Source organism: Miscanthus floridulus, chromosome 2 (assembly GCF_019320115.1).
Source record: "Miscanthus floridulus cultivar M001 chromosome 2, ASM1932011v1, whole genome shotgun sequence".
Taxonomy (NCBI): Eukaryota; Viridiplantae; Streptophyta; class Magnoliopsida; order Poales; family Poaceae; genus Miscanthus; species Miscanthus floridulus.
In genome coordinates this window covers 167,600,949-167,670,141 of record NC_089581.1, presented here as the reverse complement: position 1 = coordinate 167,670,141, position 69,193 = coordinate 167,600,949, and the positions used below count along the sequence as shown (strand labels likewise).

At 46.1% G+C, this 69,193-nt stretch overlaps 8 protein-coding genes and 1 non-coding gene across 11 annotated transcripts; 4 read left to right on the top strand and 5 right to left on the bottom strand.

The window, feature by feature from the left end:
• Positions 1-14,472: 14,472 nt before the first annotated feature.
• LOC136535629 (uncharacterized) lies at positions 14,473-15,359 on the bottom strand. The gene has a single exon (XM_066527968.1). The coding sequence runs from the start codon at positions 15,074-15,076 to the stop codon at positions 14,741-14,743; it is 336 nt and encodes a 111-aa protein (XP_066384065.1). The 5' UTR covers positions 15,077-15,359; the 3' UTR covers positions 14,473-14,740.
• A 4,838-nt stretch (positions 15,360-20,197) lies between these two features.
• On the top strand, positions 20,198-23,839 carry LOC136535626 (GCN5-related N-acetyltransferase 6, chloroplastic-like). Its single transcript, XM_066527965.1, has 9 exons — positions 20,198-20,570; positions 21,275-21,542; positions 21,772-21,824; positions 21,941-21,977; positions 22,202-22,267; positions 22,526-22,624; positions 22,703-22,856; positions 22,939-23,015; positions 23,106-23,839. Exons 1-9 carry the CDS (start codon positions 20,473-20,475, stop codon positions 23,166-23,168), a joined length of 915 nt encoding a protein of 304 aa, XP_066384062.1. The 5' UTR covers positions 20,198-20,472; the 3' UTR covers positions 23,169-23,839.
• Positions 23,840-26,985: 3,146 nt separating this feature from the next.
• On the top strand, positions 26,986-27,990 carry LOC136535628 (uncharacterized). The gene has a single exon (XM_066527967.1). The coding sequence runs from the start codon at positions 27,090-27,092 to the stop codon at positions 27,732-27,734; it is 645 nt and encodes a 214-aa protein (XP_066384064.1). The 5' UTR covers positions 26,986-27,089; the 3' UTR covers positions 27,735-27,990.
• Positions 27,991-34,605: 6,615 nt separating this feature from the next.
• On the bottom strand, positions 34,606-40,570 carry LOC136535620 (copper-transporting ATPase PAA2, chloroplastic-like). Its single transcript, XM_066527958.1, has 17 exons — positions 39,768-40,570; positions 39,577-39,654; positions 39,208-39,305; positions 39,081-39,134; positions 38,740-38,826; positions 38,345-38,509; positions 38,076-38,186; positions 37,656-37,724; positions 37,467-37,576; positions 37,276-37,381; positions 36,976-37,042; positions 36,688-36,767; positions 36,134-36,588; positions 35,727-35,901; positions 35,344-35,475; positions 35,113-35,263; positions 34,606-35,003 (listed from the first exon to the last, which is right to left on the bottom strand). The coding sequence occupies exons 1-17, from the start codon at positions 40,420-40,422 to the stop codon at positions 34,885-34,887; spliced, it is 2,712 nt and encodes a 903-aa protein (XP_066384055.1). The 5' UTR covers positions 40,423-40,570; the 3' UTR covers positions 34,606-34,884.
• A 2,107-nt stretch (positions 40,571-42,677) lies between these two features.
• On the top strand, positions 42,678-44,375 carry LOC136535627 (ylmG homolog protein 2, chloroplastic-like). Its single transcript, XM_066527966.1, has 3 exons — positions 42,678-43,108; positions 43,203-43,408; positions 43,784-44,375. The coding sequence occupies exons 1-3, from the start codon at positions 42,875-42,877 to the stop codon at positions 44,061-44,063; spliced, it is 720 nt and encodes a 239-aa protein (XP_066384063.1). The 5' UTR covers positions 42,678-42,874; the 3' UTR covers positions 44,064-44,375.
• Positions 44,376-44,703: 328 nt separating this feature from the next.
• On the bottom strand, positions 44,704-49,292 carry LOC136535622 (guanine nucleotide-binding protein alpha-1 subunit). 2 transcript variants are annotated; one of them, XM_066527959.1, is made up of 14 exons: positions 49,065-49,290; positions 48,759-48,879; positions 48,583-48,655; positions 48,321-48,358; positions 48,142-48,231; positions 47,911-47,988; positions 47,227-47,334; positions 47,045-47,146; positions 46,111-46,166; positions 45,897-46,031; positions 45,493-45,586; positions 45,348-45,407; positions 45,182-45,261; positions 44,704-45,031 (listed from the first exon to the last, which is right to left on the bottom strand). In XM_066527959.1, the coding sequence occupies exons 2-14, from the start codon at positions 48,849-48,851 to the stop codon at positions 44,866-44,868; spliced, it is 1,173 nt and encodes a 390-aa protein (XP_066384056.1). In that variant the 5' UTR covers positions 48,852-48,879; positions 49,065-49,290; the 3' UTR covers positions 44,704-44,865. The 2 variants fall into 2 exon arrangements, with proteins under 2 accessions (XP_066384056.1, XP_066384057.1); XM_066527960.1 differs by having other exon boundaries at positions 44,910-45,047; positions 49,065-49,292.
• A 4,222-nt stretch (positions 49,293-53,514) lies between these two features.
• Positions 53,515-56,086, bottom strand: LOC136535624 (uncharacterized). 2 transcript variants are annotated; one of them, XM_066527961.1, is made up of 4 exons: positions 55,339-56,086; positions 55,121-55,213; positions 54,798-54,865; positions 53,515-53,917 (listed from the first exon to the last, which is right to left on the bottom strand). In XM_066527961.1, exons 1-4 carry the CDS (start codon positions 56,020-56,022, stop codon positions 53,773-53,775), a joined length of 990 nt encoding a protein of 329 aa, XP_066384058.1. In that variant the 5' UTR covers positions 56,023-56,086; the 3' UTR covers positions 53,515-53,772. The 2 variants fall into 2 exon arrangements, with proteins under 2 accessions (XP_066384058.1, XP_066384060.1); XM_066527963.1 differs by lacking the exon at positions 53,515-53,917 and having other exon boundaries at positions 54,798-54,910.
• An 860-nt stretch (positions 56,087-56,946) lies between these two features.
• LOC136541060 (small nucleolar RNA Z247) lies at positions 56,947-57,083 on the top strand. The gene has a single exon (XR_010780165.1). It is a non-coding gene; the product is annotated as a small nucleolar RNA Z247 (small nucleolar RNA).
• A 3,503-nt stretch (positions 57,084-60,586) lies between these two features.
• LOC136535625 (uncharacterized) lies at positions 60,587-63,434 on the bottom strand. The gene is given in 5 exon segments (XM_066527964.1): positions 60,587-60,893; positions 61,040-61,107; positions 61,221-61,313; positions 62,656-62,847; positions 62,849-63,434. Coding segments are annotated over 5 exon segments (987 nt in total). The 5' UTR covers positions 63,332-63,434; the 3' UTR covers positions 60,587-60,742.
• Between the last annotated feature and the right edge of the window lie 5,759 nt (positions 63,435-69,193).

Here is a 69,193-nt window from a genome sequence, read left to right as displayed (position 1 = left end):
GCCTCTACTGGAACCGATGAGTATTGGACGATGTACTTCGATGGCTCTCTCAACATTGATGGTGCGGGAGCAGGAGTCCTTTTCATGTCACCATCCAAGGAGCAGCTCTGTTACGTCCTCAGGATTTATTTCCCAGCATCTAATAATGCCGCCGAGTATGAAGCATGCCTACATAGTTTGCGCATTGCGTTTGAGCTTGGCGTTAAATGTCTCTACGTCTACGGAGACTCTGCTCTAGTCATCAACCAACTCAACAAGGACTGGGACATAACTAGCGAGAAGATGAATGCATACTGCAAATTGATCAAAAAGCTAGAAGGCAGGTTCTATGGCATCGAGTATATACACGTGGTCCGGGACAAGAATCAAGCAGCGGATGCACTGTCAAAGTTAGGATCATCCCAAGCAAAAATCCCACATGGCGTATTCGTCCAAGACCTACTCACGCCTTCCATCGAAGAGAAAGATTCCATGTCAGACAAGCTTCTAGACCAGCAATTGGTGGCTACGGTTCCGACGTCAAGCACCGTCAAGCCCCCTCTGACCACTCGTGAGCCCAACTAGAGAATACCTTTCATCAAGTATCTAACAGATGGCAGCGGTTACACTGATCGGACAGAGAATGAGCGCCTGATGCGTCGCAGTAAGTAGTACCTGCTCGTCGATGGCAAGCTATGGCGCAAGAACGCAAAGGAGGAAATCTTGATGAAGTGTATAACCCAGGAGGATGGTGAACATCTCTTGGACTAAATCCACTCTAGCTCCTGCGGCAACCATGCAGCCTCAAGAACGCTGGTCGGCAAGGCTTTCCAAGCAGGGTTCTATTGGCCGTCAGCAGTAGCCAACACAGAGAAGCTAGTCCACCACTGTAAGGTTTGTCAGTTCTTCGCTAAGAGGATTCACATACCAGCACATGAGATCCAGACAATACCAGCCTCTTGGCCTTTTGCATGCTGGGGACTAGATATGATCGGGCCCTTCAAACCGGCTCCAGGGAAATTTACATGCGTCTTCGTGATGATCAATAAATTTTCTAAGTGGATAGAATACATGCCTCTAGTACAGGCATCCTCAGAAAAGGCTATCACGTTCCTCGACCAGGTCATCCACCATTTCAACATACCCAACAGCATCATCACTGATCTAGGTACTCAGTTCACTGGGAATGCTTTTTGGGACTTCTGCGATGAAAGGAGCATAGTAGTAAAATACGTCTCGGTAGCGCACCCTAGAGCTAATGGACAAGTCGAGTGGGCCAATGGCATGATCTTAGATGCATTGAAGAAGAGGATGTACAGAGAAAATGACAAAGCTCCTGGAAGATGGCTCAAAGAGTTACCAGCCGTGGTCTGGGGCCTCAGAACTCAGCCCAGTCATAACACTGGCGTCTCACCGTACTTTATGGTTTATGGCGCTGAGGCAATCCTTCCAGCAGATATAGCTTTCAGATCAGCACGGGTAGAGAACTTCGACGAAGGAAGGGTCAATGAAGTACGGGAAATAGAAGTGAATAGCGCAGAAGAGAAGCGGCTCGATTCTTGTGTACGTACGGCCAAATACCTTGCTGTTTTGTGCAGGTATTACAACAAGAATGTTAAAGAGCGGTTCTTCATGGTTGGGGACCTAGTCCTGAAGTGGAAGATGAACTAGGCTGGTGTCCATAAACTCGCAACCCCATGGGAGGGTCCTTTCATGATCAAGGAGGTCACACGACCAACGTCTTATAGGTTAGCTCACCTGGATGGTACTGACGTACCAAACTCGTGGCACATCGACAAGCTTAGACATTTCTATGCTTAACTACTAAGATATGTACCTCTCTTATACTTGATGCCATGGACCAGCTGGACGAAGCACGTGATGTTGCCCTCCTCCATTCGGCCAATTACCAACAAGCGTTGTGACGGTACCACAACCGACAGGTGTGGGGGTGAGCCTTCAATGTCGGGGACCTAGTCCTCCACCTCATATAGAGCAACAAGGATCGCCACAAGCTCTCCCCACCATGGGAGGGACCATACATCATCGCAGAGGTATTCCGGCCAGGTGCCTACAAGTTGAAAACCATTGATGGCGAGGTCATCACCAATGCCTAGAACATCGAGCAGCTACGTCACTTTTACACCTAAATAAACATATACTTTCTCTTATCTGTTTCATTATTGAAATCCCCTATCCTTTATGACTTCCGACCCCTGCAATAGCGAGGGGTCGGGTCTCACCCGAGGGCTGATATGAGTGTATATACCTTGCAAACATTCTCTGTGCCAGCCTCCCTTTCTCACGTTAATGCCTAGGAGCTAGGTTTTCAGGAACAAGCTCTGAGTATAACTGGTCGAACTATGAGAAACCTATGCCCTAGCAGCTATGGCGCCTTTGCTCACTAGCGTGATCAGAGCTGGCTCACCCACACTTTGAGCTTTTATGGCCTTAACAATGGAAAGGGTTAGAACACGCTAAACCCTTCTGTAGGAAAAAAAGGGGAGAAGAACTTAAAAGCTGTTTGCTGTAACGAAATTTGAGAACTTGTCCATTTTTGCACAAATTCGTCACTTGGCTTATCTGCCCAGCTAAATTCTTATGCGGGATACTCTTGTCCTCTACTTCCGTAGGAAAATCCTATCTCAACAGGAAACATGAGTCGACCGGACGACTTGGCTACTGTCAAAAAATAGGTCAATCGAACGGCTCAAAACCATCGCCGAGAGATAAACGCCCTTACTTACTTACATTACATATTAAATTTGCTACCGAGCCTCTGACCCCAGCAACGGCAGGGGGTCAGACATCGCTTGGGGGCTGGCAAGACGGTCTACCCACTAGACATTTCTCTTTGCCTGACCCCTCCTTACGTTTAAATATTGGAGGCACGGTGTGTAGGCATATACGTTGAGTAAAACTGGTCGAATCGCTAGAACCCTATGTCCCAGCGGCTACAACATTTTTGTTCACTAGCGTGATCAAAGTCTTTGTCCCCGCACTCCAAGCTTTTGCATCCACCTTCTCAAGATGGGTTTGGAGGGGCCTACTTGCGGAATTTCCATAAAAAAGAAGCTGTCAAAGTTGCCCAAGCTGATAGAATGGCTCGGTTCACTGCTGAGAGGTAGAAATGGAAAATTGGGATGCTCATGCAGGTTACACCGGCCCTGTCATGAACGTCGGACCTGAACCCCGCATGGACATATCTAGTAAGAGCCCCCAGACCCCGTCACTAGTGCCACCAAGGTAATAGTATTATCGACCCCCGCCTCCTTTTTCATTATATTATCATTCATCTAAGCGTTGCACATGTGATTACCACATCATAATGCTTTACGTCGCGTCACAAAGTGGTAGTCGTCTCATTCGATATGAACGGCAACATACCGAGGTTCAAAGGCCAGCCCACGAAGGGCTCGAGGCCGCCTCGCATCAAACAAAGCTAGGGGAGAAAAACCGAGATGAGCCCCAATGGCCTTACCCGACCCCACTTAGAAGCAGACAGGGGCATCTCGACCTTTCTCATTTGATTCTAACCTCAAGCCAAACCCATAGAATCTCCATCGAGGAGAGGTCAACGGGACACCCCGAGCCTATCGAATGGCTCGAGCATCTACTGGGGGGTGGGTTAAGAAGTAGTGGAATGCCACATGAGGGCTCTACCGACCCCATCAGTGGATGACAGACCCAGACTCCACTCGAACATGCCCGTTAGTGAGCTCACCGAGCGTGACACTCGTGCCATCGAGGCAAGTGTCATTAGCTTAGCCCCTTTGGTTGCGGAAACCATAGTAGCCCGAAGGCTGGAGGCTAAGAGCGTCTCCACCTGAAGGATCCCCCATGCCTCAGTAAGCTCTGTGACCAGCCTAGCAGAGACGCTCTCGGCCTCTAGCCTTCGGGCTACCATAGTTCTAAGATCAACCTGGAGGGAGCTGACCCCTTGCTGCGCCTCATCGCGCTCTCGAACAGCCTGGTCGTGCTCCTCATCGGCCACACCATGCTCCGAGCGGAGTTGCTCTGTGGTCTGGCATAGCTCATCATGCTCCTTGCGTAGACGGGCTGTCGCCTCAGTGTCTAGGCTCGCCCTCTACTGTAGGGCCACGGACCTCTCCTCGGCTCTTAGCTTTAGCACCCGCTCCCTTTCCACCTTGGCTAGGAGGTTGAGAACCTACTGGCGGGCCTCAGCATCCCTCTAGAGCAGCTTGTCCCACTCCTTTTAGACTCTATCGGCCTCCTCCTCATCCTACCGCGCCCTCACCAATAGATCCTGGAATGCCTTCTCGGCATCCTCCATGTCCCGATGAGCCTCGGCCTCCTGCTATCGGAGCCCGACCGCCTCCTCGACAAGGGGAGTTAGCTCGGCCACCCGCTGTTGGGCGATAGCAAGCTAGGCGCTCACATCCCCACATAGCCGGGCATCTTCAGTGAGGCAGTCCCATTCCACCTTCTGCTCATGGAGGAATTGGGATTTCTCCCAGCTATGAGCGATAAGGGACTGAAAAGAAGATCAATGTCAAAACACAAAAATACATGAAGAAAGAAGAAAGCGAGAGGAGAAATTAAGTGGATACCCAGCCAGTAGGAACAATGACATCGTGCAGGATGCCCCTGGCCTAATTTAGGACTTCCACCATGGCCGAGATCCCTTCGTCGAGACTCTCCCACTCTATGCTCTTGGTAGCATCATCGAGCGAGAAGAGTATCGATGTCGGGTCTTGAGGATACATCCACTAGAGCAGCAACTCACCCCGCGCGGGCGAGCGCCTGCCCCCCGACCTTAGGGCCAAGGGTGACCCCCCGCTGGTCCTCTCCACCACCACCATGATGCCTAGGGACCCTTTGGTCGTGTCTCCCTCCATTCGGCCCATGTCGAGCGCCATCACCTGGGCTGTTGGAGGCACAGATCACGTCGCTTCCTCAGGCACTACCGTAACTACGTCCGGCTATGCTTGGCTCATCATAGTCGCTACCGCCTCCATCTATGTCGGAGGGGCCTCGACCAGTGGCATCACACCCACAGCGATCGGCGCCACGAGTGCGAGTGGTAGCTCTGTCTGCCCCGTCCGCTCTGATGTTGGCAGCAGAATTACTTCTGTCATCGTTTGCTCGGTGACCTCTAAGGGCATCCCCTCAGCCCTAGCACCCGCTTGTCCCACTAAGGGCATGGGTGCCACCATGAGCGGTGCCTCACCGGCCAACGAGGCAGTGACCTCGGCTCCACTCCCGCTCGAAACAAGATCGACGTCGGGCGATGGCCGTCGCCTCGCCTGAAGGGCGACACTCTTCTTGGGTGCCAACACTAAAGAGCCGCACCATCTTAGGATGCTGCAAGACACAAAAGGTGCGTGTCATGCAAAAATAAAGAAAAATAGAGAAAAATGGAGGAGTCAAGGACTTACATCAGTGCTATTGGGCGAAGGATGCGTTTGGGGGACGAACCCCTAGGCCCTTGCTCCACCTCATTGGGGCGGGGCCATTTTGAGCCCGCCCCTACTCCTAGGCCGAGGGGCTCACCTCCATTGCACTCGAGGGCATGGCGGTGGAGCCATCTCTCTCCCTTGGCACCTCGGGCACAGTGGTTGATCTGCCCATCCCTGCTAGCTCTTAGGGCGCAGCGGCGGATCCACCCACCCCCACTAGTTCTTGAGGCATGGTGGCAGGGCCGCTCCCCTCTGCTAGTACCTAGGGTGTGGTGGTAGATCCGCCCACCCCTACTTGTTCTAAGGATGGGCCAACGGTTTGGCCCACCTCCGCCATTCTCACGGACTCACTTCCTCCCACATGAAACGAGAAGGGTCCTTACATGGACGAGGGGATACCTGTCAGTGTATCCTTGCTCTTCAGGCCACCTCACTTAGGGTCGGCAACTACCTCTTCTTCTTCTTCTTCCTCATTGTCATCTTCATCACTGTCGGTTTCCTCCCCACACTCCCACGCGTAGCTTCTATGGCTTCTTCCTCCTTTTGTCCTCCTTCGCCTTCTGCTGCTGCTCGGCCATAGCGTGATTGGCCACTGTCATGACCAAATCCTTCGGTAGCGGAGCCGGAAGATCCATAAGAACAAGCTTCTTTGGTTGGTCCCCCTATCTCAATATCAGCATCAAGAGGTCGGGAGTTCAATTAAAAAAGAGGCACGAGGAAAGAAAACTTATGAAAATGATGTATCTCGGTTCTGGCCGCATTGGGGGATGCCTCGGCACTAGATATACAAAATCAAAAATAGCACCGACATCGTCCCATGGAGGCTCCATCGCCTCCTTGATACGCTGCGCCACTTCAAGGGGGGGAGTGCTCCCTCGATGAGCGTCGTCCCATCGAGTGACGCCCCAGGCACCATCATGTGTAGGGGAAGCGCGTGCCTCATCAGTGGCCCTGCCCTCCATGCATGATAGGCGTCGATGATCTTTGACCCATTCATGCCCCTCTCCTTTAGAATTCTGATGGTGGTGAGATGGTCTTGGATTTTCTTATTGTCTTTCTCTGGGACTCCCCTCCTCCTCCATGATTCTAGGACCTCTTCGATGAGGCATCTGGTGAACTCTAGCAAGGGGGCAGCTGTGTCATTCTTGATGTAGAACCAGTGCGAATGCCACCTCTTGTCGGAGGTCAACAGACGCATCAGCGGATACTCGTTGACGTGGTTGTTGTGAAGCTAGATGCCGGCACATCCTATCGGCACGTTCATCTCCTACCTCTTCTCCCATTTCTTCAGGAGGGTGATAGCCAAGAAGTATCGCCATAGGTCAAAGTGGGGACTAATCCCTAGGAACCCCTCACAAAGGGCGATGAACGCCACAATGTGCTGGATTCCATTAGGATTAAGGTGCTGGATTCCATTAGGATTAAGGTGCTGTAGCTCCACCTTGTAGTAATGTTGCAACCCTCAAAGGAACTTGTGGGCAGGGGTGGTGAATCCCCGCTCATGGAAGTAAGCGAAGGACACAATGTAGCCTTCGGGCGACGATGACACGTCCTTCTCACTGGGCAGCCACCACTCCTCGGCGGTAGTCCACACGTAAAGAAGGCCATGGTGAATGAGGCCCTCCAAGCGCTGGAGGGTGATATCAGATCTGCACCATGGGTCCATTGAATGTTTGGGTTGGGTGGATGCGAACTTGATGGTGGCTGAGATACGGATGCAGGGAGATTGGGCGATTGGCGATGGAGGGTGTAGATGCGAAGGCAAGGAGGCAAAGTACGGAACCCTGGGGGTGAATCCCTTGGTTTTATAGGGGCGACGGATGCGAGGAAGGCAACCGTCCGCCTAGATCTCTATGCCTACCACGATCCATCACCACATCATGATCGCGGGATATACGCCTACAATCCCTATCTTTTCCCTCCGAAGACACGCTAGGCGTTTTGCCTCCCCGGGCAGACTAGGACTCTTTACCAGCAAAGAGGTATTGGTTAAAAAGTGTTCCTCCAGCTCGGCTAGGCCCAGGAGTTCAAGGGCTAGCCCATCATTGTTCGACGACCGTCACAACGCACCCTTACGACAAAAGGTGAGTCTGCAATCGGCCAAAACTCAGGCGCACAGACTTCACGGGAGTTTCAGCCCACGATTGAGTCTCAACTAGGCTGACCCTAGATGGGTCCCCGTAAATGGGATACTAGGGTCCCATTTAAGCTATCTGGTCAACAAACCATCAAACCTCATGGCCATACCCACGAAGGGTCCGAATCACCCCTAGGTGATTCTATTCGAATCATCCGGGGGCTCGAGGGCTACACCCGATGGGTGTGCTCACGCACACCCTCTGGCAAGACGAATCACCCCTTGGGTGATTCTATCTGAATCACCTAGGGGCTCGAGGGCTATACCCATCGGGTGCGCTCGCGCGCACCCTCTGGCAAGACAAAACACCCCCCGAGCGATTCTGTCTGAATCACCTGGGGGCTCAGGGGCTACACCCGTCGGGTGCGCTTGTGTGCACCCTTCGGCAAGATGAATCACCCCCTAGACGATTATGTCTGAATCACCCAAAGGCTCAGGGGTTGCACCCATCGGGTGCGCTTGCGCGCACCCTCTGGCAAGTCAAATCACCCCCGGGTGACTCTATCCGAATCACCTGGGGGCTTGGGGGCTACTGTCGGGGACCGAATACTGGGGTACCCAAAGAGGAGGAGCTAATAACCATTAAATGTTGATGCTTCCAAACAGGAAAAAACGTGACTACACCTCTTGTCCAATGACCAAGGGTTAACTCCATCTCATACGACCCCCAAAGGTTGGCTCCATCTCACCCGACGTCTGGGGGCTGGCTCCGCCTCACCCAACGTCCGAGGGCTGGCTCTGCCTCGCTCGATGTCTAGGGGCTGGCTCTGCCTCGCTTGACCCCCAAGGGCTGGCTCTGCCTCGCTCGACGTCTAGGGACAGACTCCGCCTCGCTCAATGTTTGGGGGCTGGCTCCACCTCGCCCGACCCCCAAGGGCTGGCTCCACCTCACCCGATGTCTGGGGGCAGACCCCGCTTCGCCCGATGTCTGGGGGTAAACTCTGCTTCACCCAACGTCCAAGGGTTGGCTACGCCTCGCCCGATATCCGGGGGCAGACTTCGCCTCGCCCGACATCCGAGGGCTAGCTCCGCCTCACTCGATGTCCGAGGGCTAGCTCTGCCTCACCTCCAAGGGCTGGCTCCGCCTCGCCCGACGTCAGGGGGTAGACTCCACCTCGCCCAATGTCCCGGGGCTAGCTCCACCTCGCCCGATGTTTGGGGGCTGGCTCCACCTCGCCCGACCCCCAAGGGCTGGCTCTGCCTCGCTCAATGTCTGGGGGCAGACCCTGCTTCGCTCGACGTCTAGGGGTAGACTCCACTTCACCCAACGTCCGGGGGCTGGCTATGTTTCGCTCGATGTCTAGAGGCAGACTCCACCTCGCCCGACATTCGAGGGCTGGCTCCGCCTCGCCCGACGTCCAAGGGTTGGCTCCGCCTCGCTCGACATCCGGGGGCTGGCTCCGCCTCGCCCGACGTCCAAAGGCTGGCTTTGCCTCGCTCGACGACTGCGCACTGCCCCTTCATAACTACACACGCGGATAAGATGGGGCACTCAAGTCAACCACAATACCGATGACCATACCCTGCACGCCTGCTGAAAAGTACTGTCAGGATATGACAGGACAGACGCTTTAAGCCCTTCTGGGCATTTCAGGAGCCCAAACAGTGTTGTGGGCGCCGACATTTGTCTTACAGTGTTATGTGCGCTGGCCTTTGCCCTCGGCCACAGATCCTGACGGAAGCATGCGACAACCACTACGATCCAGGACAAAACTCACATCATCTACAATACGGACGTCTGCTCCCCGTAGGGTCGTGGTTCAGCGCCCTGGTCCGCCGCGTCGCCCGCTGGGGAGGGATGGGATGTGACCAATTTCTGACAAAGCCAGAGCATGGCCCTATTAGGATCAGTGAACATGCACCCAGCTTGGAGCTGTCCCTAGCACCGTCTACCATGTCAGGAGGGCTCGCTCAGAGGAAAAAGAAGACCCGACACCTTTGAAGGACCTTCGCCTTTGGTTTTTCTTCTTTCTCCCATCTGTAATCCCTGCTTCCCCTTGGTCTATAAAAGGAAAGGCAGGGCACCCCTCTAAAGGAATCGATTCAACACACCGCGCATCTGATCACACATAGCTGAGTAGCAACCAAGCTCTCAGCGCCCTTTCAACCTTTTCATCAGAGACTTGGGACATGTCCCTCTACACTGACAGGTAGATTTTTTCATTTTATTTTTTATTTTATGTTAATAAAAATATTATTTAATATTTTTCTAAATATACCAAGTGGACCTTGTTTTAAAGGATTTATCATAAGAAGCATAATTGTGCAATCGGAATTTAATTTTAAAATTCAATTTACTTTTTAAACTCTAAAACGCTTTTTGTATGTGATGATGTCATCAAAAGTATTTTAATATTTCTACCACCTCACTATTATAGTGGTCGTGCTCTATGCTGACCGTTGATGCGCACGCGATGTTAAGCGGGTTGACGCCACCTGGCCCATGTGGAGCCCAGCGAGAGGAAAAAAATATTTTTCTAGGAGGTGAGGGGGGTCGGTGGGATTGAAAGGTCCTAATATGGCTAGAGGGGGGTGAATAGTCTATTTAAAAATCTACAAGATCACTAAAGCAATTGATTAGTATGACAAATGACGTAATGTAATTTTGCTATAGCTTTATAAGGGTTGCAAGCCACCTATCCCAATAATTCTAGTTACTATGATTACTAGATACACACAAGAGCTAAGTCACTACTCAGTAAGAGCTCTCAACAAGGCTACACTAAAGAACTCTACTAGATAAAACTAAACTACAAAGCAAGCTCTTAAAACTAGCTACACTAAAGAGCTTGCTATAACTAGTTTGCACGAAAGTAATGTAGTGAGTAGGGTGATTATACCGCCACATCGAGAAATGAACCAATCACAATATGTAAACAATCTAATCACCGGGAGAAATCAAATCACACAAGAGACACAAGATTTTTCTCCCGAGGTTCACGTGCTTGTCGGCACGCTAATCCCTATTGTATCGACCAATACTTGGTGGTTCGACGGCTAAGAGGTGTTGCACGAACCTCGTTCAATAAATGGACACCGCAAGAACCTACCCACAAGTAAGGTAACTCAACGACACGAACAATTTACTAGAGCTACCTTGCGGCTCTTCATCGGGGAAGGTGCAAGACCCCTCACAATCACCGGAGCCAGCCACGAACAATCACCAACACATGTTCAAACTCCTCCGCTGCTTCAAGCCATCTAGGTGGCAGCAATCACCAAGAGAAACAAGAAATCCGCAGCAACAACGATCCCCAAGTGCCACTAGATACAATCACTCAAGCAAATGCACTTGGAATCACTCTCAATCTCACTATGATGATGAATCAATGATGAAGATGAGTGGAAGCTGTTTGTTTAGGCTCACAAGGATGTCAAGTAAGTCAAAGTGCCAATAGAGTGATTCCCAAGCCGATACCTTCCTATTTATAGAGCCCCAAAGCTCAAAGAGCAGTTGAGCACTCTCGGGCTGACCGGACTCTGCTGACCAAACGTAGCCCAGCGTCTGGTCGCCTATGTCCCGGTCGATAAATGGCTGCCACATAGCCAAGCTTCAAATGTCGTGTGTCGATATCCAATGGTCAACTAATCAAGCGCTCCAGGGTTAAGTCATGACCGAACTCACAGCTAAAACGACCAGACTCTAGAGCATAGAGAGCATCCAAAGCCGGTTTTTAACGATCGGACACATCGGGTCATGGGTGACCGGACGCGCCACTGAGTCCGATCCATACTGAGCTCGCAAACCCTGCCTACGTCACCATACGTCATCATCGACCTGACGCGGCCCCTGCGCGTTAGATCCGGCCATCTCGCCTCTGTTCGATCGCTCACCAAGAACCGTGCCTTCACTATTGTGCATGACCGGACGTGACCCCATGTTAGGTCTAGCGTCCGATCGCGTCTCCCGCGCCCTCAGCCAAAGCAGCACCTCCTCGCTATAAATGACCGGACGCGCCTGGGTGAGTCCGGTCACCCCGGCGCCAACGTCCGGTTGCGGACTTTCTCCTCCTTTTCTTTTTCTAAGTCCACAACCACTTCGTCCTTGCTTCCAAGTTGCTAACCATAAAGTATAGAACTTGTGTGCACATGTGTTAGCATTTTTCAAAGCATTTTACAAGGGTCAAAGTTAGCACACTAGGTTCCTAAATGCATATGCAAGAATATAACCGCTTAGCCAAAGATTTTCCCTCTTTATAGTATGGCTATTAATCCTAAATATACTTACACCCTCTATGGTGTCTTAAGTGCCAAAACAAAAACCTATCTTATACATTTGCCTGGATCTCTTTGGTTTTTGTTTTTCTCTTTCTTCTTTTTCAAATGTGAAGCACTTGATCATCTTTTGGTCATCACCAATTCACCATGCATCATGATCTTCCTCTTGCTTCACCACTTGGCATGGAACCATCCTTTCATGTATACATACTTAGTATAATGATTAATTCCTATGTTTCATCAATTATCAAAACCAACTAGGACTTTCAGTGATGCTCCCACCTTAGTGGTCGGCAGCTAGGCGCTCCCCGAAAAATAGGTAATTTCAACCGATCCGAAACTGGGGACTTCCACATCTTGGGACATCGGAGCCGCATGAGCAGGACTCTCCATCGCGCATCCGACAGTAAGCTTGGCCCAGCCAAGCACGGGTGAGGACAAAAATGGCGCGAAGAGAGAAAAAGAAAAACACGAGCGAACTGCACAAACGCGCACACGACTGTGACAAAAAGGCGCAATGTGAATTACATAGACGGCGTGTGGCTCGTCTCAAAAATAAAGAAACAACGAAAACGGCGTGTAACCGAGGAGGCACAAAAGGTAATCGTCGGATTATTTCGTTGTCGAAGGGGATGATTCGCTGGATTACTCAAGTGATGGAGGGACGAGCTTCTTAATTTTGTGTGTAAGTATTCTTTAAAAATTGACTTTGTCCTACCGTATTTTGCATGAATGGCACCTGCAATTAATAAAACTTTCATCACTTCTCTTATATTTCAGGTGCCTGAATTCTAAGATGATTTTAGGTAATATTCTTGTACCACCAACTAGTACAAGTAAATTATTACTTTTCTGATTTGTTATTTGTATTTGTGTTATAACATATTAAACTTTTGTCCTTGTTTACCTATAGAAAATAATTGTTAGTTATCTTTGTGCCAACACAAATAAGATTTTGTCGGGTTTGTGGTTTTGTCTAACGGGTTTTTTATTCTCACTACCGAAAGTTGCGATTGCGCCTACAAAATTTGCAAGGAATGAAATATGCAATTTTAGTATAAAATATATGCAATAACCAAGACCTGAAAGAAAACTAAAACTTAGACACCTGAATTTTAGCAAATCTCAACTTTCATCATGAGATTGGTTTGCACATAGATCAGGCTTACCTTCCAGAAAAAATTATCATTTTGAACTTTACATTTACATCGTTTAACCTGTTAGATGAACCTTTTGAATTCTTCTGTAGGTATCGGCACAGCAACATGAACAACGTCAAAATGAATAAAACAGCTCATAGAGAATCGGTTCGTGGTTTTAAGGTGATGGCTGTCTGATGCACTTTTTCTTGTTTGCTATTGCTAACAAGTTCATGTTCAATGTGTGCTGAAACGTGTCCTTCAAACAGTTTCTTTTTCCAGATCAGACTTGAAGTTCTGCTCCTGCTCTGGTGACAGAACTGTGAAGGCTTAGGACTTCGCAAGATGCCAAGAGGAAAAAATCATTAGCTAGTAATGTTGCTATTTTTTCTTGCAAATATTAATCTGACTTACCATTGATCATTTGAAGTTATCAGGTGATATTACTTTGTTTTTTCATCAAATTACCTGAATTTCCTTTCAACTCAGCCAGTCCACGGTTGGGATGTTAAAAATTGTTGATTAGCCTGTTTTGTAGGTGCCGTAGTTGCCACGCCTGACCTTCAGCTACCTGTGGCTATCACAGAAAGTGTGGCGAGCAAAATCAAAGCCACACTTATGACAAAGTTTGGCACGAAAATGAGTCCATGACATATGTGATTGAGTGTTAAGAAGTGTGGCACGTCATAGTTATGGCAGTGAACCAAACAGGTACCGAAAAGACTATGGCATGACCAACCTTTAGCGGGGCAATGCAAGTTTTGGTCACGAACAAAACGTTCGTACTTGTTTCATGAGTTTAATCATGCTATAAACTTATTTAATTATGTGCTCAATAGGTGGCAAAGACTATCTTGTGAACCTTTGGGATGCAAAAAAAAAGTGGCAGAGAGCTGAGCCTGTTATCGGTGTTCCTGCTACTTCCATATTTTGTTAGTTCTTGATGAAGATCTGTGTTACGATATTGATCTGTATCTACAGCCATGGTCATCAAAAGATTGTGCATTGTGTAAAGTGGAGTCAAAATGGGAACTAGGTACTGATTGCCTCAAAGGATCAGATTATCAAGGTCTGTGACTTGTGCTTTTGTACCTTGCTCTGTTTTTCTTGTCTTCTTCAAAGCATTGTTGAATGGCAGTATACACTTACGGTTGGTTAGGCACCGAATGGAATCAGTTCGTCCGACGTTTTTTTGCGGAACCAGTTCGTCCGAGAGATTAGCTAGCCTTGTCCACGGAAACGCTGCATGTGGAACCGCTGCATGACGGACGAGTGGATGGCGTGCCGCAAACCAAATGCCTCATCTAGGCTCGGATTTTGGATCGGATGATTCCGGACTGCTTCATGACTTGAACCAAACACGTTGTTATGTAACCAAAATTCTAGTGCTGGCTATGGAGATGGGCAATCCATCCTTGTAATAAATAACTTTGTTTTCTGATGCCAGTAAATTATTAATTTTTGGCACAGTTGCTAACTCTATTGCTAGTTCGTTTTGCAGCTGTATGGTATTGGTAACATAGTACTAACATAGAGAGCAATAGCAGCAAAGATAAATATCAACCGCGCGGATTACGGATTAACAAGAGGAGAGTTGGAACTGAACCAGAAACATAATTCGCGAGAAGGCCGTGTCTGAAGGCTGAAGCAAATAAACATGCGCAGAGCCTGAACAAGACAATTCACATGCGCGGAGAACCAGAGACCGCTACAAGACTTGCTCAGCATCCAAGGTCACGGGTACGTACACATTTGTGTGACAAAACACGCTGTGATCTTGACGCACGCATCCTCTCCGACCCGGCAAAAAGAAAAGCCCCACGACGACGACCGACCGATCGAGCTAGCTAGCTGGTACCGGTATACAGCAGGGACGCCTTGCACCTGAGCACGAAGCCGAGGAGGAGCAGCATGGCCAGGAGGCCGCCGGAGGACCCCCACACGCGGTGGATCCAGTAGGGGTCGAACCTGACGACGCGCCGGTCCATGAAGCACGTCACGTTGATGGCCACGATGAGCGCGACGAGCACCGCCGGCAGCCACAGCGCCGACGGGCCGCCTTCGTCGTCCTCCTCCTCCTCGCACTCCGACGCGGGCCGCCGGTCGATGTACAGCGGGGACAGCACGGCCAGGACCGCCAGCACGAAGCACACCAGCTTCTCCGTGGAAGAGGACCTCCCCATGGCGACGAGGACGAGGACGAGGACGAGGACGAGGTGCACCGTGCACGGCCTCTCTCTCGCTCTGCTCTCTCAGAGAGAGTCTGGTGCCTATGTAGCGCGCGTGTAGCTGTGCTTGTGCTTCTTGAGAATGAGAATAATGTTTCTTTATGCTAGCTAAGCTAGGAGTAGGAGTCGATGTTTGGCGGCTGGCTGATGAAGATGAACCAACCAATCTTCAGACGCAAGGAGAGAACCTTTCGTTATATCTATCTTTCACCAATCCAGCCGCATGGCATTTGACTACTAGCTAATTGATTCCTACTGTATATATCATGCATGCAATGCAAAGGAACATATTCAGATTGTCTTGCATGATCTATGTATGTATCCACGGACTATTGGTGGTGGGCATTGGACTGTGACGTAAAGGAGATTCTTCAGAGCTAGTGAGCCTGGAATCAGATGCCCAGAGGCAAGTAGTGGTGTGCTCGACAGCCCCGGGCCTAGGAAGGTCGAATCAGACGGTTCTCTGATCATCTATCTTGCTGGAAATAAAGGATCGGCAAAGTAAAGCTAGCTATAGCTCTATGATTGTGTGATCATATTCAGATTTATATATTGTTCTGGAAGATGCAAAGCAGTAGCAATTCGACGTCATAGGTTCGATCTGCAAGATTATATTAGTACAGCGGATTTGGGGTATATAATCCGTACGGGGTACGGCCCCGTCTCGTTGAGACTGCTTACGCGTACGTGTTAGCATTAGGGGCAAGCAGTGGAAAGGGAACAAAGGACTGTCCGCGTGTTAACGCAGTGGCAGAGACAGAGACAGAGACAGGAGCATCACTTTTATCTGCTCATCTTGCTGCTGTTTATTTGGGGAGTAAACAAAAAACAAGCGTGAGCCCTAAGTTTGGTATCCAGTGCGATTGATGAGTTGGTTTATTGCATCTGAAATCATGAAATGGGAAGCCAAGCAGGTCAGCAAAGTAAGTCTGGGATGAGTAGTTCCTCAAAAAGAAGCGGAATAAGGTGTATCAAAAGGTCCTACTACACACTAGCTTAGCAGTTGGCATGCATGTCACAGGAGGTACTTAACTGAAAGCACAAGGTAGGCGCAAGTTGACAAGCGTGATTATGTGATCAAAATCCAGAAGTATGTACGCGGCCACCCTGCAACTGCTGTAAGTGAGCTGATTCCCAACGCCACGCAGGCTGCTAACGTGGCAACAAAGGAAGGCCACCTTTATTCTTGTTTGATTGAATACACAAGCTCTTTGTATTATTTTCTTTACCAACATCTGGCGTTGTTTAGTTTCTCTAGCTTATATAGGAAATCGGATTTGTCCGCAAACCCATAATTAGGCTTATTTTTTGTGGGTTCACAGACAAACCTTTTTGTGTTCCTCTTGCCAAATTTTTTTTTTTATAAACTTTCTTGCCAAAATTTTGATAAGGCAAAAGCATTTAGTTTGCTAACCAATACATCTGCGATATTCACTCCTTGATACTTACATGTTACAACTTTGTATTAATTTGGTCTTTTACTTCGTTGCCATAAAATTGATTCTAGAAGACAGCCTCACTAATTAACAGAGGTGAACACATCTAAAGACCGTCTTTGAAAAAGGTCAGACTGCCTCTAGGCAAATGCCCGCCTCTAAAAATCATTTACAGAGGTAAACATCGATTTACAGAGACAGACGCCTTAGGATGCCAATCTTTATAAATCGATTTTCAGAGGCGGACATCTTTGACCATCTCTGAAAATTGCTATTAACAGAGACAGTCATCCTAAGCATCCGTATCTAAAAGTCGATTAACAAAGACAGGCATCTTGACACGATCTAAAACCTTGTAGTTGAGAAGTTTTTGATTAAAACTGTTTAGAGTCCAAAAATGTTATTATTTTAACTTCTCGGATTTTAAAATGTGAAATCTAAAATTTTCACATGTTGTCATGGTATATACCAAAGTTATAGATATCAATACAATCTTCAACTTTGTAGTTGAAACATTTTTTTAATTTGAGGTTGTTTAGAGTCCAAATATGTGTTTTAAGTTCTTAGATTTTGAAATTCAAAATTTAGAATTTTTAAACCACCTTGAATGTTTACATGATTAATACCAAAGTTGTAGTGGTTGACCCAATCTACAAGTTTATTGTTGACAAGTTTTTTATTTGAATTTGTTTACAGTCTTAAACATTTGTTTTAAGTTCATATATTTTGATATTCAAAATTTTCAAACAATCTCAAATAGAGATACATCCTATATCAAAGTTGTAGCCCTTGACAAGATTTAAAACCTTATAGTTGATTTTTTTTATTTGAAATCATTTAAGGGTTGAAATAAAAAATGCAAAATTACAAAATGTTGATATTATAAAACGATAGCTGTCTATACAATCACAAATGAGTGTATAGTCTAGTGATAGAGAAACGCTAGATGTGCTGAAGGTCGTGAGTTTGAATCCCCAAAGATACTTTTTTTTGGTTTTTGTGTTTTCTAAAAACCGGTAATAGAGGTGGACATCTTAAAGTGTTTGCCTATGTTAACTGATTCACAGAGGTGGCCACATGCCCACCACTGAAAATAACCATTTAATAGTGGCCATTTGCCAGAAATGGATGCGCTGCCCATCTCTGCTTAGTATAATGTGTGATGATTTTTGACCAAACCACTGTAATGATTGCTAATGTGTATCTCCAAGAGAGTGAAAAAAAAGCCTAAAATTTGTTTGGCCTTGATCCAAAAAAATAGATGTAAATTTACGATAGCAGAAAATATGTCACGAATTTCCTCATTTTCAGCTCCCTCAACAGCCGTTCTATTTTAAATTAGTAGCAAAAATCATGTGCATGTGCTCTCTCCTCTTGCTTAGGTCAGTCAAAGTGAGATATAATGAGAGTTTTATAAATAATAAATAAACTATCAACTTAGAAAATATGCTAACATGATACAATATCGGTGAAGAAAAAGAGGATCCAAGTTTTATGAGAATAAAATCAGTTTCATTAGGATAAAATAGTTTTTCGAGAGAGCCCTAAAAAAATTAAACACCTCCCATTTTTTGACAACATACATAAAACGGATAAACTCAACCCCCTTCCCCCGCGTGCGCTGGAGGCCCCCACCCTAGCCAGCTGCTAGATTGCACATTTGCCCCTGGCGACTGTTTGCCGGCTAGAGGTAACCGAAGATCGGCCAAAAAGGTCATATCGAATCACGTAGTAGGTTTTTAAAGGTTTTTGGCACACAAAAAATAGCATGATATTGGTGGAAAACTTTTTGGCACCGAAAAACATATGAACTTCGGTGACTGTTTGGGGCAAACCTAGTGAGAGTGTGAACATGGATACTCAATTTTAGAGTGTTTTTAATTATGTGCATCTACCTCATAAATTTTGTAGATAAAACATATAATTTGTTAGGTTTAGTATTATATAAGAAATTAATGGTAGAGAAAACAACCTATAAAGCAGGGTAACCCTTATTTATTAGGCTACTCTTGTGGATCGAGTTAGACATACTTATTTGGTTGTGGCCTTGTGGGCTTTGATGCATTGATGGGACACTGGCTTGTGGATGGTTGGGATGGACCAACTTTATAAGCAAGACTCATGGGTTGTTGGAACGGGACCAACTATAAAAGTGAAGAGTGTTTGGAAATGTCTATTTATCCGTTGAAATTATAGCAGATGTTGCTTAATTCCATCCATACATTTTGGAAATCCATCAATCATCACCCTGGAGCCCTCGTCACAACTATTGCCCTCACCTTACACCATCCATTTGTTCCCTATCCATAAGCCATATTAGTATCACCATCTCCGATGATATATACCTCTCTTCTTTATGTTGACTTTATTGTCTCCTACTCAATCTTCTTGAACCATGACACATCCTCCTTGGGTGAAACCCTAACTTTGCTAGGTTTTCGAAACACCAAATTGAAGTTCATGGATATGGGAGTTCAAAGTTGTTGTTTAACTTCATAATATGATATTATTTTATTTGAGGTATCATCTTGTTCAGATTCCAATTTCCAAACTTAGAGATCCTGAATCACATGTGACTTCTTAATTTTAAACTTGTTTCTCTGGTCCATTTTTTGAAAATATATTCGAGATGGAAGTTCAATACATTCAGTGCAAGCATCAAATATATGATGCGATCTTCTAATCTAAGTGAGTTTCAAATGAGGTAGAATTCAATGCATTATATTAGTACGAACGAGTGGTTTTTTTTTCTCCCGACACTCGACTCCTCTCGACGCGCTGCTCTCCTCCCCACACGGTGCTCTCCCCACACGAGCTCCTCTCGGCGGCCGTGTCCAACTCTCTCTCTCTCCCCGGCGCCTGGCAAGCTCCTCCCCGGCAAGCCCCACCCGTGCGCGAGCTCGCCGGCCATGGCGGATCCGCTGAGGTAGGCCTCCTCCTCCCCCTCCTCCTTCTAGATTTGCCAGTTAGGGTTCCGGCGAGCCTCTCCCCCTCTGTCTTCTCCAACTCTGGTGGGTATAGAAGGGGCCGGCCGAGGGGAGGTAGGTAGACCAGACGGTGGGGATGGTGGTCGGGCGGTTTAGGGGCCCTGGCGGCGGTGGAGACAGCCGGACCAGGGAGGGGCGGGGGCGTCGCGGCGGAGCTCACCGGAGTTGGAGAAGATGGCGGCCGTAGGGGAGGGGGAGGGAAGAAGGCAGCCGCCGTGGACGCCCTAGCGCGCCGGAGCTCCGGCGATCCCTAGCGCCCGCGGCGGTACGATGGTCAACGGCAGGAGAGAGGAAGAAGATGAACAGTAGTGCCGCTGTAAGCCATTGGGTGACCCGATCAACGGCCTATAAATCAGTTGTGTCGGGGCCTTAAAAAAACCCCGAGTGCTCTCTAGACAGACTTTTTAACGGTTGTACAGAAAACTTTGCCGTCAATCGTCCCAAGGATTACACTGAGAAAAATAGTATCTATGGGTAACACATGGTCCATCCTGTAGGCCAATCATGTAGCCAGCCTAGCCGCCGCCCGCCGTATCCGTATGGAAGACGGCGGGCCAGCGTGACGAGGCTTGGGCGCGTGCGGCCGAAGCATAGCACTGCACAAATGGATAGATCGTGCAAGGCCCACAGAACAAGCGAAACGCCGAAACGGATAGAGGAAAAAAAGGAGGAAAAATACTAGTAGTGCAGTAGCGGGCGACGCGGCCGCGAGGCAGGCAGGTAGACCACGCCGCACGCCAGCCAGCGGCCAGCGCTCGCCCCGCCGCCCTCCGGCATTTCCCATTCTCCCACCCTGCCGCCGCTCCCCCGTCCTTCCCGCCGCGGACTCGCTACCCCGCCTCTCGTCTCGCGCACTGAGGGGCCAGGTGCCGGTTGCCGGCTCGACCTCTCCCTCGTCCTCGCGGGGGCTGCTGCTGCCGCCGCGAGCATGGCCACCGGCGCCGTCACGCCGCCGCCGCTGGCCGGCGCGCGGTGCGTCCCCCGTGGACGGGGCTTCCTTCACCGGCGCCTCGCCGCCTCGCCTATGTGAGCACTTCCTTCGGTTGCTGTTGTGTTTTGGTTAATTCGGTATTACACGTCCGCTTTGCTGTGTGGTGGTTTTAGATGCTAGAAATAACTGCAATGGAGGAAAGGGAGAAAATCCTGTCTGGAGAAGGAAGAGACGAACCAGGGGGATTTCAGGGCGTCGTTTGAACATTGGGTTAGTTAGGTTGCGCATCCTTCACGTTAGACTCTGTGACTGTAAAGACTAGCCAATCAGTTCAATGGAGGATCACACTGTCATCATTTCCTTTCTTTGCGCAAAATTTGGCCGGTACTGGTTCATTGCGCCAATTCTCATGGCACGTGTTCCTTCAATCCAAAGGGCCAAAGGGGAAACCATAAAATGATGCGGCACTCTGTTTTTTTTAATGAAAAATATAAAAGAGGAAAGAAAGGGGATAAGGATGTCCACATGGTTGTAAAAATAGAAAATAAGAAGGAAAATATGTGGTCTTGTAGTCTTGCTGGCTTTTTGGTTGATTCTTATGGCTTGGTATGGTGTAGTTCGAATGTTATACTCAACATTAGGACCACAATTGAACTTATTGTTAGGTTCCACTGAAGCAAAGTCTTCAGTGATTATGTTCTTGCTTTTCAGTCAGAGAGCTAGCGTTGAGCACAACTTCATGCTTAGATCTTATGTCTATCGTTCCTTATTTTCATGTATAGTCATTTTTCTACCCCAGGAAAGATGAATCCATGATTTCCACAGATGGTGGAAATGAGGAGACAGACACTGGCAGCCTCAATGTTGCCAGAGGATTGTCTCACCCTGGGCTTTCCTCAAGTTTATCCAATAAGGCATCAGTGGTCCCAACCCCTTTGCTTCCTTCTGGACCATCTGATCTCCGGTTCAATCGTCTTCGACCCTCAATTGATGAAAGTGATTGCAAATACAAAAGATTATTTGGCTACCATGTTGCTCGTGAGGCTGTAATCGATGAGGAATACTGGGTATTACACTTGTTAAGTTGTTAGAACATATTGTTCATTTGTTCTGTTTAGCAGACATGGCTTCCACATGCATTTGTAATGGATTGATTGCTAACTATTGATTACTAACATATGCTAGCTATTTATAGCTTACATAACGCCACCTTTTATTCAGTGACCTACAATTATGATTTACTCTACCTACCACTATGCCTTACAAGTTACATCTCTCCTTACTAATGATTGATAGATCGCTGCATGGTTGAGAGCAGAAGATCACTACGAAAATGAGTCAGGCAATCGGTAAGACTTTTATCTTTAAGGGAAAGTTCTGTAGTCTTCCTTATTGTCTGTACTGCTATACATTTACTGTTAGCATGGTCCTTGCAGCTACTTTATCATTATTATTTTTCCTGCAGCTATGTTGAAAGCTTTAAAAGAAAGTTTGCATCAAAGGTACTTGCGTAAACAACTTAGTGTTTTCTGTGTGCTTAAAAGTAATTGAGATAGGATGTACATCTTCTTTGTAACAAGTAAATATTAAGAAATTACAATGACCTCTGTTCAAATAGCTTTGTTGATGCAACATTATAAATTATTCGCATTAATTTGTCACATCCCGATCATTTGATAGTTTCTGTTCTGGTTTACAAGTATCAGAGTCTGTCATCTCATTGCAGGAATTCCATGCATTAAAGAAGAGATGCAGCAAACAGCATGGAGAAAAGTATATCTGTTTTGTCGCGGTATGAGATAAAAATCTCTGTTTGATTTGTTATTCAAATTTGTCACTAGATCTTGGTTGCAGCATGTTTTGTTCATAAAGCATGTTGCAGGGAATCATGAACAAACCAAATTGTCTCTCTTATAATTGGCTATGATTAATGAAAGCCTCACTCTTGGCAACTATCTCAGTTTACATTCTGTTAAAGCTGTCTTTACTGATATTTTCTTCATTTTTTTCCACAGCTGAAAATATTGGTGCCTTATGCTTAATATTGCAGGTAAAGAATGATGACCTCAGGCGAACTGTCCTGAATAGTGTTGTTGGTACCTTAGATGTATGTGTAAGGCATCCTCTACATGGGGAGAAATTTCCTGAGGTAGGGTATAATTGTACCTTCTCTATGTTTTTTTTTCTGCTGCTGTATTTAGAAGTTATATCTAGAAGTTATTCACAGGAGCCTGGAAGGTCGTCTCTTCACTGTCGAATTTATCAGCCTGATCAGCCAAAATTTGGGTATGTAACAAATGTATGCGTTGCTAAATATGCAAGGCGTCAAGGGATTGCCAGCAACATGCTGTTATTGGCCATAGATGCTGCAAGACTTAACGGTACAGAAAACATTGAGCTATTCTAGAATAGCCTGTCCCAAATGAAAATGCACGATCCACTGATATCTTCAACCCATTACAGGTGCTGAAAATATTTACATTCATGTGCATAAAGATAACTTACCAGCGTGGAGGCTCTATGATCAGATAGGATTCAAGGTACGTGCCTTGTCTCAGTTTAATCCTGAAAATTTTCGTGAAGTTACAGAAGTCTAAATTGAAAATAACACTCATGCTTTTTGTTTGTAGATGGTTGACCAGGATGGTGCTTGTTGTTCATCAGATCTGTGCTTACTCTCCTTCAGTTCATAGGACTTGCTGACTAGATAGGAATAGAAGGGACATGGACTCTAGTTCTCTCTCCCTTGCAGGGAAATGCCATCGGTCCTCGTGATTTGAAAAGGCGAGATGGTATGTGCCAAGGAATACCTTCACCACCGGGATAAGAGTTCGGCACGGCTCCAGCGAAGTAACAAACCTCACGCCCCACTAGGAAGTGCAATGCAACAGATTCGAGTTGTACATGTGGCTACCATAGAAGCATTAGATCTGTTTACCAGACATGGAAGGCATTGATGTTCATCTGTTGCTCCATGACTTGACAATTGTATATGACCAGGAACAAGAGCACAGTCACAGTATCAGGTACCAAGATAAAGTATTTTCAATTTTTCATTGCAGAATCACAGGGGCAACGAAGAAACATTTGCACTTTGCTGGCTGCGCAAACTATACATGACAGAAGCTTTTGAAGTATTCAGATACCTCAACATTCTGGGGCATCAGAATTCAGAACTGTCACCGATCTAGTGACAATCTCGAAAGTCACAAACATTTGAAAACACTTTGTACTATATATATATATATATATATATATATATATATATATATAATAAAAAAAAATCACTTATGAATCCCGATGGATTCATAAGCGTCGTGCAATTTGCATAGAACAAACAGATGGCCAAGATTAATGAGCCTTATTCAACGGCCTTTACTTATAAAATTTGCTGAAAATTCACAAATTTGAATCGAATTCTTACTTATATATATATATATATATATATATATATATATATATATATATATATATATATATAGAACTACTATCCTACAGCTGGCTGCAGAATAACTTATTCTGTAGCCACTTTGAGTTACGATAATTACTATGTTAATTTACGAGATTTACAGTAACTCCTTACTAAGTGGTTTACTATAACGTTATGGTAAATATTCTCATGTGTTATAGTAACCCAACTATCGTAAATATGTATTGACATTATGGTAAATTAGTATATAAAATTATGGTAAATAGAGGTGGCTACAGAATAACTTATTTTGTAGCCGGCTGCTGAATAGCCTCTCCCTATATATATATATCACTTATGAATCCATCCGTCCATGGATTCATAAGCGTCGTGCAATTTGCATAGAACGAACAGATGGCCAAGACTAATGAGCCTTATTCAACGGCCTTTACTTATAAAATTTGCTGAAAATTCACAAATTCGAATCGAATTCTTACTCCTTTTTTGATAACAGAATTCGTACTCCTAAGCGAAACCACACTGACCTCGAAGGCTCCACGCGTGTGGGCCACCCTACAGAGTTATCTCCGGCTCGAACCCGAGACCGGATCGTCCCGATCCGCGCACCGCACACTTGAACAAGACGAGCAGGGGGCATCGCCGACTCGCCGTCCTGCGGCGAGACCCAAGCCAACACAGCCCAGCCATGTCGGCGCGTGACCGCGAGACGGCCGAGGCGCTGGTGCGCCTCGCCGCCTCGCTGGACCGGGTAGAAATTTTTAACACCTCTTCCATTTAGGAACAGTTTTATCAAAAGAATAGAATGAGCTTGTAACTATATTCGACAGTGTGGTTGGTGTGGTGCTTGTTCAAACTATGATTATGCATCCTGAACTATTGCTGCTCTATGCAGTACTCCTACTATGGAGAACCCCCTGAGTTGCTGTGTGTTTAATTTAATTTATTCACAGATGAGACACCTATTTCTGTCCATTTCGTCTGAATTTTACCATAATCTAAGTCGCATATGAAATGAAGTTCAGAACGAATTCATTTGATTTTATTTGCAGGTACCTTGCTGATAAGATCTACACGCTTCTTAGCTGACCCATGCAAACCTGAGGAGCACAACTGTTCATCCTGGATTTGTGAATATAATGTCTTGACCCTCCAAATTATGCCCTTGATTGCCTGGGACAAAATAATTTTAGTTGAAGTCGTGAACTAATGCAGAGTTATTTTTTGTTTGCTTTGCGCATATCTTTATCCATTATGTAAAGCATAGGGTTTGTTGCAAATAGTTTAAAGATTTGGGCATTCTCTGCCGTCGGATCGTCACCTCTAGTGCTGTGGAAGTGTGTGGGTGTTGCAAAAGATAACGCTGCTCGTTGTGATGAACACAATATGCTGTTCCAGCTCTACGGTAACCTGGCACCAGATGACAGCGGTGTCCGTGCGCCGGAGCCTACGCTTGCCAGCGGATAACATTGCCGAAGCTGTCTTTGGCTAAGCGTCAGAGTCACCCTCGCTTATACTGAAATTTGGTTTACGATGCATGTGCTGAAATATTGTGAAAGAAAAACGCTATTCTATGCCTTAGCACGGGCATACTACTAGTTGACCAGCACGGGCATACTACTAGTTGACCAGCACGGGCATACTACTAGTTGACCATAAGGCCAGGGCTGCAGGGTCTCATAGCAAATCCACTTTGATTACGGAAAAAGTCGTCTAGGATATTCTGATGCCAACAGATGGCTGGAAGTTAGATGGGCACCGAACAACATTTCAAAATAAAGGCCACGTTTGTGGGTCACAGAAGCAACGAGTACAAATTCCCAACTGTGACCTAGAAAGAGGTGATTTGCCGAGAAGCCCATCAGATCGGTGGTTTAAAGAAAGGCATGAATTTATCACTATGTCGTTTTTTTTCTTCGAAATCCAATACAAACGTAGACACTCACATATACGAGCGTATATTCATCCCTATAAACGTACGTATGTATATCCTACTCCTATAAGCATCTCCAAAGGATTAACCATTGCTAAAATTAACGTGAGTATAGCTAGAAAATTTATGTTGACAAATTGTTATAATAAATTTGTTTGCTAACAGTTTTGAACCAAAATCGGATTGTAAAGGTCATGCACAAAAGTTCAATTTACGTAGAAACTATATATTGAAAATGTTATAATAAGGTGTTACTTCAACCATTGTTGGCTCTTCCAAAAACATTCCAGATACATAGACTACGAGAGCCAGGTGAATAATAGTTGTGTAGTATCTTCAAGACTTAATACTTATAATGGTACCGGTCTAATTAATCTTGGCAAAATAGCGATTTTGTCCCTAAACAATTGCCCGAGGCTCAGTTTGATCTCTGAACTTTCAAATTGTCCACTTTAGTCCTTAAACAATGAATTTGCAGCTCAATCTCATCCATCCCCCTTCATGGCTCGCCAAGTGGCCAGCAATACATGCGAAATGTCGCTCTTGCCCCCTTGCTCCCTCCTTTAAACGTTGGCCAAGCTCACAGTGTTTCCTCCCTCAGATACAGGGGAGACAGGGGAGATGAACTGGATTAAGCACATAGGGGGGGAGGGAACTGGGTAGACCCAGCGGCCAATGGCTCTTCCTCCTCGATGAAGACGACGAACGAGTCAGAGAGAGGAAACGGGGATGAGAGGGAAACACCATGAGCCTGGTGAGTGGGTAAAGGAGGGAGCAAGGGGCAAGGGTGACATTTCGCATGTAGCGCTGGCCACATGGCGAGCCATGAAGGGGGATGGACGAGATTGAGCTGCAAATCCATTGTTTAAGGACTAAAGTGGACAATTTAAAAGTTCAGATATCAAACCGAGCCTCGGACAATAGTTTAGGGACGAAAATGGCTATTTTGCCATTAATCTTTATTTTGTTTTAACTCAAAGCTAGCATCCATGCTGATGGCAAGTGGCTCCTCGAGGCTCCAGCACGGGGAACAGACAACAATCATAGGCTCCACTCCCGGCGCCAACTTAGCCGTTGCTCCGCTCAAACGGTCACTCCTCCCGCTCTGTATTTAAACCTCCCCATGCGCCGCGCCCTTCCCTGCCCCTCTCCTCTCAAGTCTCAACTCAAACAACACATCACGGACTCACACGATCACTGTCGCACACTCGCACAGAGAACACAAACACCGCACAGTCGCACACCCAGAAGGTAATGGCGTCCTCCACAGGGAACTCGAGCCTGCGGAGCTGCTCCTCCCTTCCCAACCTGCTGGTCTGGCTCCTCAACCTCTCCCTCCTCGTCCTCGCGGCCGCGGCGCTCGGCCCGGTCTTCCTCCTGCGCCCGCGCCCGACGCCCTTCGGCTGGGCGCTCGTCTCCGTGCACGCCACCACGCTGCTGTCCGCACTCGCGGCGCTCCACGCCCAGCTCACGCACCTCTGCCTCGCCGCGCACGCGGCGCTCGCGCTCGCCGCGCTGTCCGGACACGCGCTGGCCTCCCTGGCCTTCTTCCTCCGCCACGACCACAGCCTCCGCCTCCTCGGCTCCGCCAGGGACCGCCGGGAGCAGTTCGTGCTGGCGTTCCTGGAGGAGCTGCTGCTGCTGGCCATGTTCACGGCTCAGGCCGTGGCGCTGGCGGCCACGTGCGTGGTGAGCCGGCGGTGGGCGAGGGAGTACCAGGCGGCCGAGACGGAGAAGGCGGCCGCGGCGAGAAAGCGAGGGAGGAAGATGGCGCGTGTGCAGGCCGAGTCGGCGGCCGCCGCGGAGGCCGGGGTGAAGGCCGTCGACGAGAAGGTGATGCGGAGCAGCAGCGGCAAGAAGGTGCACTGGGCCAACAACGATAGATTCGAAGAGTGCTAGAATAACACATGGAAGTAGAAGAATCACTAGTAATCTCATAGCTATGTTATTGTTCAGAGGTATGATGGCCATTATAGTGTGGCCAGAGTATAATCAACTAGAGTTGCTATTTGTTTTTAGGGGCTACTATGTACTACTATTAGAGTCGTTCGGTTTACTGAACTTTCTATATAATGAAGCTTAGCTTGTTGGACATTGATAGACCATGAACAATAGTCACGCCCCAATGATCTCCTTGTTTACAGCAGCACCATTACAAATTTACAATGTTGGAAGGCCGTTGTAAATTGCTAACATTATTGCCCTTCTGGGTGACTATACTTGCTACTCTGGTTGGCTAGATAAACTGTACACGAACATGGTACTAGCTTACTACTGCCGGAGCTGGAAAACCAGTATCAGCACCCTCTGTCAGTCAGTACCATCTTGAAGCACTGTCCTTCGGCTGGGTCAAACTAAACCCAACAATTCAGTATAGGCCATGTTTAGTTCCACCAAAATCCAAACTTTGGCACTATACAAAAAGAAGATTTTCCGTCACATCAAACTTACGGTACATGCATGGAGTACTAAATGTTGACGAAATTAAAAACTAATTGCACAGTTTGGTTGTACTTTGCGAGACGAACGTTTTGAGCCTAATTAGTCAATGATTGGACAATTATTACCAAATACAAATGAAATGCTACATGGAACTAAACATGGCCATAATCTTGTGCTCAGATCACCCTGCCATTTTTCTGTGTTCTGAAACGACCCATGCAGCTGCAGAAGCAAAGAATTGCTAACGACCGTGGGTGGTGGGGTCATCAATTGTCCTGTTCGCTTGGCTGATAAGCCATGACTGAAAGTATTGTTGGCTGATTTGTTGTGAGAGAAAAAAAAAATATTGTTCGTTGGCTGAAAAGTACGGCTTATAAGCCAAGCGAACAGGGCGGTTGAAGTGCAAGTTTACATGGAAGGTGGCCCATGTTGACAAATCAAGACGGCGGTCGGGCAAGTCAAGTGAAGGCTTTGGAGGACTTGACGGTCGAGCAGTCAAGGACGACGGTGAGACGTGTCGAGTCGTGGGGCGAGCGTATGGAGTACGCTACCCACGAGAGGTTTGGTGGTTTGGGCCTCAAAATCACTAATAGACGTTTTCGGGTTTGGGCTTTAAAACCGGGTGCAATTCTGGCGAAAATCGGAGGCGGCACATGGCGTCATCGCGAGGCTTGCGTCGAGGCAAAGCTAAGTCATGAAGGCCGCGTGGCCATCGGATGCTTCTAACTCAAGTTGGACCATTATGCCCCTATGATTCAACAAAATATCTATGGGACCGTTTGGATCTTTTCATTCGGAGAAATTAAAATCTATTTAATAAACTAGGCCATTTGGTTTGGAATTTCATATTCCACCACTTTTCAAAGTTCACATATAAGCCTACCTCAAATTCATAAGGTGAAAGATGGAAATTGATTCTAGAGTAAATTGCACGGCCGGTCCTTAAAGTATTGGGTTGATTTCGTCTGTGTCCCCAAACTATGAAATCACACTCTTGGCTCTCTAATCTACTTAATTCGGTCCATCTAGATCCTAAACAACCCAGGCGGTGTCAAGCAGTCAACGTGGCTGTCCACGTACGCAGGGGAGGCACGTGAGGCACACGTGACCCTCGGCAGCTGCTGGCTTTTTAGCAAGAAGGCCCTTGGACTATCTCATCTTCTCCCACTCACTCCTTTCCTTTCTCTCGGACCTCAACGAAAGAGGGAAAAGGGGCGGAGCGCGGCGACGCCGATGACTGGTGTCGTTCACGGAGGCGGCGCTGGCAGAGAGCGAGTATGACCCGACGGCCGTCCCTTGAGGGCCCTCTAGGCCCGGGCGGTGGGGGAGATGGCCGTCGAATCGAGCTCGGTGGCGGTGACTAGGAGGCGCGGTGATGAGCCGCGATTGATTATGTGCCCGAAGTGCCATTGTCATAAGGTAGTAAAGTGTCGTTTGAAGCAGCCGTGGTCCTTGGATAAGATCTTCTACACCTGCCCAGATCACAATGTAAGTTAGGTTTGCCAGTTTGAGTTCATTCCAAATTCGAGTATTAGAGTCCAAGTTTTCAGTATGTGTGCTTTGTCTGTTTGATGAATTTGCAGAAGGATGAAACTGGTTGCCCATTTTTCCTTTGGGAGGTAGGATACATCAACCACTTGGAGACAGAAGCAGCAAAAGAAAAGGTAGCTACGATGCAATCTGATGAAGTTACTGAGAGCCTTTTGGAGAAGAATGTCAACCTGGGAAATGGAGATGCCACAGCTGTTGAAGTAGAGCATGCCACATCTATTGAAGTAGAGCTTAGAACTTTGATCAATATAGGATATGATATTGCAGGGCTCTTGAAATGCATTCTCTGTATGTGCTTGATAATTGTAGTTGCGCAACTGCTGCCGGTGTTTGTTCAGATGAAGAAGTGAATGGTGAATGTGAAGTAGGTTTGGGGAGTAGGAATGCTTTTGTTTATGTGTGAACTTGTAATATTTCCATGTAAGAACTGGTAATGCTTTATTGTATTGATCATGTATGTTATCTGACTGCAATTTGTGGTATTTGTGACTGCAATTTTAGAAGAACACATTTCACTTATGCAAATTGCATTGTGATGCTTAGCAACCAAAGTTGTACATACAGTCATGAAGTTGTACATCCAATCGTGAAGTTTATAGCCTAAGACAATGGGCATTGCATACTAGTGTTTATGCATACTAGTGTTTATCGCATGCATACAACCATCTCTACAAGATGTCTAGACTTTTGGCATACATACTAGTGTTTATGCATTACAAAAGATGTTGCTATCCACAAAAGCAACTATACTGCTACCCTATTCCATGTTGCAAAAGCTTCAACAGAGTAACAGGCAGGGATCACTGTCTCTGGAGGTATCCTCTCATGTCTCAAGCAAGAAATGACATGGGAACATGGAATACCTGTGAGATCCCACCTCCTACACTCACATTGCTTGTTGACAATATCAACAATGTATGTGTTTTTCTTGGACTGCACTTGGAATATTCCTTGGCCAGCAGGCATGGCATAGCAAATATTAGCAAAATCATCATTCTTGGCAATTTTTTCCTCATCTTTGGGCAAACAGTTCCAACAAAGTTTTCTGCTTCCTTTTGTTTGTTGTAGTGTCTAGTCATTATTTGGTTTTTTATCCTCTCCAACATACTTAGGATGGGTAGCTCCCTAGCTTCTAAGATGTACTTGTTAAAGACCTCACAGTTGTTATTGAGCAACACATCACATTTTGGGAAAGTGCTAAAAAAGGCTCTGACCCAGGTATTTGGTGCCATTTGCTCCAACCATTGGTGGACAGTTGCATCTATTTCCTTCATTTTTTGCATGTTCTTCTCCCAATGCCTCATACAGGTGGACCTAGCACATGTCCACAGCTGGTTTTTGGAGGTTGTCACCTTTGAAATGGACTTAGAAATTTTGGTACAGATGCCTTACACAAAATCTGTGCTTAGCCTCGGGGAACACTTGTGCCACAGCTAGGATAAGACCCTACAAAAATACGGTGGTAATGTGTTAGTGAACAAACATGCAAATATTATTAGTCAATGATTATGCAGAAAACTTTGTGTAAATATTATTATACCTTTTGCTTGTCTGTCATGATAGTCCATGGGAATGTGTTGTCAATGCGGAGGTCATCTTTCAGGCTTTGCAGAAACCATTTCCAGGACAAGAGAGATTCAGCTTCCACCACTACAAAAGCAATTGGGAAGATGCAGTCATTTGGATCCATCCCTACAGTAGTAAGCAACTACCCTCCAAACTTTGTCTTCAGGTGGCATCCATCCAAAAAGATGATTGGTCTGCATCCACTTAAGAAACCTCTTTTGCAAGCATCAAGTGATAAGTAACAACTACTAAATGTCCCTTCTGTTAGATTAAGGTAGAAGCTGCTACCAGGATTGGACCTTCTCAAATCTTGCCCATAATCCCACAACTGAGAGTACTGCTTCAACTCATCACCATATATAGTCTACAATGCAAATTTTTTTGCTCTCCATAGCTTGGTTCTAGATGGAGTAAGGTTCCATTCCTTTTAATAGTTCTTGCAAAGTTAGGTAGGGTCATCTTGTTGTCTGCCCTAAATGTTTCCAAGTACTTCTCTGCAAGCCATTTGGAGGTACAAGTCTTGATCATCCACTTTTTCTAGCAGTTGTGATGGCCATTGTATGTCTTCACTAGAAAACAATTTGTCCTACTGTCCATGGATGCATAGAAGTTCCATGGACACCCTTCAGCTATAGATCAAAATGCAATTTACTCTTGATTCTATAGATCATTATGCAATGTTTCTACTTTGCAACTTATACCACACTCTTTAACTCGCTCCCGTATGGTAGAAATGCAAAACAGAAGTATCTCTCTCGTATAACCAACAATAACATACAAATATAATCCATATGCAACCATATTAGCTTAATTAATATACATTTAAATTATGATTATTAAAATAAAATCAATTTCATGGATCTAAACATGGCCTAAGGGTATTATTGGGAATGTGTAATAGCTCTATAAATAAAGTAGAGGCTGCCCCCAACCAGCTATCTCTCTAGGCTATTTTCTCCTTATACCTTTTCCCTCCCCTAGACTGCTAGTGAGATCGATAGATGAATTCTTCACAATAGACCTAACCTCCTCTTTGTCCTCGTGACTTCAAGATCTGAGTTTTTGAGTTGAGTTTGTGACTAGATTTGTTTTTTCCTCTCCTGGCCCCTTCTTTTTTGGATTTTGGTGGATTTCGCAATTATGAGATTTTGAGGCTATTTGGGGTGAATGAATACGTTCTATGACATGCGAGGAACATAACACATAGTAGCTCTTCCATAATATAAGGCTCCATAACCATGATCACCAAAGTTCCAAAACACAAAGCATAGTAGCTCTTCCGTAATATAAGGCTCCATAACCATCACCATCAACACCAAATTCCATAACACAAAGTATAGTAGCTCTTCCGTAATATAAGGCTCCATAGCCATCAACACCAAATTCCAAAACACAAAGTATAGTCCTTGTACCACCCTCTATTCTACAATAATATTAAAACCATAAATTAATATTATGTTACTTGGTAATATCCTATCAAACCCCTTTGTCACCAAACGCTTGTCTATTACAATCTAATTGAAAATAAGGAATGATTTCTTTAAATCCAAAATTGGTTATAACTGCCATGTGTGTATAAACACGTTCAGATCCATTTTCTTGTAGTACAAATACTGGATTATGCTTATCACACGCGTGGATATGTTCCGCTCCATCAAACATATCATAGTAGTTATTGCTAATTGGAAAATGGGTAACCATCAGATGCTTAATGAGCACATTATCAATAGCAGCTTTGATATTGTTATGATCCAAACCACATGGCAATACATCATCCTTACTTTATCGCTGTTGCATTGCAGAACTAAAAAAACTCTCGATATGGTGCATATTAGTATGACAATGATGTTAGCGGATCCCTGCCAAAAGGCTTACCCCAAAATTTTTCATGAATATGTTGTCGGCATGGATTTAATGGAAAGCCTCTGATCCTAGATGAGGGTCATAACACAATCAACTCCCATTATGTTTAAGTTTTATCTATCGAGGTAATTTGGTGTATTGTCGATACTTGTGTTGTGGTGATATTTTTCCCTAACTGTTGTATCAAATTATTTCGGTACATTAATCTGCTAAGTGTGGACGTATGATAATTAGCCATTCGATAAAATGGCAGAATGTTGCAATTATGTGATCTCTTTCTCGAGCCGTTACGAAGGGTTGTGGGGTCAAAGACCGTTTCTCCCCTGGCCGAGTCAGTCTGGGGAAAAACCCCGTATGCGCAGCGATCGGTAGCACCCAGACCAACCAATGGTTGTGGCCCCGAGTTGAGCAGTGCCACGATAAAAGGGGTGGCTTGACTTCTTTGGCTAACACACAACTGAGAAATAGTCACCCCGATACTTTTTCTGATCCTAAGAAGGCACTGGATCGACCTAAAGGACGCAGCTTGGCCAAGGTGATTGGCCAGTGCCGCTGGCGTCCGAGGGTCGACGCTACACAGTTGTACCACTACATCGACCTCTTCCTGCTCGCATCCCTACTCCACCGATGGCGGACGTACTCTCACATGATCTGTGATCCCTAATGTTATGTATTGGGTTTATTTTTTTAGAATTATACAGTACAACGTAAACACCCACAACACGCACGCATACTCACCACTATGAACACACATACGCAAACTCTATTCCTATGAGCACCTCCGAAGGATTGAGCCGGCAGATCTCGAGATTCACGAAGTCATCACAGGCGCCTCGTTGTCGACGAGGACGTCGCCTACCACTGAAAACATAGCGCCGTTAATTCATGATCATTATAGTGTGTTAATCTCGATCTAATAGTAATCTCCTAGCTACGTTATTTTTCAGAGGTAATGATGGCCATTATAGTGTGGCCACAATATTATGGGCCTATTTGATACAAAGGGGCTAAAGATTACCCCTCTCCTTTTAGCCATCTTTTAGCCCTTGAGGATTCAAACATAAGAACTAAAAGGGAGGGCCAATCTTTTGTTCTCAATTAGCCCATTAGCCCCTTCAAGGTGGGCTAAAGGGGACTAAAAGGTGTTGTGGAGACTCAAAAACCACCTTTTAGCCAGGGTATCCAAATATCTCAAGAGGCTAATCTTTAGCCCTCCATTTTAGGGGCTGTAGCCCTTGGGCTAAAGGAATCGAAACAGGCCCATAATCAACTAGAGTTGTTATTTGTTTGTAGGGGCTACTGTGTGAAATGAAGCATAGCCGCATTGCTCGACCATGAACAATAGTCACACGCCCCAATGATCTCTTTGTTTACAGCAGCACCATTACAGATTTACAATGTTTGAAGGCCGTGGTAAATTGCTCTTCTGGGTGACTATGCTTGCTACTCTAGCTGGCTAGATAAAACTGTACACGAACATGCTACAGCTGACACGAATAGCTTACTACTTTTATAGTTCTGACTCTGTTCAATTAGCCGGAGCTGGAAAACCAGTATCAGCACCCTCTATCATCCAGTACCATCTTGAAGCACTGTCCTTCGGCTGGGTCAAACTAAGCCCAACAATTCAGTTTAATCTTGAGCTCAGATCAGCCTGCCGTTTTTCTGTGTTCAGAAACGACCCATGCAGCTGCAGAAGCAAAGAATTGCTGACGACAAAGATGGAGCTGAGGGCCATCAATCCCCCTGCGTGATAAACCGCGAAATACAGCGTCACTACTAAAGCTCGATGACCCAATATGAGGAAAACATGGCATAACAGACAAAGTGTGTAGTTGGCCTCAATAAACATTACCTGAGAGAGATGGTGTCATGGCGAAATCATATTGTGGCAGTAACACTCCAGCAGCAATTGGAATGGCTATTATGTTATATGCCACTGCCCAGACCAAATTTTGGTGAACTTTTGCCATCGTTGCCTTTGACAGGGATAGCGCATCTACCACCTGAGCAAGAAATTGTTTGATCTCTGTTAATAGCACTTGAGTTATTCAGATGAAAGGACCATTGCAAGAAAGAACCATACCTGAGAAAGTCTGTTGCCTAATAGAACAACTGAAGCTGCATCAGAGGCAGCGTTCTCCTTTGAGTGAGTTCGCATGGCTATTCCAACATCTGCAGCAGCCAAAGACGGTGCATCATTTATTCCATCACCAACCTGGACAATAGCAAGTACAAATCAATTGTGTTAGGAATCAATACAGGTAAAAAAGGTCAAGTTCAATAAAAAAAAAGACAAGTACTTGACACAAAGTTGTCAGTGAGCAATTTTGAACTATGTCTATTGTCTCAAATTGAAACTTTTGTAAATATTTATACTTTTGGACTATACTTTTGGTCTATGAATCACAAGTGTGGATATTTGACATGTCCATGATAGAACACCCATAAAGCGTTGGATTTCATTACCATTGCAACTCTGTGTCCCTTCCCTTGCAAAGTTGATATAATGCTTGCTTTGTCTTGCGGAGTTAGGGAAGACTTTATGTTTTCATCCCTGATTCCAATAGTCCTCCCGATGCTCGCCACTGCTTCTTGCCTATCCCCTGACAGTACAAACGTTGTAATGCTTTCCTGCTGCAACCTGATGATTAACAAGACAAGACAAATTTAAACATGCTGCGCTGCTTTAACTATACAGATAAGGCAGTAATAGTTGCAAAACTTGCATGCTACTTCAAAAATAACATTAAAAGTATCTAAGGATCTTGCAGCAGCATTTCACAACGCCTCTGAGGATAACCCTATTAGATAAGAGAAATGTATCTGTACCAAGAAAACACAGTTAAAATGCAAATAATCACTCCAGAAAATACCTCTCCACAGTTAAGTTTGCGTCTTCTCGTAAAATATCTGATATAGCAATAGCACCTATAATTCCTTCTCCTTCACGACCAACGTAAGCAATTGACTTCGACTGATTTGATGATGATGCTTCACTTGACAACATAGACTCCAGCCGGTTTCTAAGGTCTCTCAGTTCAGTTGGCGATGCTTTAGTTTCAAAACGATCATGCACCCAATCCAAAGTGCCTACTGCAACTAAACTCCCATCTACTTCCGCCAAACAGCCAAATCCAGGCTCTGTAAGCTGACCACTTGTGATCGGAATATCTAGCTTGAGTAGTTCAGCCTTGTTCATTATAGCATTTGCAATTGGGTGCAATGCTGTTTTCTCTACTGCAGCAGCAAGACGAAGAATCTCTGTCTCCTCATATGCCAGAGAAGCAATAGAAGTAACTACTGGTTTTCCTTCTGTAAGTGTCCCTGTCTAGAATCGGAATAAATTGTTTGTAATGAACAAAAACACAACATTGAGAATAGCAGTTTACCATGAAAAATAAAAAAGCCAAATGAAAAAAACACGTACTTTATCAAGCACAAGAGCATCTATTCCAGCCAAACGCTCTAAAACATCACCTCCTCTAATAAGTAACCCTCTTTTAGCACCTAGTAAAAGAAAAACAAAGTGACAGGAAGTTATGGTAAACAAAAATATGCAATCAGGAAAGTTTCTGTTCAAAAGTACAGTGAGCAATTGACAACTAGAATAGGGATCCAAATTTGCTCAACAAAAGAGTCTACAAGTTTAGCTAGTCCCCATCATATTATCAAAGATCGGAACAAATGGATGGAAACAGATGGCATAGAAAGTTACCTAGGGAAGTTCCTATTAAGATAGCTGTAGGTGTAGCTAATCCAAGTGCGCAAGGACAGGAAACAACCTGCAGGGAGTAAAGTTCACAAAATTAGTCCAAACAAACGCTTCAAACGTGGTTTTACGAAAGAGATTTTGAATGAGATTTCAGGTTTTGCATGTGCAATGATCACACCATATTAAGGGTACATGTTAGTTGTTCAACTGTGAAATCAGTCAATTTGATAAAATTCCAACAGTTAGACTGAAATGCTGAGTTTTTTTCTTCTATTAAAGAAAAACTATAGCAGGGCCACTTACTAGTACATCCACAGCAAGCTTTATACTCAAAAGTAATGAATCCCCATCTGGGCCAGCAATATCATTGAAAAGAACCTCTGGAAATACGTGCGTGCCAATGTAATACCTTAGGGAGGGAGAGGGTTAGAAAAAACAATATTTTTTAGTCACAACAGGATTTTCGTAGAAGAAAATAAAAAACAAGAGCACACCAGAAGGAAAAGGTTGCTGCAGCCAACGTCATAACAGTATACACAAATGGTCCTGCAATGGAATCTGCAAGCCTTTGAACAGGAGCTTCACGTGCCTGGGCATCCTCAACCTGTTCAAGGATACATATTAGTTAGACACCCTTTTCTCCCTTCGTTTTACTCTCAACAGCAAAGAATGTTTTTCACAACCATGCGGACTATCTTAGCTATTGTTGATGATGGTCCAGTACATGTTGCTCTGATCTTTAGCGGGCCATCCTTCAAAACAAGTCAAATAATAGGTTGTTACTTATCCAGCAAAGAAGAGTGAAAGGCATCTGAACTTATGAAGGTAGTGGAACATCAAAGTTGAAGAAGTGACACAAAACATTGTAGTGAATTTTGTGAAGTGTATCTAGTTAAAGCATCCTTTGGACGTCAATCAAGACATGAGAAATGAGTGAAGAGCTTACTGATACGCCAGTCACACTTTAGACAGAGAGCAGATGGCAGCATTTTAGAGTAACAGGGCATTCATTATTTTCAAGCATTTAGAAAATAGAGTTGATTGGAAACATCTTATTGGAATCAGCCCTAGGGTCATGCTTTCAGGCAAGAACTTATACATACCCAGTTCACAGTTCCTGAAAATACAGGAAGCCCAGTCTCCTTGGCTACAGGCAAGGACTCTCCAGTAAGCATTGTTTCGTCAACAAAACTTGATCCTCCAATAACATTCCCCTGCAAGAATGAGTTTCAGACGGATTGAGTTGAAACCCACCAAGAGCCCCAAGTCACGGTTCAGGCACTTCAATAGCTGCTTTCTAAGTACTCCTATTCAAACATAGATCGATAATACTGGCAAATAAGAAAAATGAAACTATGGAGTAGCTCCATACATCTACAGGTATAGTTTCTCCTGGCAGGACCAATATTGAGTCTCCAACACGGACATCATCAACAGGAACCTCGACAGTGATTGCATCATAATTCAAACTAGTGTCGGCGGAAGGGTCATCACTTGAGGAAGTAACAATTAACCTCGACTGAGGTGATAACAGTGACTGCCACAGATCACCAGACATCATTAGTTTCAATGAATCAATTATCTTGCATGATGATATATGGTGCATTCCTTTTCTATCGGTCATTTTACAAAACAATAATTTTTCTATAGGGTTTGTGGAAAATGGTAGTAAAAATTATCCATCTTATCTTCTGTCTCTAGCGTTGTAAAATGAAAAATAAAAATGCTTCTTGCTGGAACAATAGTTAGATATAAATCAATACTTACAATGAGCTCATTCATATCACTGGATGCCTTAAGCCTTGCACTTTCTTCAAGAGATCGCCCAAGAAGTACAAATCCAAGAAGCATGACCTGCATGCTACAAGAAAACTTTCTTCAACAAAACTTTGCCATGCAAAACAAAACTCGCAACTCAACTGTTCTTCAGTCAAATACCAAACTGGTTCGACTAATGTGCAAAAAGAAAATCGAGTTTCCATGTTCTGTGAATCAACACTGCTTTTGTCAAAACCATTGCAAGATCCAAGATCAGAGCAAACTCTATGACAAGAGCCGAAGATAAAAATTACAGCTCAACCAATAGGACTATAAAAAAATTGACTCACCGGTTCATCAAAAAAGGTTGAATTCCACTCCAACTCAGGGTTCAGCAAGGACACCTTAAGAAATGCAAAGCTAAATTAGTATAAAACTATATGGTTGGACAGAAAAATTGACTATGGACCCACTTACTGCACTGATAGCAAATGCAGCTGCAGAGCCAAATCCTACTAGAGAGTTCATGTTGGGGGAACCTTGCTTGAATGCTCTAAAACCATCAAACAGTATATCTGGAGGCACATTGAAATGATGTGACGAAGAGAGAATGGAATAGCTAGAGAAGCAAGTGCTAACAACGTGATGGTATTTCATTCAACTTCAGTTTTGTTTCTTACTAATTCTTAGAAATTCGCGCTGGTCAGTTTCCTGACTCCTAACTTTCTTAATTCTTAGAAATTGATTGAATATAAAAACATATCAGTCGCTATCGGGTCGGCACAAGATTAAACAAAACAACATGTACACGAACGCACAATATGAGACGTTGGGAACCGACTATACCTCTTCCAGGCCCAAGCAGAGCAGCTGTAGCAATGCCACATTTCACATAAGAATTATGCAACAGATCCAAAAACGTTCCTGCACCAAGCACAGACCAATCAGAGGGGCCCTTAGCGCCAATATTAAACCTCACTTTGCTATGCCGGAAAATCAGATCACGCTCTGAATGTCTCGTGGTAGTTCCAACTCACCGTGGCCGATATGGATACCGAGCGAGTGCAGGATGTGGGACGCGTGCGAGCCGCAGCAGAGCGCGACGAGCGTCCACGCGAACGCGACTCGGCCCCGGCTCCGCGCCAGGAGCTCCTCCTTCCTGGCCGCCATCTCCCTCCACTTGCGCGCGCTCTCCCCGGCGCCCGTGGCCGCGCCGCCTCGGCGCGCCGTGGCGGGGAACCCGCACTCCGTGAGCCTGGCCGCGAGCTCCTCGCCGGCGCCCGGCGGCGCCGGCGCCCGCAGCCGCACCGCGGCGGACTCGGCGAGGAGGTTGACCGCCGCCGTCTCCACCCGCGGGTCCGCCGCCAGGATGGCCCGCACCCGCGCCGCGCAGCCGCCGCACATCATGCCGCTCACGTCGAGCAGCGCGGTGACGGCGCCGGAGGTCCCCTCCCCAGCCGCCGCGTCGAGCGCGGTCGAGGCGGGCGATGGGTCGGCCGTGGCGCGGGGCCGGGCCGCGGGTGCGTCGCGCGTGGGGAGGCGGAGACGGAGACGGCGCTGGAGGGAGTGGTGGGAGGCTGGCGCCGAGGGCCGGCAGTGAACAGGGCGGAGGCGCTGGAGGGGGAGAAGACTACCGCCCGAAGCTGGAGGTCGGACGTGCTGTAGGAGGGAGATGGTGGCAGCGGTCGCCATGGAGACGATCCCGAGACCAGAGGCCTCCCCGGCGAGCGGCGGAGAGGGCGGTGAGTCCGCAGCTCAGGGCCTGGCGGCGGACATGGGAGGTGGTGGTGGGAAATGGAGGAGGGGTGGAAAGGAGCCAGAGTGGTCCTGGACGGGTGGTTGGTGCGCGCCGGGATTAAAACTCGAGGAGGGAGCAGGGAGGGGAGGGGAGGGGAGGCGAGGACGATGGCGACGTGTCTGCCGAGCTGAGGCGAGGACGAGGAGGGGGCCGGATTTCTTCGTCTGGACAGGACAGGAGTACAGGACCCCAGTCCCCAGTTGTTGGAATCTTTTGCCGTGGAAAACGTGGTGAGTGTTGGTTTGGGATTGCAATGCAAGGCCGCGCGCGTTCTGGATTCGTGACACACGGCGCACTGCACTGAAGTAAACGTGACAGTGTCTCACGGGAGCGTGGCTACGCTGCCGATTGGCAATTTGGCATCGTGCCCGGCTGCCCGCTGCCAAAGGAGGTGGTCACATGTCCATGTGACCATGTCCTAGAAAACCAAAGTCGTAAGCATTCTCACTCACTCGGGGTTTTCACGTTTCATCTCTGAAGCACCAAAGTCAACACCATTCTCCATCCCCCTCCATGGCTTCAACAGTACACCGTGTCTTGGAGTCTATGGGGTGTTTGGATTTCAGCCACGCCCACCGTTATGGCCGCTATAGTTTCTCACGCTGGTATTTAGTTGACGCGAAAGCTTAAGCTCCCACAAAAACTTCAAACTCATTTAAAGGTAGTGACATTCGATTTCTCCATCACAATGTTATGGGAACTAAAAGGAATATATGTATATCTGCTTACATCGATCTCGAGTGTATGTGGGACTAAAATTGTCAAAACTTAGAGAACCATTTTCTTCCTTGCTTCGCACATCCATGGGTTAAGAAGTAATTGTTTATTTGCTCAGCGAAGCAAGAAGGCTACTCGGTTCTTGTATTATTGTTTTTACTTCAACATCGGTCCACACAAATGGTATGACTTGATGCTTCCACACTTTGTTTCTTCTTTTAGCATCGGTAAAGAGCAACGTTGTGGCTAGTATTAGATGAAGAACAAATGCAGTTAGGGCTTGTTTAGTTGGCGAAATGGTACTATAGTACTTTTCGTTGTTATTTGGTAATCAGTGTCCAATCATAATTTAATTAGGCTTAAAAGATTTGTCTCGTGAATTTCGTCTAAACTATGTAATTAGTTTTATTTTTTATTTATATTTAATGCTTCATGCATGCGTCCAAAAATTCGATGTGACGGAGAATCTTAAAAAATTTTGAGAACTAAACACTACCTTATTTGTTGAAGCTTGCCGAAAGTTAGAATCGACAATTATGTACCTTTTCTCACTCAAATGAAATAGTCTGGCATGTTTGATATCGGCCACACGTGGCCACGCCCGAAGTGTGGCGAGCCGCAGTCGCGGCAGGGTTTTTTGGCGCCACACTTTTGTGGCGTGTTTCCTTCTGTGAGATTCCGTGCCTGCCGTAGTTGAAGCCGTAACCAAACAACAGCTGCGGTGGGCGTGACTTGCCACATTTGTGGCGTGGTTGTTTGCGGCGGCAAACCAAACAGCCTCCAAGGGGATGGAAAATTATATTGCTACTCGGAATGATACATTCCCAAATTACATGGAAAAACCTGAACGAAAAAAGAAATAATATCCTATCCAAATCCTTCTATCTTCTTCTCTAATAGTTTTAGTTGATACGTCAATGTTTGAGATGAACAGTCCCATTGAACACCAAAGCCAGAGGCTCGGTTCGCTTTGCTTTGCTGGAAAGTCATGGCTAAAAGTACTGTTCGCTGATTTGTTGCAAAAGGAAAAACATTGTTCGTTCGCTAAAATAGTACAGTTCATAAGACAAGCGAACATGACCAAAGTACAATTTTCATGCCGAATCTGTTGATCACCACTAAAACATTGGATATCATGTAAGATTGAATGTTTCGGAACTAGACCGAAACTGCATCTTGCATCTAAAATGATGAAGACAAAACATTGACGATTAAATCATCGGGTACATCGCATGCTGCAGAGTCAGCGTGTCCAATCTGAAACGATAAACAGTCTGTTCGCTTGTTGGTTTCAGCCAGCCCAAACCAGCCAGCAAACAGTATTTTTCTCTCACAATAAACCAGCACCAGCCAACCCAAACCAGCCTAGAAACCAACCAGCGAACAGGCCGAAAGCGGGAAATTACTCTAGCAAGTAGGGGAATTATTAGTTTAAATTTCATCTAAATCTTGTCAGCAGTTAGTTACTAATTTTTTTTCAGCCCCTGATAATTTGTAAACAGTCCAAGGACCAATATAGAAAAACAATTCCATACCATCTGATCTGGCTGCCTCGAAACGTTATCTGAACCCTGTAACCTCTCGTCCGTCATCCGCCTCGACCCCTTCAAGGCTCGAAGCACGGCACCAATGGCCTCCCCCAACGCCGACCCGGCTCAGCAGCACCACGCCTCGACGCCGCCACTCCTCCTCGCCGTACGCCACCTGCCGTTCCCCAGCGTCCACCGGACACGCACGCTCCCCGGCCCCGACGTCCTCACCCCTCTCGCCCGCCGCCTCGAGGAGCTCGCGTCCGCGGCGGCCGCCCACCCGCTCCTGAAGCCGCTCTTCGCCGCCCACTCCCACCTCTCTTCCTTCTCCCAGGTAGGCAGACACACGCTGCATTCGTGAGCTCGATCTCAGTAACACAGTAGACGGAACCCAACGCCGCTGTGGTGTGGTTTGATGGAACGAGCAGGGCAGGAGGCGGCTGGTGGTGGCGCGGCGTGCGACGCTGCTGTCTGGGGAGCACTGCTTCGCGGCGGTGCTCGGGGACTCGGTGGCCGGGTTGGTGGTGTCCAACGGCATCAACAACTTCCTCAACCTTTACAACACGGTGCTCGTCGTCAGGCTCGTGCTCACCTGGTTCCCAAACACGCCGCCCGCCATCGTCGCGCCTCTCAGGTAAGCGCCATCGCAACTATGGTAGTACATGCTACATTTCCCTATTGATGTGGTTCAAATAATTGAGATTTATTAGAATGGAGAGCTCCTGGATCGCTAGAAAACGACATGGTTTCACAACCTACATTGACAGTGTGCCATTTCTTTCGTCAAAAGATTCAAACTGCACACGCAATTTTGCTTCCTCAATCGAAGTGATCAGTGAACCAAATAGTGGGAAAGCAGAAAAGCTTCTCTGCCTTGTACATTTCTTCTTCAGATAAAGAAGAGCGTTCCTGGATGGCTTTTTCGTATGCTTGTGGAGACGTCTAAAAGTGAAAAATAAAATGAGCTGTTTTACACTGTATATGTAACAACAATGGCAATGCAATGCAGCACGATATGTGACCCGTACTTGAACATCTTCCGGGGCATCATCCCGCCGCTCGGGGGAACGCTGGACCTGTCGCCTATCCTCGCTTTCATCGTCCTCAACGCCTTCACCAGCACGGCCGCCGCGCTTCCGGCGGAGCTCCCAAGCTCGGCAGTTGCACAGCATCACCAGAGGACTGCTGCTCCATCCAGCTCGGCACCGCTTGAGGTGACGTCCAACCAGAGGAAATGGATGCGGAGAATGCGGTCACAGAAGTCACAGGGAGAAGGTGGTGATCACTAGGCCTGTGAGCTTGTGGCTGTGTTCGTCAAATCGTCAGTGCCTTGTTCTTACCAGCTGGGGATCATGCTTCGCATGAGACGCTCAAGATCTGCACAACACTGTGTTGGACATGCATGCTCTTTGCTCTCTAGCCATCAAACGCAAATTCTGGCAATGCCGCATGCAGAATTCACTTTGGTTCATCACGTTGCTTCAAATGGATTTTTGCGTTGTAATGCGTTGGCGTTGCGGAACTTTCTTCCTTTGAGGGCTGTGCTTTCTGCATGTATGTAGACGAACCTGCTTGACTGTAATAGCACTTTTGGTCTTTCAGACGTCCAGCTTTCTTGAATTCCAATGGTATGATCACACTTTCGGTCTTTCAGACGTCTAGTCGTCTACCTTTCTTGACTGTTAAATTCCGATGGTGTGATCGCGATGCGTAGATAAATCCAGTGTTGGGACACTTTCATAACTTATCAATCGAACTTCCATCTAGTGCTGGTTAATAAATTCAGACAATTCGTGACTATGCATGCTGCATAGACAACAACGAATGAACTTAATATTGCGAGACCAAACAGGCAGTGCTCCGAAGGATTGGCAGAACATTGTCCTAAAATTGGGTGGAATGGAGAGGATCTGAACTTCCCCAAGACCATGGCACAAAACAGATTCTTTTACTGGCTTGTGGTGGAGCAAAAAGATCAACAAATGTTCCTCATGTAAAAAAAGAATCACAATAGGCAAAGCAGTGACACTGTAAACTTTCTGTTCCTCTCACCATTCTTGTGGCTTATAAGTTATAACAACACATCCTCAATCAAGTTCCTTCTCTGGAGCGCCTCATGCTCTCGTCGATCAGCTTGAATGTCTTCTTTACAAGTTTCTGATCCAGGGCTGTTGTTCTGTAGATCTTGAACACTCGGTCGACACGGTCAGGTTTGCTGCTTTGGAAGTAGAGCTCCTCAAACTTCTTTTTTACAAACCTATCAAAATGATCCCCTGGTCAATATAAGACACAAAACCAACACATAAAGATGACAGCAACGTGGAAAAACTTATTTTGGCATCCATGTGCACATATACATCTTTATATGATACTGCCAAGCCAAAGGGAGACCGAGAAGCATACTCACTCATAGGCATGTTCCACCTCCTGTTTGCCAGGTGCGATGGGCTGGTAATCTTTAAACCACTCACACACACTTAAAGGAACCTACATTAGGAGAACAAGTGTTATTCACATGTGTGAATTAGTGTATTATACTCAGCTCTTGGTACGTAAAGAAGGGCAACAGTTACCTTTTGTATTTTTCTCTCAAATATGTCAAATTTGTTGAGAAATAACATGAATGAGGTTTTCTGGAAGTCAAAATTGCATCAGCTAGGTCTCAGAATGACTAAAACACAGTATGAGAACAGACATTGTGATAATTATGATACAAACCTCGAAACATCTTTGCTTTAGCACCCAATCAAAGAGCTCTTTAGTCTCCATCATTCTGTTTTTCGTCTCATCCTCACATAACATCTGATCGTACCTGAAAAGTGCCCCACCAAACAAGTAAGGCTATGAAACTTTTTTGTGCAAAAAAATCATATTTATTTCAATTAGAAATACAAGTAATATAAAAGGCACTCAAAATAGAACTGGATAGTATCAGTAACAGAACAAATGTTCTGATCATGGAAAACCAATCAGTGTTACAGTGACTTAGAGGCAACTACAACACAATTTTGCAGTGCCCAAACCAAATATGAAAAAAAAGCAACTTCGGACTTTCTGAGTAGAATTTGCCATTATAGGTTAAGTTCAAGCTAATCAAGTGTAAACTAGGAAACTGGGCTTACTCGCTAATGGCAGCACAGAATATTACAGCATTAACACCTTCAAAAAGATGGATCCATTTCCTTCTCTCGTTTCTCTGGCCTCCTACATCGTATAGCCTATAGACCTCTCCGCCTCTTTTGCTCTCTCCTAGAGGGCTGCAGAAAAAATACATTAATTTGATTGTTAAGAGTTATATCTAACTAGTGATAAGCAAGTAGCACAATAGCAGATTACCTAAACTGAGTTTCTACCACACCATTTGTCCGTACTCTTGCATGAAGCACGTCCTCCTGCAAAATCAGTCCTTGTCAAGTAGTCCACATAAATTATTAGAGAGTAAAAATCAAGAGCAAGCCTTTTAAGACCTATCCTCAAATAACCAGGCAGTAAAAGAAATGGATATGATGAAACATCCACATGCAAGGAAATGTTTCTATATGGCATGAGGATGACTGGATTCGGCCAATTCAGACTAGCAAAACCCTATAGATATTAGACAAGTAGCATATACGATCAATCAAGAAATATCTTAAGGAAAATATCCACAAATAGTATCATGAGTCATGACAGATCAGAACAAGATTATTCCTATTTATGCACTTTAGAGGCTGCTTCCTAATGTACCACTATTATTCAAATACATAGATGTAATTTAACAATTTTCTTTGCTTGAGAGGAGGGAACATCGTTGCTAGAGAAAAGTAACCTCGGTAGTGTGACCATGCTTATGTTATGGAAGTTCTTTTTTTTATGAAATTATGTTATGGAAGTTGAGAAAGGAATCAAAAGTCTTTTCAGCAAAGAAAAGTTTCTGGTAGATAATCGCATGGAAACACCAGAGGTTGAGGCCTGAGGGACTCAGATAAGATTAAGCCTGTTATATAGAAGTTTAGTAGCTTTTCCCCTCACTGCACTACAAGTAGGCATGGTGAGTCTACATTGTTATATATAAGGTGTAAATTGTAAATGTGTTCCCTCCCTGAATATTTAAACTAATGGTCTCCTAAGGTCTTCAAAAGAAAAGGTTCTTGTTCTCCTACTAGTTGACAACCTCAAACAGTATGTAAAATTCAGTACCATGACAATCAACATGAAATATTATGCCGACGTCAGAAAACAAATAGGTCAAATCTCTCTTTAAAAAAGTAGATTGAGGATAATTTTGTACCTTCGTTGGTACATAATCTACTTCAGATAATCTGTCCAAATTTTCCATGAAGTACTGTGCACAGTCTGGGACTTGCAGAATACTTCCTCGAGAGTAAGTTTCCTACAAACAAATTTCTAAATAATAAAGCTTTCTGTTTAAAAGTTTATACATTTTTAAAATCAAAGTAGAAGAAACTTCACCTGAATGGCTGGATCTTGCCATAGTTTTCTTACATCCTGTACACGTTCTTTGTTCAGCGATGGGTAATCCAACCTGACACCAATTTCTGATAGTTTTTCTCCAATCTCCTGAAGTTATAATAAAGTTACAATACACATACACAAAAGGTATTTTAGTGGGCTAATAAGGTGTGCTCTGTGCAATGAGAAGCTTCTAAGAGCTAATAAATGCATTGAAATGCCTACAAAGTTGACATTTGTTAACTGTTTAAACTCATAACTACAAACAAAGCAAATGCTCAAAACCTGATCTAGATTAATATCACATAACAAACATTTCAAACAAGAAATATTTTAGCATATCTACAGCTGCACTCTCCGAAGCAATAAAATGTAGGTGCAAGGTTACCAGATACCAAAAGATGTAAATGATTTTCTGGACAATCTAACGAGAAATGCATAAAAACAATGACCTAGTCATTTCTTTACCTCCCTGTTCCATATAGTTGAATTTAATTTCAACAGATATCATTCATGAGCATGTAATCGTGCAAAGCATAATAAGGCATTTTGGGTTAGCAAAGCTCCAGGCACATTCGTTAAACCATAGCAATTGTGTCAGCCAAACCACATTAGGACAATTACGTTGCAAAATAAGCAAGCTGGCAAAATTGAACTCTAATTTCCAAGGAAAAAGGTGCAAACCTGACTATCTGGAGATAAAACATATTTTGAGGAATCATGTTCCACTTGGGCTAGCTCTTTAGCTCCCTCATATAATATCTGGGAATGCATATTTAACTCATTACTGAGACAAAATATCAGCAAATACACCCTCATTGGAGCAGCAAACAACTCCATAATCAAAACTTCCTACATAATCATCACTACATCGTAAGAGAAAAAAAAAGACACACCCTTTCTAGTATAGCATACTTTAATTGTCTGATACACATTCGCATGGATGACTGACGTGTAGCTCTTAAGCTCTGCCTCGTCAAAGCCAGTTTGGAAAAGGAGCTTTATCTGCAATAAGTGGTCAGACATATATATGACTTGCTGTCTTGCTGATGACATAGGAATTATGATTCTCCAGGGAATGGCATAAGCCTTACTTGTTTAAATATTGTAGACTTCCCTGATTCTCCAGCACCTTTCAAAGAAGCAATTGAAAAAGTGGACTAATGTTAGGAAGACAGGCAAAGTAATTTAGCGATGGACAACACATTATCAAGTCAGAATGCAGGCGAGAATTGACTAGGGATCAACTTCACGATAGTTCTTTTGGCTGACCCAGCAAACTATCAAGACAAAAGTCTACAAAACAGGTATACTTCACATGACAAAATACCTCGAGTTCAAGTAAGTTGGCATTACCAAGAAGTAAGAGCTTGTAGATGTGTTGCTCGGCCTTTGTTTCTTGCAAAATCCTCCGGTCGATATCTGCAGACTGCACCCAATCTACTAATGTCAGAAAGTATCGAGTGTTGCTTCTTACCAACACAAAAATGAGACCTACTGACAGCATTAGCCTGGTCTAAGCGACAAGTTACCTTTGCATTTTCAGCTGCTTCAGTCTCGTCGAAGGAATGGGATCTGCTACAGGATGAACCCATGCTTTCAATCACACAGGTAAGCACAGACATTATTCTAGAAGCGCGCTCTCATGCCTGCCTGAGGGGCGGACACAAGGACATGGGTGTACACATGTACACCCAATAATGTTTGCAAAAACACGAAGTTAGTAGGCATGATACATATATACGCTTGCAATTAGATCAGATCCGAATAATAGCTTAGGTTAGGGTTCGGGTGCTCGGTCTCGCATAAAAGGAAGCGAAGAGGAGGGGTGCGCGTACCTGGTGGTGGGTGCTCATCGCCGGCGAAGGGCCTGGCGAAGGGCCTGACGATGCTACACCTGGGTACCTGGCGTAGGGAGGCGGCGGCGGTCGCCCAGTTGCGCCACTCAGAGGGGGGGAGAGAGTGAGTGAGCGAGCGCACGCGGGATGAACAACTGAACGGGAGAAGAAAGGAAAGCGGTGAGCTGGAGTTCCGTGCTGTATGGTCGCCACCTGCTGCCAGTGAACGGGAGAAGGAAAGGCACAAGCACAAGAGCCACGAGGGTCAAATTGGTTTGTCTGAGAGAGGAAACTTGCTTACATGTAAAACATAAATGGTTATTCTAGCACCCGGCGTCCGGCGCCTGAGTTGCGTCCGCACGCCGCTCTCCTCCTCAACGCGAATAGAAAATCAGATTGAAATAGAACGGAATAGAATTACGTCCACAGCGTCCCTGTCCTCTCCTCCATTCCTCACCGCGCTCTGTCCCCGTTCCCCTAAGTACCCCGTTCCCCCACCACGCCTCCGTCCCAAGAACACGAAACATTTTAAGTGCAACATCACAAACATATAAAAAATCTATGTAATGTAACATCGGAATATAAATATTACGTTATCGCAAAATTATGTAATGCAACATCGAAAAACATGTACTGCAACATCCAAAATTACGTGCTGCAACATCAAAATTACGTGTAGTGCGACATCGAAAAACATGTACTGCGACATCAAAAAATATGTAATATAACATCGAAAATTATGTGCTGCAACATCGAAAAATATGTATAGCAACATCTCAAATAATAGTACTGCAACATCGCAAGAATCAACCATGAAACATGGACATTGAAACATTCGAAAATCATCTGTTACAATAACCAAAAAATCACATTGCAACATTCTAAAATCACCTATTGCAACATCCCAAAAACCCATTACAACACGAAAAAACAGCAAAGGACGTACAAACAGCAAGAGGATGGGTTCGAGGTGCAGGCTACTTCAACCCTGACCCATCACCTTGGAGCTTGCCGGAGGGAGGATGGAGGAAGGAATAGGACCCCTGTCCAAAGCTCATCAGAACCCTAGCCACCGACGCGTCCCTTAGATCCAAAGGAGGAGGAGGAGGAGGAGGAGGAAGGCTCGGATCCAGAGGAGGAACGACCTACCTTGTCGAAGCCGCCGCCGCAACGAAGTGAGAGGAGGGGACGCCATGGAGGCCGCCGGACTTGAAGGAAGATGCACGTGGAGGAGGGGTGGCTGGATTCATGGAGGGGAGGGGAGGAGGCTTGCTCGGGCTGCCATGGAGTGGGGGGGGGGGGGGAGAGCGGCCGCCATGGAGTGGGAGAGAGAGGGCCACGGACACAGCGATGTAGAAGAAGTGGTGTGCGGTGTAGCAGCGATGCGAATGAGGAACAATGTCGCCCGCTATTTTATTCGTTGATGAGGAACTCTGTATGTGGGTCGGTGGCTAGGCCTAGCTAGTCGCGTCCAACGCGGGATGGACGCCCGGTAAGAAGCATTGGGCCCGTTCGCTTCGCTGAAAAAACAAACCGAAACACTGTTTTGACTGATTTGTTGTGAGAGAAAAACACTGTTCCGGCTGAAAAAACAAGCTAAAAAAGACAGATTATAAGAGAAGCGAATAAGGCAATTATCGAAACATAAAACAACTACCATAGCAACTAATAACATATACTCTCGCGATTTTAAATTATAAGATATATATATATATATATATATTGATACGTACTTAGAGGAAGAAGAAAGAAAGAAAAAATATAAAATGGCGAATGGGAACCACTTGTCAGGTGCTTCATCTCACTTTCTAGCATCCCTCAACTAAACATAGAATGCGAACAATTCTATCATGTCAACCAAACGCAGAAGTGCGGAATACGGACAGGTCATGGGTCCATCTCTCAAAGCTGAGATGAAACCATGACATCCCACTAGGCACTATATATCCCAAACCGAACGCATGTTAAGTTCAGAAAATAGGCACCTGAGTTATATAGTTTTTTCTACTTAAGTTAGTGGCTTTAGTCACTGGTTTACAGTTAACCCACCTACCAGTGACTTAAGTTCAGTAACCGGCACCTCAGAGCATCCGCAGTGTGCGGTTCGAAGTTGGATCGATACAATAAATGAGATGATGGAACCGGGTATGATACACCGTGAAGCTGATTCGATGGAGACCCCGGTCCTTTGCATCGAACCCGCTAAAGATGGCAACGGGGCCCCGATCCCCGATCCCCCGCGGGGAATTCCCCTATTAGGGGACGGTGATGGGATCAATTGACCCCCCACGGGGATTTAAATGGTAGGAAATCAGTCCCCGTCGGGTCTGGCGGGTACGGGGATGGGATCAGTCCCCCCGTCCCCGATCCCCGCAAACCCGATCCGCTATCTAAGGCCCATCGGTACTGAAGAAGTAAAAGGCCCGTCTAAAGGCCCAATAGCCAGCCAAGAATATATAATGTGAGCTGTGTAACCCTAACTCTACCGCTCCTCATTTCTTCTCCCCAGCCTCAACTTTGCTTTCGCCACCAGCCGGCTCCCGCACAAGCACAGCGCACACCAGCCGCCGGCGAACTCCACGTCTCCACCAGGCTTTGCTCCCTGTCCGCATACCCACGCGGACATGCCGCCACAGGTACGAGTGAGCTGCCACGCTCGGCGGTCCTGCCTGCAGTCCGCTCACATCCTAAATCTCTGTCATGGTCCCCATCCAAATCCACAAGGAGTGGGCGCAAGATGGACGTGGTCAGTGGTCAAGACTCAAGAATCAAGATGCTGACTGCTGAGAACTGTAGGGAGTGGATAGCCTCGTAGTAGTATACTTTCTTTCTGGCATGTATTTTCTTTGCCTCGTAGTAGTATACTTTCTTTCTGGCATGTATTTTCTTTGGATCTGAGATGAGAGAACTAGTCTTTTTTTAGTCTTCTTTCTCTTCGGCATGTATTTTCTTTGGATTTGAAAGAATAGAACTAGCGTATCATTCTTTCTTTGCATTCTATGAGATTAGAAACTGGTTTGATTTTGCCCTTTCTGCTCTAGCTCTAGCAGAGTACATTTTGTTACGGGGATGGGATCCCCGCGGGGATTAAATCTCCGCGCGGGGACGGGGATGGGAAGAAAGTTTCCCCCGCGAGTGTTGACGGGGACGGGGATGGGGAAAGTCTGTCCCCGCGGGGACGGGGATGGGGTGCTAACCCCCGACTGGGAATTCCCCGTTGCCATCTTTAGAACCCGCTCCTTCGCAATCACCCATCGTCTTCTCTCTCTTGCCGTTGGTGCTCATGCAGACGAAGTGATGGATATTTTATTTACGTGGGCCCCACTTATAGGATCAAGTGTGGTTCTATACATTGTGGCCAATTTATCAGCTGAAGTCACATTAGGCTATAGAACCGGGGCTGGTTCCATACACTACTGATGCTCTCATACTATCATACAGTGGGTCTCAATCTCATGTGGAAGACATTTCTTTTACATCTTATTTGTTTTTACCTACGTAATCACGCTCAAATTTACTCCCTCATCTAAATGGAGAGCGTGGTGGACTAACTTGTCTCGAGAGACGAAAATAAACCAACGAGCAATGGCTCGCTCGCGACGAGCGTGTATGCGCCACCACGTGCGAAGCCGTTAGGTTCATCTACTCCGTGAGACTGTGAAGATGTCGAGTCGTTTGGACCCTGGACTAAAGATGGCAACGGGCCCGATATCCGATACCTGATATCCGACGGGTATTTGATCCATTAGGGGATGGGGATGGGATCATATCTTTACCCGCGGGTATCTAAATGGGAAAGAATCCATACCCGACGGGTATAGCGGGTACGGTAACGTTCCCTGTTTACCCGTCCCCGTTACCCGTTGGGGAACCCGACTATTTGAGCTGTCATGCGAGTATTAGGCCCAAAGAAATTCAACATAGGTATTTTGGTCCAAATCTGAACAGTCATATATATAGTTTGTGTGTTCTAGGAACCCTCGTTCAATTTTTTCTCACCATCTCCGCCAGCAGCACAAGCACGCCTGTCTCACGAGCGCTCGTGCCCCCTCGCTTCCTCAGTTCGGTCTCTCTGCCACTTTTGCTCGTCCTCTTCGCAACCTCGCTCCTTCTCCTCGGCATCTCCGAGACTTCGACACTTATACCCGGGTGAAGAAGAAACGTCTCCGATTGCAAAGCTGCGACCCCAAGTGTCCTTGTTTATCGGGTATGCAGTACCCGTCAGGTATCTGTTACCCGACCGATACCCAACGTGTATGGGGATGGGTAAGAATCTATACCAGAGACAGTTAATGGGGATGGGGACAGGATGAATTCTCCGTAGCGGGAAAGAGAACATTCCGGCGATACCCGACGGGTATATCTCCGTTGCCATCCTTACCCTGGACTAGAAGCGTTGCCATCCTTACCCTGGACTAGAAGCCTTGCCAAAACGAGGCCTTATGGAGATAAAAAAAAAAACGAGGCCTTACACTTTGAGCATTTTACTCTTAACTCTCAGAGAGTAACAGGCCTTACGGAGATTAAAAAAAAAAAACGAGGCCTTATACGCTTCACAAGACTGAACAAGAACCTTTTGTTCTCAAAGCGCCTCCATGGAATTTCTGCGACTCCTGGGGTCAGATTCTCAACATGCTCCATGCTGAAATGCTGATGCTAGCAATTCGGCCCAAGAGCACAGACTGAACCGACTCGACCGTTTGAACAGCTACCGAGCATGCTGAGTCGAAGAAGGCTTTTGTGATGCAAGTAAGAAATCCAAGACGACCTTGTTGAACCGATCCGGGTCCTCCATCTGAGGCACGTGGCCGGTTTTCTCGACGATTTCCAATTTAACATTCGCTCCTAAACACCTGCGATATGTGCCATGCAAAAAAAAAAGGTATTAGCACGGGAGTACGGCAGTCCGCCGTAGTTTGACAGCATCTTTGCAGTATGCAGTTGTGACAGCCATTGGTTCGATCGTTCCATAAGGAACGGCTATTCATGTCCCGGTCTCCAATTGCATCACAGTGACTACTATGAGGTTCGTCGACCGGGTGATTTGGGCTCTTCTATCAACTGAATTCTGGGCCGAAGGATAGAACTCGTGCGCGCTCTGTGACGTCCGATCTGGCTCGCCCTGGAGGAAGGCTCCTGCTCCCACTCCGACGCCGCTGGCCGGCACCGGCCTCCCTTCACCGACGCACCCTAAGCCGCCCGTCCGATGCCGCCCCCCAGGGCAGCCATCCCCCGCCGCCCCCAGGTCGGTCATATGCCGCTTCTCCCCGACACCGGCCACCCTCCGCCGCCGCCCCCAAGCTGGTCGTCCACCGCTGCCCCCTAGGCCGACTGTCCGTCGCGCGCCCCCGGCACCGGTGCCACTGCTCCCTCCGCCGTCGCCCCCTGTAGCGGGTGCGGGCGCGGGCGCGCCCCCCTAGCTACGAATTTGTTTTTTTTTTCTTGAAATTTGTGAATAATTTACGAACAATTTGATGATATTTGTGAACAATTTAACATATATTTCTTGATATCCATATAATATCTGGAGTCCATAGAAATAATTTGTAGATTTTTCTAAAAAATATGGCATATATTTGTATTATCCTCAAATTACACTAAACAAGTCATTGTAAATATAGTAATAAATCAGTGTAAATATATTTAGAAGACAGCGTAAGTGTATGGAAAAAATTCAGTTGATAGGAGAGACCAAAATAACTTAATGTCACCTAGACAGATCCTTGAGGTTACCTCTTGACGGCGAATGCCTTTTCCAAGGGAAATATCTGATCGTGGTCTCCCCAGATGAGCAAAACGTCCTGCCATTGACGACATCAATTCAATTACAGAGTAGACAGTAGAGACTGAAATTCAACACGGTGCAGACAGTCAGACACAATTGTTTAGAAGCAAATCTTTGTGCAACTAGCTCGATTTTTTCGGCTGTCATTATAAACCAGCTTATAAGTGGTGCGGTATTTTTCTCTTCTTATAAATCAACCGTACAAATCAGCACAAGCGACTTTACAAGAACCCGAACACTTGTATCCATTCAAAGAGGCTGCGACAGATACCTGAGGCAAGGGTGTCAGTTGGAACTCGTCAGTGCCGACATTGATTGCCTTCATCAGTTCAATCTTCTCCTCCCTTTTATCCGTGAAAAGTTGCTGCAAAATCGTTGAATCGACACGATCACTACCTACCCTTTCATCTTGAATTGTTCAAACTAAACAAAAGAACTGAAGAATTCACAGAGCGACCTCAAGTAGGAATCCGCTTTGCTGTCTGTTACCTGCACGGCCTGTCCGATCACGAAGTCGGGCAGCAAGGTGATGGCCTGCCTCCGGTAGAAGGACAGCTCCATGAGCCGCCGCGCGCCGCGCGAGTCCAGCGGCATGAGCAGGTCAGCGGTGCGCGCGAACCCGGGGCCGGCGCGCTGGAGGAGCGCCCTGTCGTCGTCGGCCGTCTTGAGCAGGTCGGAGTTGGATATCACCACGGGGCCGACCCTGCCGAGCCCCGCCGCGCGCGCCAGGGCGTAGGCCACGAACCCGCCGTAGCTGGTGCCGACGACGGCCACGCGGGCGCCCGCCGCGAGGCCCGGGAGCGCGTCCAGCAGCGTGGCGAGCGCGGCGGCCTGCGCGGACTCGGACGGCGCCGGGGAGCCGCATGAGGAGGCTCCGAAGCAGAGGAGGTCCGGGGCGACGACGTGGAAGTGGCGGGACAGCGGGCCCACCTGCCGCCGCCACTGCCAGGTGGCCATGGGCCCGAAGCCGTGGATGAGCAGCAGCGGAGGGAGCCGCGGCTCCCCCGGCGGCGCCCAGTAGTGGATGTTTATGGCGCGCTGCCCCGATGCGCCGCCGCCGCCCGTATCGGACGAGGTGGCGGCGGGGAGAGAGATGGTGTGGGGTTGGAGGCCGGCACCGAGGAACGCGCGGCGCGCGATGAAGTCCATCAGCTGGAGGACGCCGAAGCCCATGGCGACGCGCGCGAGAGAGAGAGGTGGCTCAGAGACGATTGCAGTGGAGGCGAAGCGGATGAGAAGCGTGTTAGATGATAGATATCTTCAACTACGTCTATGTACATTGTATCTTGTAGATAGGATTAGTTTCTAGTTTGTAGCTAGCGATCTTGACTCTAGTTTATTGTACAAGTTAGTTAGTTAGAGCTAAAAAGATCTTATCGGTTGTAAATGTGATTTCTTGACTCTAGTTTATTGTACAAGTTAGTTAGTTAGAGCTAGGAAGATCTTATCGGTTGTAAATGTGATTTCTTATACAAATCATGGTGGGGGCTATTCCCACTACATATAATATAACACAGAACCGAGAATGTCAAAGGGTATCTCGTTAACCCAAATTTTACATGGTACCAGAGCCTGTCTCCCCACGGAGCTTTCATCATGTCCTCCTCCTCCGCCACCGCGCAGCACGTCGTCCTTTCCTCCCTCGGTTTTCTACCGGTCAGCGAAAAACTAACCCGTGGGAACTTCCCACTATGGCGCGCTCAAGTCCTCTCCTCAATCCGAGGAGCGGAGGTCTTCGAGTTCCTTAGCCCTACAGCCAAACCACCAGCCCAATATCTTCCCAAGAAGAAACCTGATGACACGGAGGAAGAGGTCCCGATCCTGAACAAGGAGTACAACACATGGGTGGCGAAGGACCAACAGGTCCTGAGCTACCTCCTTGTCTCTCTATCCCGAGAGATCCTGCAGCAGGTGTCGACTGCAACGACGACCGTCGAAGCGTGGGCCGCCATTGAGGGGTTCTTTGCCTCTCAATTCTGTGCGCGATTGATCAGCACCCGGATGGCCCTGGCAACGATGTCCAAGGGCACATCCACCATCGTCGAGTACTACAGCAAGATGAAGTCTCTCGCTGATGAGATGGCTTCTACGGGGCGCCGCCTGGAGGATGATGAGATGGTCTCCTACATCCTGACGGGTCTCGACGACAACTTCGACTCCGTGGTGACATATGTCGCCTCTAGGGTTGAACCAATCTCCCTCAGTGAGCTATATACTCAACTGATAAGTCATGAACAGATGCTCAAGATGTGTAGTGGAGGATCCCAGTCCTCTGCAAACCTGGCGTCTCGTGGTGGACGCGGTGGAAATAACTCCAACCGTGGAAGCCACGGTGGCTTTGCCGTGGCGGCGGCAAGCAGAAGGGTGGCCGCAACAACAACTTCAATCGAGGCAGCTCCAGCTCCTTCCAGGCAGGTCTCATTTGCCAAGTTTGTGGCAAGGAAGGGCATCCAGCTTTTCGCTGCTACAAGAGGTACGACGAAAGGTTCCAGGGCAGTGCACCACAGCAGCAGAAATCCGCCTCCAACGTCACCTCTTCCTACGGAGTAGATACCAACTGGTACATGGACTCCGGGGCAACGGACCACATCACTAGCGATCTGGAGAAGCTCTCCCTCCGTGACAAGTACCATGGAGGGGAGTACGTCCACGCCGCCAATGGGTCAGGTATAGAGATCTCACATGTTGGTCATGGTTTTGTGCAGTCCCCCTCACATAGAATTCATCTTCTTAATATTCTACATGTTCCTGATGCTAGCAAGAGTTTAGTATCTGTAAATCGTCTCTCTCGAGACAATAATGCTTTTGTTGAATTCCACCCTGATTGTTTTTTCATAAAGGAGTTGGCAACGAAGAAAACACTCCTCACAGGCAAGGCTGAAGGAGGCCTCTACCCTATCAAGTCTTTTTCGAGTAGATCATCATCATCGTCCAATGAACAGGCACTTGGAGCTGTCAAACCCTCTGCGTCCCTATGGCGTAGTCGGCTAGGGCATGCTTCTGTTCCTATTGTTAATCGAGTCCTTCGTAGTCATAATCTTTCTTCTATTCAGGATGTGAACAATAAACAAGTGTGTGATGCATGTCAACAGGGCAAAAGCCATCAGCTGCCTTTTCCAACGTCAACTAGTGTGTTTACTAGTGTCTTGGAGCTTGTGTTTTCTGATATTTAGGGACCTGCCCCAACTTCAGTTGGTCGATTCAATTATTATGTTAGTTTCATCGATGATCATTCCAAGTTTACCTGGATCTACTTAATTCGCCACAAATCCGAAGTTTTTCAGCACTTCCGTGATTTCCAAAGTTTAGTAGAAAGGCAATTTGATAAAAAAATCCGGGCCATGCAAACAGACTGGGGAGGGGAATATCAATCTTTAAATTCTTTCTTTAAGCGTGTTGGGATTCATCACTTTGTTTCCTGCCCACACACACACCAACAAAACGGTGCCGCTGAGCGCAAGCACAGGCATATCGTGGAGATGGGCATCACCTTGCTCGCCCATGCATCTATGCCACTCAAATTTTGGGATGAAGCTTTCCAAACCGATGTTTTTTTATCAATCGGTTGCCCTCTAAAGTAATCAATTATGATACTCCTCTCCACCGACTCTATGGTCAAAGAGCCGAACTACACCCTTCTTTGCACTTTTGGATGCGTTGTTTGGCCTAATCTTCGTGCATATAACACACGCAAGCTCCAATTCCGTTCCAAGCGTTGCGTGTTCGTTGGCTATAGCAACTCTCACAAGGGTTTCAAGTGCCTAGATCCAGGTGAAGGCCGCATATACATATCACGTGATGTAGTGTTTGATGAGGCTGTGTTTCCTTTCTCCACTCTTCATCCGAATGCTGGTGCATGCCTTCGCGCCGAGCTTCGCATTCTACACGATATCCTCTTAAATCCATCCTGTCATTTGGGGAGGCATTAATCCATGATAAGCACTGTGATTCTCCTAACCCAACTGATGCTGGTTTGAGTTCTCGTGTGTGCTCACAGGCTGTAGAAAAAAATCCGGACGAAAATGATGCTAGATCCAGCAAAGAAGGTAGTGCTGCCCCCTATCATTTCATGTGTCGCGGCACGGGGAGCAGCACGGGTGCCCAGGCTGATTTTCCTGACGCCGGCGGACAACCTGCGGCGGCATCAACATTGGGATCATCGCGGACATCGTCGCACATGGGTTCAGCACCGACGTCTCTCCTAGGCGCGGGATCTTCTGCACCAAACGCGGACGTGCTCATCTCTCCGGAGGGCGATGCGGCTTCGCACTCAGATCCGCACAGGGGGGATCAAGAGACTTCGGCTCCTGGGGTCGATTTGCCTGCGAGATCTGGTGCGGATGCCAGCAGATCCGGTGCAACTGAGGCAACTGTGACTCAGGCTATGTCATCAGGATCCAGTGGCGATCATCCAGTTGGTGCTCCACCATGTCGACCTGCTACTCGACTCCAACATGGCATTGTGAAGCCCAAACAATACACAGATGGTACTATTCGATGGGGGAATGGCTATAGTCGCTACTTCAGAGGAACCAACAAGTGTAAATGAAGCCCTCAAAGATCCAAAATGGGTCTCGGCCATGGATGCTGAACATCAAGCATTGGTTCAGAACAAGACTTGGCACTTGGTTCCACCACCCAAAGGGAAGAATGCATGTCTCAATTTATATTTGTATTTGTCTCAATTACCTATACATTTCTAAGTTCATGTTTCATTGTATATTGAAATTCTAATTCATTCACTTTTTTTGGTAGGATGGAGCAATTCCACCTACTCGACTCGACGTACGAGGCGACCCACCGATGATGTCTCATAGCGCTGGAGCAGGTAATAATCAATAAGTTTTTCAAAATTTGGTGAGCGTACATGTGTTCGTGAAGTAACATGAGACTATGTTTTATTCGATGGAGGATCTTCCACTCCTTCGTCCTAGAACCCACAATAGGTTCTTGGACATGTGGTACGACGACAGGTACACTCCGAGTTGTCATGTCATCTACCGTGCCCAGGAGCTCGACGCCAAAATCTACGGCGCCGAGCTCGACGCCAAGATCTACGATTGCCAAGATCTACGACGCCGAGCTCGGCGCCAAGATCTACGGCGCCGAGCTCGATGTCAGAGTGACTGGCGCCGAGCTGCCATGTCATCTACCGTGCCCAGAAGCTCGGCGCCAGAGACGCTGGCGCCGATTTGTGAGAAACTTTTAAAAAAATAACTAAAATGTAAAAAATTTGATCCGCGTGCATGTGCTACGTCAGTCAGCCGTGGCTGCTGCATGCTGAACTCTCGCAGCTTCTTCTACTACGCGTTGGCTTTAGCTCTTTTTTTTCCATTTCTTCTCTTTACAGACCCCCTCGAAGTAGGAAGAAGAATGGCAATGAAAAATAATAGCAATAGTCATCTTGTAGGCGCAGGTGCTGTTGAAAGAATAGCTTATGGGGCTGGAGTCAAAGGAGCTTTCATAGACAGAAATCATAGGCCGTGTTCGGTTGGCTGGCTGGCTGATTGCCAGCTGGCCAACTTATAAAATCACTATTCACGTCTTGCTAAAACAGTATTTTCCTCTCACAATAATCAGCCGAAACAGTATTTTTCAGTCCTGCCGAATAATAGAAAGAGCAGGCCTGCTAGCAGCGGAAGAACAAACAAACTGACAATCTAAATTCAGCTTTTGTTTGGGTCGTTGGACCTTTAGGCTTCGGGTTAGGTCATCAGGATCCTGCTATCATGGACAGGTAACTGTTTCGTATATACTGGTATATGAACATTAAACGGGAGTTGCTATATAGGAGAAGTGACATTGAAATCTGTGCCATTGAATGTACTGAATTGTCCAACGATCTTATTACAAACAATCGAATCGGCTACCATTAACCAATCACCAATGCACCTCACTGCGAGCTAGGATTAACCGATGGATCAGGCTTGTGAGAAGCGAGCAGAAAGTCCAGCATGATCTTGTTGAAGCGAGCAGGATCCTCCAGCTGAGGAGCGTGGCCTGTATTCTTTATGACCTCCAGTCTAGTGCTCCCGTTCAGAGCCCTGATGAGTGATGACAGCACAATGTTACAAGACAGTCAGTGTTACTGAACTTAGCACGGGCTGACGACCAGCCATCTGTTTGAGGGGGAAAAAATGGGCTTTGCAGAGTGCATGCCAAAGTGTGTGTGTGTGAAGAAACCCTCCACCTCTGAACTGCAAACGCCTTCTCCATCGGGAACAGCTGGTCGTGGTCTCCCCATACAATCAGCACTTCCTACACAACGCACGCACGAGCATGGCTAAAGTTTAGTCACAGGCTCACAGACACAAGCTCGCCAGAGCGTCATCTGATAGCGCGAGACAACCTGCGTTTTAATGTAACAGTACCTGAGATATTGGTGTCACTTGGAATTTATCAGTGCCGACCGTAATCCCCTTCAGGATATGAACAAGCCGCTCCCTGTTCTCCGTGAAAAGTTTCTGACATATGACATGTAAAAAAAAGTTCAGTACTTTGCTGCTGCTGAACTGGTTGGACCAGTGGACACGCGACATCCATGCCCACTCACAGAAGAGAATGAATAGTATTTTTTTTACAACAAATTAGTTAATAGTTCTTTTAGCTATGACTTATCAGCCAAATAAACATGACAATTAACGACCGACGAGTTACAATGTCGAAAAGTACGTGCTACTCTAGTATTTATTTGGTATAATAGAAATAGATATTTTTTTAATCTATAATTGATCAAACTTAAGTACTAAAACATGACACTATATTAGAATTGCATTTTTGAAGGCCACAGGCAGTACAAAAAATAATTACTCATCTGGTCTGTCCAGAAGTCTTTCAAAAAATAACCAAATACATAAATATTTATAGGGTCTATCTCTATAGCAGGTGACTGATGGTTTGCTTAATCATCAGTCATGTTCTGTGATGTACTTTATAATGTTCAAGTAATATACATATAATATTCACGTAGTATATGATGTTCTATAATGTTGTGATGTTTATGTAGTATACATGTGATGTTCTATGATGTTTTTTTTAAGATGTTCAAGTAATACATATGTGATGTATGTATTTTAATGTTATGTGATGTTCTCAGGCAGCTAGTAAAATACATATGATGTTCTATGATATATTTTGTGATGTTCCGACGGTATACATGTGATGTTCTGTGAAAATTGACTAACAAGAAAGCAAAATATCAGACAACTACATTTGAGTAAATCTGATATTTATAATACATAACCAGTATTAATTATTAAATACATTTTATAATAAACTCATTTAGAGAGATATATTGATACTATTTTCTATGTATATGTATGCTTGTTAATTAAGATCATGTTCGTTTCTCTTGTAATCCGTATTTTTTAGCTTGTTTTTTTTTTCAGTCGGAATAAATTAATCGAAACAGTGTTTCGGCTTTTTTTTTGACGAAAGGCCTAATTTTTTTTAAAAATTGACTCCCGAAGAGAAGCGCGAGGTCCACTTACTTTAGAACTGAGGAAGTAAAATGCAAGATTTACATGTTATGCTACTAGCTACTAGTAGCAATGTTGCTTTACTACTGCAGAATGCGGTGTTGCGTCGCACCCGATTTGTCCGGAACTTCTAGACGTGGGCACTGGATTAATGGTGGGTTAGGTATCTCGCCGGCCTATCCATGTTACTTTGACCTTTTGTTTTGTAATGCTACTGAAAAGACGAACAATTCTAGACTATAGGATCAAAAACTCTGACGTTGACACCCGGTACCAAAGAAACGGTCAAGGAGGAAGATTCCGGTGAGCACATGCACCGCACCCGCACCTGGATGAAGTCACGGAGCAGGAAGTCCGGCGTCATCAGCCGCGGCGGCGGGCGGTAGGAGGCCAGCTCCAGGAGCTTCCGCATCGCGGCGGGCTCGGCGGGGAGGAGGATCTCGTCCACGCCGCCCCACCCTTCGCCGGCGCGCTTCAGGAACGCCCTGTCGTCGGCGGCCGTCTTCAGCAGGTCGGAGCTTCGCGATCACCACGGGGCCCACCCTCGCGGCGCCCGCGGCGCGCGCAAGCCAGTACGCCACGAACCCGCCGTAGCTGGTGCCCGCCACGGCCACGCGCCGGCCCTCCATCCCGGGCAGCGCGTCCAGCAGCGCCGCGAGGACCGCGGCCTGCGTCGCCTCCGTCGGCGGCGGCGCCGTCGTCTCGGACGGGTACGAGCTGCCGCCGAAGCCCAGGAGGTCGGGGACGATGACGTGGAAGTGGCGCGAGAGCGGGCCCACCTGGCAGCGCCACTGCCAAGCGGCCCGGGGACCGAAGCCGTGGACCAGTAGGAGCGGCGGGAGCTGCGGCTCCCCCTGTGGAGCCCAGTACTGGACGGTGCAGGTTGCACCGGCGCCGCCGTCGGGGTACGGGAGCGTGACGGCGTTCTGGCGGAGGCCGGCGCCGAGGCACTCGCGGCGGGCGAAGTAGTCGAGCACCGGCACGAGGCTCAGGCTGCCCCCCATGGCTCTGGCTCTGGTTGGTGGCACTGAGCTACCTTCTGTTGGCAGCCAGAGTGTGCAAGTGCAAGTAGCAAGAGAGCGGGAGGCGATGGTCAGCTTAAAGGACGGAACAGCTTATATTGGGAAGGGGGGCTTTGATGGCGGACGGTGATGATGTTGACAGAGTTAAGGGGGACCGTCCGATGGTGGGGCCTATGCAGGCGATTTCTTACACGTGGCCATCGCAGATACGTCGAACACAGCATTACAGATGAGAGTGGCGGCCACGGGAAGAATTCTGTACTCCCCTTTGTTTAAACTTCTTTTTCTTTTCTTTGCTGAAAGAGATGCGTGTTCACCAAAAGAATGATGTTATGTAAAGGGAGGATAATAAGATACGGATACGGCAGCCACAATTGGACTGAGCATTAGGCTGCTACATGCTGCACAGGTGGGCTGTCAGCGACTATTGCTCCATCAGCACAGCATCACAAGAATTCTGGAATGTGAATAGAACCTTGTGAAAAGGGCAGTCAGGCTGTGTTTGGCACATGCATGATCTATTAAATATAGACTAATTATAAAATAAAATGTATAGATTGGGACTAATTTATAAGATGATTTTTTTAAATCTAATCGATCAATGATTTGATAATATGGTAGTACAGTAAATATATGCTAATAATGAATTAATTAGGCTTAATAATTTCATCTCGTAGACCGAGAACTTATGTAATTTATTTTATTATTACTGTCCAACGCTTGATGTGGCGTTGACATCCGTAAACTTTAGTCGTTGAATTTAAACACCCCCGATAAGTACAAGTACGTCTTGGGGCTGAGCCAGAAGAAAGAACAGAGACAGACTGTGCGCATCACGGGTGACGGCACCAGACAGAGACAGCTCTCTGAATTTTAGCTCCACAAGTTCATTTTTCCAGACATTATTGTACAAAACATTATTGTACATACATACCAACAAACAAGTTCCGAGCGACGCTTCTGTACTCCCAACGCTGCATGATTGTGGCTGTGGGGCGTCTGTCTGCATGCAGATCATTGCCGCTCCGCTGCTTTAATTTTAAGTAGTGCATGACGCCCTCGCGTGCGCCGACAAATTAGCTGCTTAAGACACTTGGTAAAAAAATATTTAATCTTTGTATGGAAACAATATTAAAAGTTTAATATAGACACATGATAGATCAAAGAACTAACTGCTAGTAAATTTTGTCACTGTCCTTTCTTTGAGATAACATATGCACATTGTCTAATCAGTCAATCTATTCGCATAATTTTAGAGAGAAAGCACCTCCGTAGAACCTAAAATAGGGACGACTGAGAAGAAGAGGGCTATGAACATACCAACGATGAAGAAACATGACCAATCTTCTTCTGAAATTATCAAATTCTCCATCGGAAACTGTCATCAACAAATCATGTCATGAAGAGGCCTAGGTTGGCGGTTGTAACCTGGAAAAAAAAATCTAACCACATGTCTTTAAAATGTAAACATATGGTAGAAAAATCTAACCACATGTCACCTGAGACCCTGAAGACAAAAGAAAGATGAACTAAGACCAACAAGAATTGACAAGGTAAAACTTATGTGGCAAGCATGCAGCCTATGAAGCTCTTCTTTTCAAAGTATGAGCTCCTATATTTAAAGGTCAGTTTTGAAACAAACATGTGTCCACCTATATCTTAAATGAGCATAGACATGAATAGTTCGGCTAACTTTAGAGCCCAAATCATAAGCAGTTGTATTTTGTTGTAGGCAACAAGAGCTGACCTTATTAGAAACCGACGAACAAACTTGATGGTTGAGTTACAATTTCTATCTAGAAGCAGTACTGCAATAAATTTGGGAAAAGGTGTAGCGCACAACTAAATGGACGAAGGCATTGGTAAGCCTCATAAATATGAGGAAAAAAATAAACATGGATCAATATAAAAGGTCTGCATTTTTTTCAACGAAGACAAGGAAGACAAGATTCTTAGAGGCCTCAGTAATCTGTCAATCAAATCATCATTTGGTCATCAACTTGGAGCTTCTAGCCATGTTGACAAATGGGTTACTCGAAGAAATTGCATAATTAAGTAACAGGTCATGCCTAGTGGCTCACAAGCGAATGAACATCAGATCATATTCTTGAGCAAAAGATATGGAAATTTTTATCACAGGCTAGAGAAGGGGAAAATGGCAAACGACAAATGGCAAATGTGTTTAGAGGGAAACAATTGTTAGAAAATATTAGAATGACAAGCAGACGTGAGTCACATTTAATCACAGCCAGTGGCAACACAATACAAAGATGTTTTGACTCTACAGGTGGAACATGGATATATCAGCTATCATCACAGCCACAGAAGACTGCAAGGCAAAGGCCCCAGATCATAGGCAAAGAAGATCACAAAGGAAACCTTTAACAGTTTTAGAGGCCTAAGAAACATACGCATATATGTACAAAGCTTGATCAAGTAACCTCATACTGAAAACATGGACAAACTTTGCAGGCATTTCACTAAATTAGTAAAATTCATAATTGCACCTAGCTGTACAAACAAAAGTTTTAGGTTTTGTCATAGTAAAGATTTGCTAGGCTATAAAAAAAAGTTCGCTGACAGATCATGGTATGTAATACTGTATAGATAGAGTTTTAGAGTTTTAGTTCATCTCACTATGAAAAGATAGATTTGGATATATAAAAGTAAAGGATAGAACCTAACCATATTAAGTCATATATTCCTGTATCTGGAACTAAACCATATTAAGTCTTGTATTCCTCAACCTGAAACTGAACGTAAGTCTTGCAAACCAACATGTTATTTTAAAGGTTTGTAAAATCTATCTTGTTGCAATTAAGAAGATTTTTTTTTTGAATGAAGACATGATTTTTATAGGCCTCAGAAACATACCAATCATCATTTGTTCATCAACTTGGAGCTTCAAGGCATGCTAACAACTAGGTTATCCAGAAATTGCACAATATAAGTAGCAGGTCATGCCTAGTACCTCACAAGCGAATGAACATCAGTTCATATCCTTGAGCAACGGGTATGGAATTTTCATCATAGGCTGAAGGAAAAAATTAATGGCAAATGGCAAATCCTTGAGCAACGGGTATGGAGCTGCAGCCATTATAGTCCAAACCATAGAACAGGAATCCAAATCAATGTTGGGAGAATCCGCTTCAAGCGATCTGAGCCGTCAAACGCTAGATCGAGCGGCCGAGGGAATTTGGGGCGACGTGGACGTGGTGGTTGGCGGCCAAACCAAACTGCCTTAATAAGAAGAGCCTCAGTAATCTGTCAATCAAATCATCATTTGGTCATCAACTTGGAGCTTCTAGGCATGTTGACAAAATTGGTTACTCGAAGAAATTGCATAATTAAGTAACAGGTCATTGCCAGTGCCTCACAAGCTAATGAACATCAGATCATATCCTTGAGCAAAAGATATGTAATTTTTATCACAGGCTAAAGAAGGGGAAAATGGCAAACTGCAAATGGCAAACGTGTTTAGAGGGAAAAAATTGTTAGAAAACATTAGAATGACAAGCAGACATGAGCCACATTTAATCACAGACAGTGGCAACTAAAAATGCGCAAGTTCATCACAAACAAAGGCCATGGCAAAGAAAAAAGCACAATACAAAGATGTTTTGACTATGCAGGTGGAATATGGATATGTCAGCTATCATCAGAGCCATAGAAGACTGCAAGGCAAAGGCCCTAGATCATAGGCAAAGAAGATAACAAAGGAAACCTTTAACAGTTTTAGAGGCCTAAGAAATATATGCATATATGTCCAAAGCTTAATCAAGGAACGTCACACTAAAAACAAGGATAAACTTTGCAGGCATTTCATTGAGTTAGTAAAATTCAGATACGGATGTTCATCTCACATAATTGCACCTAGCTATATAAACTAAAGTTTTAGGTTTTGTCATAGTAAAAATTTGCTAAGCTACCAAAAAAAAGTTCCCGACAGATCATGGTATGTAAGACTGTACAGATAGAGTTTCAGAGTTCTAGTTCATTTCACTAGTCAAAAGATAGATTTGGATATATGAAACTAAAGGACAGAACCTAACCATATTAAGTCCTATATGGCTGTACCTGGAACTGAACCATATTAAGTCTTGCACTCCTCTACCTAGAACTGAACGTAAGCCTTGCAAACCAACATGTTCTTTTAAAGGTTTGTAAAATTTCTCTTGTTGCAATAAAGAAGATTATCTTTTTTGAATGAAGGCAGGATTTTTATAGGCCTCAGAAACGTACCAATCATCAGCTGTTCATCAACTTGGAGCTTGAAGGCATGCTGACAACTGGGTTACCCAGAAATTGCACAATATAAGTAGCAGGTCATGCCTAGTACCTCACAAGCGAATGAACATCAGTTCATATCCTTGAGCAATGGGTCTGGAATTTTCATCACAAGCTGAAGGAAAAAATTAATGGCAAATCCTTGAGCAACGGGTATGAAGCTGCAGGAATTATAGGCCAAATAGTAGAAGAGGAATCCAAATCCACGCCAGGAGAAATTAGAGATACAAAAGCAAAATCACAAAACAAGAGGAAACATGAGCACCTGAGACTGCTCCGTGCCAACCGCAGCACCATCGAGGCCCACCTACACACCATGCACGACCAACACAGGGGCTCAGCCGGTGCGCCGCCTCACGGGGAGAGAGGGAGGCCGCGAAGCAAGCACAGAGAACCCACCGAAGCACCTGTCGGCCAGAGAAGAACGAAGGCAGCACGGTGAGGGCCCAGCAGGCGCGCCGCCCTTGGAGGACCAGCGGGAGACCCCCCCATATAGAATCAAAGCTGAAGGCTCCAATGCCAGCTACACTGGTCGGAGGTTAGTGCACACTGATGCGATGGACCTAGGGTTTTGGGAACCCTGAGGAACAGGGAGGAGGGAGGAAAGGGAAGGTCCATGGTCACAGCAATGGGGGTCAACCACGGCTGGATCCACCGCAGGGGAGTTAGTGCCGATGGATGCGAAGGGTAGAGCAGACCCGGCCAGTGGCCACGCAACGCGGAGGTGAAGGTGGAGCGCGAGGAAGGGAAGGCGAAGCGACAGATGGCCGAGGCGAGTCGGAGAGAAAGGGGAAGAATCTGGAGACGAGAAGCGGAAGCCCTAAATTTATTAGTCAGCGCTGACTCCGGAGAGAAGCCGGTGGCTGTGAAGAGAACCAGGGAGAAGCGGACAAGAAATAATAGAAGGTAACCAGAAGCAAAAGAAGTGGCTATAGGCGAGAATCCGCTTCAAGCGATCTGAGTAGTGAAATGCGAGGTTGAACGACCAGGGAATTTGGGGCGACGTGGACGCTGTGGTTGGTGGCCAAACCAAACTACCTTAATATATAGAAATTACATTACAGTTGGCGTCGCTTCATTGCGACTAGCAATGCAACCACCACTTGCGACTGCGAGCAGGCCTTTGTTTATTACTGGGCCTCGACACGAATTCCAAGGCCGCTTCTTACTTTTGGCCTACGCCTGACCCAATTTGCTCATCTAGGAGGAAGGACTTGATGAAGCAGTTGACGTGGTCAGCACCCACCAGCTGTAGCGCGTGCCTGCATCCCTGACGATCTCTAGCCTAGATCTCTCCCCTAGGAGCCTGCATCCACACCAACTGCATGGCAGTGCTCTGAACAATCTGAAGCAAAGTGGCGTACTAGGATCGAATTCAAGAGAGGGTTTTCGGTGTTAGTGTTGATCTCTTTAGCTTCGGTCCAACAGTCGAGTTGGGCCTTGACCTTGCGCCCTGATCGGGGGCACCCAGCCCTACATGGTGGGTGGGCCCCTGTCGCATTGTACTATAAAGAGAGTTGGAGACCACCGGCTCTCAGTACGAGGTTCACCGTGAGT

Coding starts and splice junctions, on each gene's coding strand:
- LOC136535628 (XM_066527967.1), top strand. CDS start 27,090: ATGGCGTCCTCCACAGGGAACTCGAGCCTGCGGAGCTGCTCCTCCCTT.
- LOC136535622 (XM_066527959.1), bottom strand. CDS start 48,851: ATGTCTGTGCTTACCTGTGTGATTGAAAGCATGGGTTCATCCTGTAGC. Junction 48,232..48,320: donor AGTCTACAATATTTAAACAA/GTAAGGCTTATG, acceptor CACTTATTGCAG/ATAAAGCTCCTTTTCCAAAC. Junction 45,587..45,896: donor TTCTGTGCTGCCATTAGCGA/GTAAGCCCAGTT, acceptor GGCACTTTTCAG/GTACGATCAGATGTTATGTG.
- LOC136535620 (XM_066527958.1), bottom strand. CDS start 40,422: ATGGCGACCGCTGCCACCATCTCCCTCCTACAGCACGTCCGACCTCCA. Junction 39,135..39,207: donor CTGCATTTGCTATCAGTGCA/GTAAGTGGGTCC, acceptor GCATTTCTTAAG/GTGTCCTTGCTGAACCCTGA. Junction 36,768..36,975: donor CTTAATAGGAACTTCCCTAG/GTAACTTTCTAT, acceptor TTCTTTTACTAG/GTGCTAAAAGAGGGTTACTT.
- LOC136535627 (XM_066527966.1), top strand. CDS start 42,875: ATGGCCTCCCCCAACGCCGACCCGGCTCAGCAGCACCACGCCTCGACG. Junction 43,109..43,202: donor ACCTCTCTTCCTTCTCCCAG/GTAGGCAGACAC, acceptor TGGAACGAGCAG/GGCAGGAGGCGGCTGGTGGT. Junction 43,409..43,783: donor GCCATCGTCGCGCCTCTCAG/GTAAGCGCCATC, acceptor AATGCAATGCAG/CACGATATGTGACCCGTACT.
- LOC136535629 (XM_066527968.1), bottom strand. CDS start 15,076: ATGGGGAGGTCCTCTTCCACGGAGAAGCTGGTGTGCTTCGTGCTGGCG.
- LOC136535624 (XM_066527961.1), bottom strand. CDS start 56,022: ATGGGCTTCGGCGTCCTCCAGCTGATGGACTTCATCGCGCGCCGCGCG. Junction 55,214..55,338: donor TGATCGGACAGGCCGTGCAG/GTAACAGACAGC, acceptor ACGATTTTGCAG/CAACTTTTCACGGATAAAAG. Junction 53,918..54,797: donor AAGGCATTCGCCGTCAAGAG/GTAACCTCAAGG, acceptor CACATATCGCAG/GTGTTTAGGAGCGAATGTTA.
- LOC136535626 (XM_066527965.1), top strand. CDS start 20,473: ATGGCCACCGGCGCCGTCACGCCGCCGCCGCTGGCCGGCGCGCGGTGC. Junction 21,825..21,940: donor GAAAATGAGTCAGGCAATCG/GTAAGACTTTTA, acceptor TTTTTCCTGCAG/CTATGTTGAAAGCTTTAAAA. Junction 23,016..23,105: donor ATGATCAGATAGGATTCAAG/GTACGTGCCTTG, acceptor TTTTGTTTGTAG/ATGGTTGACCAGGATGGTGC.